The sequence below is a fragment of the Rattus rattus genome, chromosome 13 (assembly GCF_011064425.1).
Source record: "Rattus rattus isolate New Zealand chromosome 13, Rrattus_CSIRO_v1, whole genome shotgun sequence".
Lineage (NCBI taxonomy): Eukaryota > Metazoa > Chordata > Mammalia > Rodentia > Muridae > Rattus > Rattus rattus.
In genome coordinates, this window is record NC_046166.1 from 42,446,603 (window position 1) to 42,507,550 (window position 60,948).

Sequence of the window (60,948 nt, forward strand, 5' to 3'; positions counted from 1 at the left end):
TTTTGTTTTGTTTTGTTTTTATTCTAGGCTTTTTACAACTTCATGGAAATGATCTCCCTACCTTGGGGTTTTAATTTTTATTTCATTTTTTTTGAGAATCTCATATATGAGAAGTATTTTCACAATGTTTTCAGCACCCCCTCCCTTCTAACTCTTCCCACGCTCCTCCATCCCTGACGTTCCACATTCATGACCACTGCTATGTCGTAGCTTGATTTTTCTTAACATTTCCATGCTCTCTACCAGCTCCAGCCACTCTGGCTTTGGGGTCGGGTGGGAGATTTGTGGCTCTATGTTCCTCCCTTTCGGTGCCTTTTCCCGCTACAGCTGAGAGTCAACTGCCACGAGTGTCCTGCCTGCCTTGCAGCAACCCTAGGACTTATTCACACCAGCAGTGCAGCAGAACAATGTGTTTGGGATACTGCTCGTGCATGAGTGTCCTGGCCGACCACCCAGAACTCAAGAGAGTCCTGTTACAGCAGTGTTGGTGCTTGCAGTGTTCAGAGGAATGAAGGGAACATGGTTGATTCTCAAACAGCAAACTGTTTGAAAGGTAGATTGAATTTCCGACAGTTGGTTTATAAAGGAGAAGGAACACATTAGATTTTGTGATAATACATGTTTATTATCAAGCAATTTTCTGTCTGGTAATTCAGTTTATGGTAGAGAAAACAAACAGAAGAGAACCATGGTGCTCCAGAGCTTTCTTTGATATCCTCCAGCCTTGTAATTGCTATCCAAAGACACACCAGGTTTACATGCGTCAGCTGTAGAAGTTTCCAGTTTCTAGAACTTCAGCTTAAATCTCAAGTTTTGCATGACCTCCCTCTCCTTTTCCTCTTGTCTCCCATTCTCTCACGTTTATGTGGTATTGATCCGATGGGTAAAAAGCAAAGTGAATGAACGCAGCTGTTTCAGAACTATCAATGGCTCTCCCAGGCACCTTGCCCCTTCCACTTTTATCCATGTGTCTGCTCAGTGTGGCCCTGCTTTTTCTCCAGACATTTCTCCTTGTCTTTGCTGGGTTAAATGTGTAGTTTTAAGAGTGAGTTTAGGTGTTTAGGTACCATTTTCCCCCTCCAATCCTTCTGAATCACACCCGTTCTCTAGGGGAGTGAATCAGTACGACTTTAACACTGGGCAAGAATTAGAGACATGCTGTTGCTAATGCAAGAAACCGCCAAACCCTGGCTACACTTTACCTTGGCTGTGTGACTTTGGAGACTCAGGGACCAAGCTCTGTCTCCCCCCTCCAAGGAAATAACCATTCTGTGCAAAGGGGTTTAAGGGGATGTTCTGCTCAGCCTGTTTTGGTGGAAAATGATGTCCAATGGGATAAACACTAAGCCAAGTGAGATTGCCCTTCCTTGGAGAACCAAGGTATTTTTAGGAAACACAGTGCCTATGGGCTTTGTTGATAACAGCTCAACCTGGTGGCTTAGTGACTCTACAGTTTCTTCTGATGACATCCATCTCAGGTGGCTTCTGTGACATTATGTGACCTCGAAGTTTGTGCTCTTCTATGGTAGCCTGGAGGAGAGCCAGGAGGACTGCCCCTCTCCACATTTGCACTTGTTAAAAGTACTGGTGACTTCTCAGCACAGCAGAGGAGTGTTAGAGAGAGAGTTAGAGAGAGAGAGAGAGAGAGAGAGAGAGAGAGAGAGATTATTTAAGGGATGCTTCTGAATTGTGTCCAGGATGTTGGGTTTCATGTTGGTCTTGACACAGTCGATTCTGAACATTGAACCTTTGGATACACCCCTGAAGATGTCAAAGCACACATTCCAAACTTTAAGGACAGAGTCATGCTGTTCTACGTTACATCTTCTGTCATACTTTTTACTCCTTACACATTGCATTATACCCTTCTTACACATCTCTTTTCTTCCCTCTTCTGTCCCCTGGATTTATTTATGTCCTTCTGGGTCACATTGCTATGACTTGGGCCTGGTTTATATGCTTCCTGACAGTCTAAGTATTCAGAAACTTTCACCCCAAAGGGATAGTATTATGAGATGAAGTAACACCTTTAAGAGATATGTCCTGGCAGAAGGTGCTTGGGTCTGGGCTTTCAAAAGGGACGAGAGTGGTTCTTATATGACCCTTTTGTGGTTCTATTTGGAGGACGTTGCTGAAGCAAGCAACAGGACCAGCTCTTTGTGCTGTCTGCTTCCTGGTTTGAGAAGGGAGCCTTCGATGTTCTTCCAGTGTCCATCTTTAATAAGACCAGAGCCTCCACCATGCCCTTTGGATTCTCAATCTTCAAAACCATGAGTGAAATAAATCATTTTCTTATAAATCAATTCCATCTCAGTTAACTAACAATTGTAAAAAAAATCCTGGGAAAAACCTTAGGCATATGCACAAAAACAATTGTTCTTTTATCTTAAGACCCGGCATATGTCCTGTGTATACCATGGCCAGTAGCATCCAGAACTGTGATAGTTGACTTTGAGAAGATTTAATGACAACATTTGAAAGGATGAAGATATGTTCTGTGTATAAGTGACATGTATAGACAATAATGAGGGCTGTGAACCAGTGGTTTCCCTTTTCATCTGATAATAACAGGTGACCAGCTACTCACTGTTTGAGTAACAGTTTCTCAAGAGAAGGACCATCTGACTTGGCTTAGTGTTTATGTTGGTGGTTTCCCTGGGGCATCAGAGTGAATGCACCCTGAAGGTATTTTTGTTGAGAGTAAATCCTGCTTATTTCCTCCACAACAAACTTCTGTGTCTCTTGATTTGTGATTCTCAGACTGTTCAAGTGACAACAGGAGCAGCAGTAGAGTTCTTCTCTGATGTCTGGGGATGCAGCTGCACATGTCAATTTTCTTCACTGGCCATTAGTTCAGGAAGGGCTTTGGTCTGTTTCCTGACAGTGAGACTTATATGGACATTAGCTTAACAAACTTCTGGCAAGTATTTTGCTCCTCAAAATATACATTGAACTAAACCTTCCTTATACCTTCAGTGTAGCTGTATAGGAAAAGATGGGTGGTTTCCTAACACCCAGACAGTGTGCAACAAAAAGGAGAGAAAGGTCATGAGTCTCTGATGATGTTGATAACTTACTTCAACAGTCCCAGAAACAGCAAAAGATGGTTTCTGTTCTGTGAGCAACCTAAGCGTCATGCTGCTCAGATTGGGTAAGTAAGGCTTTCTTTATGACAAGGAACTCAGCGCAACTGGATTGCTTGCCACTCTGGTCCTTTGTCCTCTCTGCTGTCTGCGCCTGTGCCGCCAGTGTGCGAATATCGGGCGTAGATCTGCAGGGTTGAAAGAAAACACGTACACGGGTCACTCGTTTTCAGCGAGTGCCACTAAGGCTTTACTGAGATCTCCTTATATACCCGAGGCAAAAGCTGTGGAAAAACAACAAGGCAGGTAAAAATCCCCAACCAGGAAAACAGGAAAAGTCTAGGTGGTGAAAGTTCCTGCCGAATCAGGGACATAAACAACTTCTTAACAACAACAAGAAGGAAGGCTCAGTGGGGAGGAAAGGTGCCATGGAAAATCCCAGCCCCAAATCAGGGGCTAAGAGCAGCTGCCAAGGGTGTAAACAATTTCTTGCTATAGCAGGCTAAAAGGCTCAGCAAAGGGGGAGGGAAACACCAAGGTAGGGCCCAACACTCTGCTACATTGTATCTACTTTGACACCCAGTATGTATTGTTATGATGCACAAATAACTTTTATCTGAATGTAGCCTGAATGTAGCTTGTTGATGATAGGAAACCTTTTCTTCCTATTTTAATATTTTCCTTTTAGAAGAACAAATTTAATCATATATTAAGCAAATTATCCCAGGGTCTTGTGAAAGCTTGCATTCGTTGTGCTTTCAAGGAAAATAAATAGACACACCCATCTAAAGCATTCAAATTGTGCAACATTGAATGAACTTAGAAGTGAAAGTAGCTATAATTTCTTTATAGCTCTTTGTCTCCAATTAATCAATGTCACCTGGTGTCACAAAAAGAAAAGTCAGCTCAATAAAAGCTGGGAGTTTTTTTTTTTTTTTTTTTTTTAACCTTTTAGGCTCTGTTTAGGGATCTCTACTCTCTAAAAAAAAAAAAAATGTAACTCCCACAACATGTCCCTGTTTGAAACAGGTAGGTATTTAATTCATCAAGAAGTTAGTTATTCTTTTGCTGTTTGTTTTTGATCAAATGTTATGTTTTTGACCAAGACATAAAATTTGTTCATAGCATCATTATAATTCCCTAATATTTTCTTGATGTCATAACTAAATGTCAGAGGAAAAATAAGATTTTTTCCTAACAGGCTGTCTAAAATGAGTATAGTCCAGCACATACATTATTTATTTTCAATGCATTAGTCTAGAAATAATGGCCAGAGCATCATGGTCCATCACCTAAGGCTCATGTCATGAAAACTGCATGCTGCTGGTAATTAAGGATTAGCCTGGTAACATCTCACATGAGTCTGAAGAGCTGTTGATGGATGAACAATGGCTGTAAAAGACCCAGTGTCTTCCTTAGAAGGGTTTATTATGCTTGCAATTATAGATCATTTTTCCAAAGCAGTACCTGCAGAAACAAAAGGATCAATCACTCATCCACTGTCCCTTGTGTGTGAGGCTAGCTTTTCAGAAAGCCATATCCATTAGTTAACTGGCAGTGGAACTTCCTTCTCGGCCATCTCCGGTTCTGTCACTTTCTCTACGTATTAAAGACAGTTGCTATCATCACTGTTTAAAGCTAATATAGCCACTGAATGACTTTCTAAAATCACAAGTAAAATACTGTGATGGTGAGGGGCTCCTCTCCACCTAATGCCCTGTTTCCTAGGGTTATCATAACAAATTATCACATCAAGATAGCTTCACGTGATTCAGGTTTGGTTGCTTTGGAGTACAGCTTCAAGTGAAGTTAATCTGAGGTGAAGCAAACAGGAAATTGTGGAGTTTTGTTTTGCAAAAATGGCGCAAGAAACTAATCATAGCCATTGCTCCATGAGTTTTTCTACAAATGGCATGTGCTCAATGCTATAAAGAACATCTTCAAAAGACAGAACAGTAGCAATGGTAGAATAAGCCCACCTGCAGCTTCTGTCAGCAGTCTGTCTGAATCCTTACCAGTACAGTGCGCAGATGGCAGTGTCCCAGACGCTCAGTCAGCGTTAGATTCTACGTCTTCATCTATGCAGCCAGGCCCTGTATCAAATCAGTCACTTTTATCAGAATCTGTAGCACCTTCCCAAGTGGACAGTACATCAGTGGACAAAGCAGTATCCGAGACAGAAGACCTGCAAGCTTCAGTATCAGATACGACACAGCAGCCATCTGAACAGCAAAGCAAGTCTCTTGAAAAACCAAAACAAAAAAAGAATCGCTGTTTCATGTGCAGGAAGAAAGTGGGACTTACTGGGTTTGAATGCGGTGTGGAAAGTTTACTGTGGTTTTTTCTTACTCAGATGTTCCTCTTACAATTACCTGACCTGAGAGAAAATGGAAAACAGTAGTTGTTTTCCAGAAGATTTGAACTCCTGCTGGAATACAAAATCTTTGACTATCTGTCAAACTAAACATTGACTTGAGGTTTTTTAGGGCACCGTATCTTGCATAGACCGTTGAATCCCCATGTCATCAGAAGAATAGATTTTGTTTTTGTTTTGAAAATGACTCTGAACATTTATTTCCATTGCAGTTTCTGTGGCTGAAAAGAAGTATTATACTTTTAAGATCATTTTAACTTTAGTTGAGTGCAGAGGGCTTTTATAACAAATGTGGAGAAATTCTGGAGGGCTGTGATTTTTTTCCAGTATTAAACATGCATGCGTTGATCTTGCAGTTTATTTCTCATTGTGTATGTATATATAGCTTTTCTCTGCAGCACGATTCCCTTTTGATAAGGCCCTTCTGGGTACAACTAGTTATCAGTAACTGAATGTATCTTAATCATTACGGCTGCTTCTGTTTGTTTGGTTTTCATTAACAAAGGTTATACATATGTTAGGGTTTCACCCACTATTTATGTCTGAATCATTTGTCCAGAATAAAATTCTAAATTTTGGCTTTCGGTTCCTTTTTTTTTTTTAAACAAGGAAGAAAAAGCTGAGTGCATTCACTGCTGACTGCAAGTTTCTTTTTGATTACTGTTCATTGGTCTGTGTGCACAGTATGAAGAATGATCTGTGTGTATTTTTTATTCCAGTCTTTGATTAAATAAAAAAAAACCAGAAAAAAAAAAAAAAGATATCCATTCTGCAGGCTACAAATCCTACATGGGTATCAGTAGATAGTTGAAAGATAGGATACCACCTGGACAGTAGTTTTCAGACTGTGGTGCTCCACATATCTGTCACCACAGAGGTTAGGGTGTTTTTCCCCATGTCACTGTTCTTGAAGCCTTTTCTTCCTCAGAGTGTACTGCCCTATTGGCTTAGGATCTATGCAAATGACCTCATCTGTACTTGATTATACTATGGTCCCATCACCTAGATTTTCGTCATATGGTTTCAGTTGAGGTCAACTATGATCCAAAAATATTACTGTAGGAATTATATGAGTCTGTGTATATGTGCCTGTATATGTGTGTGTGTGTTTGTCTGTATATATACATATATACATGTATATAGATAGTTAGTTAGATAGATAGATAGATAGATAGATAGATAGATAGATGGATGATAGGTAAATAGATGATAGATAGATAGTAGGTAAATAGATGATAGATAGATAGTAGGCAAATAGATGGTAGATAGATAGATGGATAGATAGATAGATAGATAGATAGATAGATAGATGATAGGTAAATAGATGATAGATAGATAGTAGGTAAATAGATGGTTGGTAGATAGATAGATAGATAGATAGATAGATAGATAGATAGATAGATAGATAGATAGATAGATGGTATAAGAACAAAGGACTGGCTGGTCACATAACATTTACAGCAAGCCTGAAGAGTTATATGAAATATCTGAATCCCCTAATGTATGTTTCATAGCTTGGGGACCATCTGGCAAGTTGTAGCACAGGGGAAATGACAAGAACATGGCAAGTGGTGGTTGGCCAATGGCATCCGCTTCTGGTAGCCTTTTACTGTTCTCCAGTCGGCACAGCTTTTCTGGTCTTCCTCCAGCACCTCTGTCTCTGGGGTCTACCACTGCTGACCTTGGTTTGTCTGGTACTCACTCTTTCTTCCCCTCATCCTGATCCTTACTTCCAAGCTTTAAATGTTGACAACTGCACACTTCTCCTATTCCAAGAATCTAATTAAGATGGAGCCTTACTGCTCTCTCCTCTCTCTCTCCCTCCCTCCCCCTCTCTCCCCTCTCTCTATGCAGATGGTCTGCTTTCTCCCAGTTGATGCTAACTGAAGTGGTGGTCACATGCTGTACTGGTTTCTAAGGGCTTCTGCCGTCACAACGTGAGATGGATACATATCAGCTTTGCTTTGTTCCTTTTGTTCTACTTCAAGAAGAATGTATCTCCTGGCCTCTCACTGCTTAACGAGTCTTGAAACTCTACAAAGGTGCTTCTGACATGTTTATTAGCGGGGTTGGAAGCACTAAATAGATCGTAGGCAGTTTTCAATATGATAAGTAGAAAACGAGCAATCTATAGGAAAATGTAAAGTTTGATGTTCTTAAGATGTTACAGTTTGAAAAGAAATACTCTCCCAGGTTCGTGTGCTGACGTCTTGGTCTTCAGTCAGTAGTGTAAAGACCCCCTCATTTAAAGTGTCTTCAAAATATCGCCATAGTTACAACAAGCAGAGAAGCAAAGCTGACCAATGGGCATAAATGACAGTAGCTCAGAGTCCCATTTGAGAACTTGCCAAACACTGAAGTATACAGAGGTCAAAGCTGTCAATGAATAAACCCCACCCATGTCTTTTGCAGCCCTCAACACTGACCTCACCCTGCCGCAGGCATTCACAGGCATACACTCCACCTGTCCATATGTATTTTATCAAATTAGGCGTAATCCCATTTGTTCCACATAAATTCTCTTGACCTCTTCAGTGATGGACAGAAAATAATCTCGGAGTAAGGGAAGTGGACCTCGTTTCAAGTATATTCCCTCAATTCACCTTCTGGCTCACCCTTCCCATGGAGGACTGATCATGAGCATAGTATATTTGACCTTGTCAAGCTGAATGAGTTCCAGAACATTCTGGAACCGATGTGTATGCTTGCAGGGATTATGTTTAACGTCCTAGCTCCTGGGCAGCCTGAAGCTGTAAGGATGATGGAGAAATTTGAAACTGTTTCTTTAAGGCAGGCGTCAAGGAGGGGAGCTGGGGTTTCTATTGTGGACACAGCCCAGCTACAGTCTGGAGTCCAATTAGCAGAGAGCTTAGCAGGGGTTTTGTTTAGCTTAGCAACCGCCTGTGCAGCCCCAGGGGCCAGCCAGAGAATCTCCAGGGAGTTTAGCCCATAATCTGTGCATCAAACACTAGTCTTCTTCTTGAGCTCTGTGCTCCTGGTCCCTTGGGCATCTTACTACACTGTGGGGCAGGAGACGTTTCTCCTCCCTCTGTTACCTTTTACAATTTCAGCAATCTGTGGGTCCACTGGAGAGGGTTTGTCAAATCTGTAAGGAGCTAAACGCTGAAAACAACAGGTTCCTAGAGGTGGAAAAAGACCTAGAAGCCTCGAGGAAGCCGTGTGCCAGGACCCCAGGACCCCCTGCTCGTCCCCAGGGTCACCTGATCCAGATTGTTGCAGGGGGCGGTGGATGGAGCCCTGCAGCCCAACACCTGGCGTCCTTGACCTCCTGGCAACAGTAACAGAAGCCTCTCCAGGACCAAGGCATGAAGGTCGCTGTGTTGGACCTGGGGTCTCTGTTTGCCAAGATCTTCAAGATCTCAACAGCGTCCCCGGCGGTCTCCAGCCACCCTGGAGGTGCAGCGGCCACAGGATCAGTGGACTCCGGAGCCAGCACATCACTTAGAGAGGCTGAGACCCTGACTTTGCTCCCATCTCTGCCTCCAGACACTGCGGCCTCACGGGAACCCTTCACCCCTGCTCACACTCCGCTCCCTGCCTCGCACCCCAGGAGTTCGGCAGCCACCCATAGGGTAGAAGCAGCAGGGTGTCCCGGATCTCTGCCCAGCAACTCAGGGGCATCCACAGCACTGCCCTTAGCCTTCTACAGCGGCTCTGTGTGCTCCGTGGCCTCAGGGGCTTTGCCCAGCCCAGGGGCTGTCTGGGCGACCCTGCCTTCCGTCACCATCCCCTTGGACAGCAACAGCAGCGAAGCCTCGAGTCCACGGAACCCTCGCCACCTGCCAGCTCCTGGAGATCCAGAGCCCAGTGTATGGATGGCCCCAGGTCCTGTCCCCAAAACTCTGTTTTTTACCTTGCCAGACATTGGCGAGGAATGGACCTCGGACAGCGACTCCCAGGATGACCCAGAAGGGTGAGTAGCAGTCGGGCAATTTTGACCCCCACCCTCTGCCTGCCACATATCTCTTCCCAGGTTCTCCGCCCACTCCCAGGCTTTCTGGTTGTTCCCAACATAGACTATGGGAAACTTTTCCTTAACATCCTCCGAGTAATCCTGTTGATCAGGGGAGAAGAGGAGGGGAGGGACAGGATTGTATGCTAGGTCTCTGCTACCAGAAGCACTGAACCTTAGGCGATGAGCAGAATTTTCACAAGACTTTTTTTCCAAGCGCCTTTCTCCGCGACAGAATGCACCAGGTGTCCAGGTAACCCACTCTGCAGTACAGCAGCATTGGTTAAGAAATGGCTGAGCGGCGCTTCCACAGTTTCTGAGGATCAGATCCCAAGAGGAATGGGTTTCCTTTAGGTGACGCCTAGTTAATTTACATATGTATCACCTCATCTGTTACAAAGGAGACCTGTGGTGCTTAGGATTACTTCTCCCAGAGGTCTTGGGGTTCTGTCTTGGGGCCCTGTCTTGTGTTACTACAGAAACAGGGACTGACTTCACCAGAACAGACTGGGAATTGGAGGCCACTTTCCTCAGAGGATAAACACACACCCCTCCCTCCCCCCACCACACCATACACCTACCCTTTGAAATCAACACATTATCCTTACCAAATAACTTGAGACTCTAAATGACAGTGAATTCTACTTGTAACAAGAGCACATAGATGTTTTTAAGTGTGTACAAATGTATTCGTCCTTTTGAATGCTGACAGAGGCATGGTGTTCATGGCGCGAGCGCGCAGTTTCCGGAAAGGGCCTGGCGTCTGTGCCAGTGCTGGGAGTTGCATAACAGTCAGTCAGATTAGGTTGATCATTTGAAATATTAGGTTTCGAAATTTGTTTGTCAATCAATGACCTCCTGATAAGGAAAATCAATTGCACTTGAAAAGCTGCTCTAATTACCTAAGGAATTGGGCCTTTGTTATTAGCAAACGGTCCTTAACATTTATACAATTAATGTTTGATGAGCAAACGGATCTTCACGGTGGCCGAAACTCTAGGCTCGGCACTTTTACTTAGCGAACTGACATTAGACCAGGCAGAGCAGCCAGGAAAGGAAGAGGCATTAACTGCCATCCGTGTGATACTAGTTTATGTTTGTAGTTTCCAAAACCCTTACGACAATTGCGTTTTAAGTAACTGTGCATTTGGTGTTGTTGGCAGAAGCTAAGCTGCTTAGCAAATGCACCCAATGTTACCCAAAAATTGAGTTTTAGTTGCTTTCAGAACTAAAGTTGCATCGAAGGTTGAGTTTTCCACACATCTTCCTGATGGCGTGTGCACCTACACTCTAGAGCTAAAGACAAAGGCACTGACACTGGCGGGCAGCAGACAATCCTGAGTAGATAATTTCCTTTGTGGGTACAAAATGGCTTCTTTCTTTTCGTCACACCCAATTCTCTTCTCATTAAAAAGTAGAGACAAAGAGAAGTAGGCCGAAGTCTTATGTATTTATCCTTTATGCTGTTGGCAATATGGACTAAGTAAACATTATCAGAAAATGAATTTAAATTATCTCCTTGCCACCTGTTGGGTAGTACATTGCTCTTAGCCTGCTTGACTAATATTAAAAGTGCTCTTGTTGAAAGTGAACATTTAACTTTCAGGCGCCAATGGACGTGGGAAGAGGGGCATGGTTAATGTGAGACTGGTGGGGGGTGGCAAATGACTAGAGAGAATGTGAACATATATAAAAATGGAAACACATCCTTGAGAGACACAGATCCTATATTTAGACCATAGCACTCAGTTATAGAAGAAAATCTGATAGAAAATTAGATAGATAGATAACTAGGGAGAAAGAAAGTGAGAGAGACAGAAAGGAGAGAGAGAGGTAGAAGACAGGTGAGTAATAGACAGGAAGATAGGTAGATATACAGATAGATTGATAGAGATATAGAGATAGATAGAAGATAGATAAACAGATGATAGGTATATATGATAGATAGGTGATAATAGATAGTAGAAGATAGATGATATAGATAAATGTATGATTGATAGATTAAATAGATGATAGATGATAAGTGGATAGATAGTGATAGATATAGATAGATAATAGATAGGTGATAGATGATAGATAGATAGATAGATAGATAGATAGATAGATAGATAGATAGATAGAACGAACTACATTTGGGTGAAAGTGGGGGGAAATGAGTTTTCTTTCTTTGTCTTGTCTTGCACCCCCAGATATGTGTTCTAACCCTTTTGATGTTTGCCTTCCCTTCCTATGTCTTTTCTCTCTGCACTGCACTCCCTTTGCCCCTCTTTCCACTAAGCCCTTCACTGCCTCATCCTGTAATTCTGGCTCCCTATAAAGGGCTTATCAATTTGCTCGGCGAATGAAAGGATCTTAGCAATTGATATGGTACATATGTTAGTATGTAACACAAGAAGAAAGTATATCTTTTATGCTGGGATCACCCTTTAAAAATTTAAGGAGAATACAGAATGCTAGTCATTACACACACTTTGCACAGTTCAGCACGTGTCCAATCTCGTCCCACAATACTGTGACCCAGTTCCGTCTTACGTTCTTTACTAGATTGCACCGTGATACTGATGGCAGTACGAAGGCACTCAGTAAAAGCACATTAAATCAATGAATAAAAACACTTTCCTCCTCATACGGTCCACTTCCATAATTGTCTCTTTTTAGGAATAATTGTTCTTGAGCCTTTTTTCTTTGGTTGTCTTGGTATTTTCTCAGAGTAAGTAATGCGTTCTCCTGGGACATGCTGTTCCTTCAGGGATGAATCGTGAGCTCAGCTTGCAAGTGTTAAGTGGCTTTTGCATTCTCTTAGAGTCATATGACCATTCCCTTCTTAAAAGTCCTAATCCTGGGCTAGAGACACAGTGAAGCTAGGAATGTGCTTGCCACACACACTCGAGGATTTTCATCCCCAGTGTCCATGGAAAATAGGTTAGGAGTGGAGGCATGTGTTTGTAATCTCAGCGCTGGGGAGGTGGACACAGGCCAATGCCTGGGCCTTGGTGATCAGGAGCCTAGATATATCAGTGAGTCCCCGGCCAGGTCAGATTCTGTCCCTAAAACAAAATGACTTTGCTTTGCATCAGTCAATTCACTTTCTCTTCTGTTAAACTAGAAATAACAATTCCCAGTCAAAGATATTGTAGGGGATAAAAGAGGCAACATATAAAAGTCCCTTTGGTCAACACATGTATGCACATGCAAATGTATACATACACATGTGCACACATATACACCTGCACACACAAACACACATAAACACATATGTCCACACTTTCACACACATACATATACACATGCAAGAACACACATACACATGTGCACATGCATTCACATATATACACATATGCATGACAATACATGAACACACAAAAACTTACATGATTTTCAACATTTAACATTTTCTTAAACATAAAACAATTTTCTCCTTACCACCTAAGCAGTAGCTGGTTTTAACTTTAAATTGTTCTTGTTATTTTAATTAAAATCTTTGTGATTGAGCTAGTGGTTAGTCTCCCACTATAGCTTTAAAGAGCAAGTTTAAGTTCTTTGTAACAGTCTCCATACACAGCACCTGGCTATATTAAGTAACAATGACCACATGATGTGCAATCGGGATCCTGAGTTACATAGTGATAATGATTCGCCCAAGATTTTATCAGATTGATGCTGACCTAAATTCAATTCTATAGCATTTTTTTTTAAAAAAGAAGTCCTTACGGTATTAACAGCTATTCCCATCACTCAATTCACTTCCTCTTCCATTAAACTGGGATTAATAGTCCGCAGTTAGAGATATTGTAGGGGTTAAAGGAGGCAGCATATGCTATTTAACGTCCTTGGCCGGTTATTCTCATTATTCCCAGCATCACTTTCTTCTTCCCACCTGTTGTGCATCCTAGCCCCCGTTGGCTTTGTCTCGCACCTGCCTTACCCTTCTTGACACCGCTCCCATAGAAGCACTTCATAAACAGCCATTACTATTGCTTTAGAATGTTCAGGATCCCAAATATAGTATTTATCGTCCACAGTCTCCTTTGTACAGAGTAGAATAGCTATGATCTACACTGAAAGTTAATGTGTCATTTTCCAGAGGTGAACCCCCAAACTGTACATTACAAATACCTGTTCTGTATAAGCTCTACAGTGAGTTAGACTTTTGGAGTAGAGCCAAATCTGCAAAGTTGTCAGAATAAGAAAAACATGAATCATTCAGCATAAATAGCGTCACGTAGGCACACTCAGTAGAATGTGCTCGTTAAACACTGTGTGTGCTTTATTAAATAAGCAAATGAACGCAATTAATAACATACTGAAAAGATCAGACTCTGCCAGTTGACTCTGCCAGAAGTAAAAGAAGTTCATGAGGGCGTGCTATTTTGTTTTGTTTTTGTTTTTGTTTTTGTTTTTGTTTTTTCGGAGCTGGGGACCGAACCCAGGGCCTTGCGCTTGCTAGGCAAGTGCTCTACCGCTGAGCTAAATCCCCAACCCCTTGTTTTTGTTTTTTTAAAGCTAAATAAAGCTGGGGCAATGATTATATGTACTGAACTAAGAAAGGAACATCTTTGGCAATGAAAAAACGTCACGAAGGCTTTCTCTATTGGTTTTGTTGAAGATAACTGGAGGGAAATAAAATACCCTTTCTGAACACAGACAAGTGTGCCTCTATACACACATATTCTTCCTAGAATTATTGCTTTCCTAAATTTGTAACTATAACTTTTGGAATTATTTTCAAACAATGTAGAACTTCTACACAGGGTTACTAAAATGAAGAGAAAACTACTCTGGAAGCTAACAGTTTACACCAGACATCTAATATCAGTGACTGTATTCCAGGCATGGTCACTAGGTGTGTTCAATTACGACTATCCATGTGTGGTCTTAGAAAACCTTCCATTTGTCTGAGGACTCTTCACAATCCAGAGAAGGAAAAAGTCTGTATTGAATAAGTCACTACCTACACACGAACACAATCATTTCATCGCTAAGTCAATGCCTCAAAACAAAGCAGAGAGAGCTATAATTTTGCTATATTAAGTACATTCTAAAGAAGTAGATGATATATCCCCAAGAAAAGATTTGCCTCTTTCAGATATTTGATGTGCTTACCAGTTTTAACGTTTCTGTCAGCATGATGATTGATTGATGTAAACAACCCTCAAATGCATACGCACAAACATTAGAAACAGCAGTTAGGATTCCAGTGTCCACCACTTACCCGATGCTGTAGGGTTGCTTTATATATGTTGCCAGGAGCTCTCAAGTACACAAGGCAGTACTTTATTCCCACTTACAGATGAGAAGACTGGGTCTCAGAAAGTATAAGAAATTTTCTATTTCCATATAACTAATAAAAATGGAATAGGAAATTCTAGATGTCATGCATGCAGAAGCCCTCTCCCCACCACAACACACCACACACACACACACACACACACACACACACATACACACACACACACGCACGCACGCACGCACGCACACACACACACACTGGATTACTTTAGGTGGAAAAGACTCTACTTATCTGTACTTAAAAAGAAATGTATAATAATTTTTTTTGGAACAAATGGATTATAGTGAGGAAAAGGTCCTGGAAAACAAAAAGCCATTACAGCAATCTAAAAGGGACTTCTCAAAATAATGTTGCTATTAATGTCAACAAAGACATATGTAAGTAGCCTAGTTTTGAGCCTAGTTTTGTCCATGTTGAAGAGCGGATTAAATACCTGCCCTTGTACAGTCAGGCCCACTCCTGGTTCATTATATAACAGTTCTTTCTTTAGATTATGTACATATAACATGTAAGTGTTTATTATACTACCAAATCAGAGTGAACACGCACTTTTTCTAGGGAAAACAAAAGAGAAGCCATTCGATATAGCACAGGCTGGGGAAAGGCTGTCTCGTGTGCTTGTGTTTTACAGGTGTCACTTAAAGAGGCAGTGGCATTACAATCAAATATTGAGGAACTGTACCCTGCCGGGCACCGATAGGCATTCCTAAGAGAATATTTCTTTAACCTAATGTTTAATTTGGGGGATCATTTTTGACCATTGATCTCTAAAATAAATGAAACAGTTTTGAGGACCTAAACAAATAATTCAAAAGTTTCAAATACGTCTTACCTAGTGATTTTAAAAGCAAATAACTTCTTTGTAATTATTTCTAATAAAACATTGTCAAAACCACATCGAACGAAATGAAGGTGTAAGAAATAAACAGTGAGGATAACGCCTAGGTTTTGGTGACTGCAAGTATACATCATGGCCATTGTAGCAGCAGCTTCTCGTGGGCAGACTGCGGTTAAAGTAAAGTATGTGCTCTTGCCGTTCTGCGCCTAGCAGTTATTTTCTGAGTTCTCTCCTATGGCTCCATTTAATTTCTACTTTGGTCCTTTCGCCTTTGTCCTGACCGAGTGAGTGATGGAATTTAACCTTAGGCTTGAATGCATTTGCCTCCTTTACATGTCTGAGAACCAGACTCATGTACCCCCTAGACTTAGTATTGCTAAACTTTCTGTTAACTACGCCAACCAATACAGATCCAGCTCAGTGACTTTCACGAGACCCTGACCTCCCGGCTGGCACCATATCTATATCTGCCCTGCCTACCTAGGAGATACAAATAGCCACGGCTTGCTTTTCCTTCTTACTTTCATTAAATGCTTATTTAACGCCTTCGTGTTAAATGTGAAATTTTCTGACACGATACCTATAGCAGAAAGAAAGATGCCCTGAAGGAGTTTAAAATACAAACCTCTGGGTAACGAAACTATAGAATAAATTCAGAACATGAGCTACTTCAGGAGACTGCTCTCGGCTGTTCTTCTTACAATGCTTTGTCTCGGGCCATGCATACCCTACTGGGCCTCTCACAGAGGAGAGCAATTCAACCATCTTTAAAGGGCAGTTACTTTTCTGCGGCTGGTGGAGGAAGCCTTGGAAACATGAGGTCAGCAAAGGGGAAGCTCTACGCTAGGTGGGATTCGAATACAATGAGATAGCTTTCACACAGGAGGAAGACAAGAATGACTAGAGACCCTCTTAGGGAGCTACTGTCAGGTGGAAGCGAGATAGCCACACAAGGGACTCCGCACAGCACTGTTGTAATATAAGGCTTTAATACATGTCAGGTAATAATTGTTATTTTTATTGTTAATAGTTGAAGGCAACTTCGAGAGACTTTTCTCACTGTTGTTACAGAGTTTCTGACAGAATCAGCGTAGGAGAAGGAAGCCCAGACCAAGATCAGATTATAGCCCTCAGTGATACAGGTAGCCTGTATCTGCTGGCTGTACCCTAAGTTCCAAACACTCCCCAACCTCCCAAAATAGCACCATGATCTGGGGACCAAAAGCTCAAACACAAGAGCCGGAGAGGGCAAATCAGAGTCAAACCAGAGCAGACTTGAAGGCCTAGAATAACTAGATACTTAGACATAAAGACCAAGAAGTAATGGGATGAAGAAAGCGTCCAAAGAAACAACATAAAAGACCTGTATGTTCTTAAATTCTTGTTGCTGGGCCAACAAGACAGCTCAGACCGATAAGGATGCGTAGTTGCTGCCAAGACTGCTAATTTGATATTGCAAGTTGTTGTCCTCTGGCTTCTACACCTCTGCCCAAACAAACAAACAAACACGATTTTTTCCCCCTAAAGTTTAAAGGATCCATTCACTGTGTTCTATAAACACCATATTTTCAACAGGACAAGATGACGGCCTTTTCTTTAGATCCCTGGAAAGCTGAAAACTGATGTTACAAAAATTCCAACCCTGACATTTCTTGGGTCGCCTTGTCCTTTGAAATCTGGACTTTTGTTTTTCAGTGATCCTATTCGAATAGTTTCCACAAAGCAGAAGCTGTTCGCTGTTCCCGCCTTACCTTCCTAGTACGTACTAAACATTACTGGGGTACCTGGGGAAAGCTTGTTCCTTACACCCCACCAGGATAACTTGATCCACTGCCCTTTCTCACATCTTCTCAGCCGTCTTACTTACTAGATGGACAGACACAGTTAGCCCACCGTATCAACTCCTCTGTGGCCTCGGGGTGGGGTGGTTGCTCTTAAGTGACTTGACTGTGTTAACACCTTTAATTCCAAGAACAGTCTAGATACCACAGTATCATGGAAACAAAGGACTGGTTTTTTTTCCAAAAGCCATTGAGATTACAGAAGATATCTGCAACTCAAGAGGTTACCAAACACTGAAACAGCCAAAATGTAACATTGGCGATGAGCAATGGCACGGGTGGAGGACAGGCACCAAGCTCCTAGCAGTTTTCAACACTTTTGTCTCTACAAAGACAAAAGGTCTTCTGATATCTATCCAAAGATTCACGAGCAATTGTTAGCATAATCACATCACTTAAATCCTTAATCTCCACCGAAAGATAAGGGCTTGTAAGTAACAAGGGCACTTAGATAGTTTATTCCCTTACATAAGTCAGAGATAAAGTTACTTCTGCTTTTAGGGGTGGAGGGCAGCTCACACCTTATGACCTTAGATTGGCATAAAGAACTGTGATTTGGGATGACTCACAGGTAAGAAGAAATCGTACCCTGTAGCAGAAATTTCTGCTTTTAAAGAGATTCCACTGAATGTTACAAAAACAAAACAAACCCAGAATCTTCCGTGGAAACCCTCAGGACCCACTGTTATTTTCTTCTTATAGTAAAAAAAAAAAAAAAGAAAGAAAAGAAAAGAAAAAAAAAAAGAAAAATCACACTTTTATCTTTGTCATGGTAAAGAGCTAACCTCTGTTTAGTGGAAACATGCCTACCATGTTCCAGAGCTCCTGATGTTTGTGATTTTCAAGATCAAAATCAAATTCATTGTCTTTCTTCCTGTTTAGCACATCTCAGTTGGTAGTGTCATTAGCCCACTTCAGTCTAGCACCGCATATGTGTATGCGCTACGAACACACTTGAATCCATATGCTCGCCGCCCTTGCTGAAAATGCTAGATTTTATCCCACAGTGACTGTGAAGCAGGGGGCAACTTGACTTTCTCTATAGGTAATTGATGAGTTATTAAATCACTAAGAAAAGACTGCATCATTAGCAAAGATTCCTTTGGAAGATGAACGGGCATTCACATCACACACTGTACTATATTTTCCTACAAAACTTCCCTGTTCTACTCCAGCCACCAAAGATGAGGTTGTTTCCGCTGTTGTGAGCCAACTGAGAAAGCTCAGAAACTTTAAATATATTCAGGAGTTCAGGAAATCAGCCAGCTAGCCTGGCTCGGAAACCCCAGTCGGTTCAGATCTTTTCACTTCCTGATTGGATTAAGGAGTCCTGGGTAGGCAGGGCTCAGCTCCGTCTGCTTTCAGAAGTAAATGTAATAATCTCTCGTGAGTGTGAGTAGGAGCTACAAGCAACAAGTCGGTGCTGCTTACTCTCGACACTGCTCACTTACAAGGAAGTAGAAATATTCACGTGGGGGTGAAGCTTCGGTATTGAAAAGCATTTTAAATAGGAGAGAGCTGGTGCGGGTTTTAGAATATCAGAGCAGGATAGACTTTCATACAGGAGCATTAGTGAAAGCTACACGGGCTATTTCATAAAAATAAAAGGACCAGTCTATGAGAAGATGTAAAATTTCCTCATTTATAAGCACCAATAACATATGCCAAATAAAATACGTGAGGATGCGTATTTAACAAACTCACTGCTTAAGTTACACCTATGGGTGCAAGAAGAAAAGGTTTGCTTGGGTTTTCTGTCCACCAGCTCCTGGCAATCAAGTCAGATGGCACGAGAGAGAGATTTTGAAACATAGGGTGGCATCACGTTTAGAATCATGGAGTGAGCTGGTCTCATAGTCAAAACTGTTTTAATTCAAAACATAAACCTCAAACTTGAGTATAGAAGACTAATGCCAAGAATCAACAGAACTAAAAGGAGAAATAAATAGAGTGGGTAGTTGTGTGCATAGAGGTCTTTGCAGTCAGTTTGTTCTTGGAAAATATTAACAATTTCTTGGGGGAAATTGAATAGTTACTTTAATAGGAAAAATGTATTAAAAGTTATAGTAATGGCAGACAAGGAAGCTCGCTATTGATTGCCATTGGAGACTAAGAGTGAAGCAAAAGCAGTTTGTGTGTATGGATGTTCAGTTACTGCAAAGACAGTAGCGTGGATATGGCTGACAAAGTGGCCGGATGCCTTCTGCGGGCTCATAGGTTGAATCCTTCATTCCCAATATTTTGACGTTTTAAACTGGAGGGTCAGGAAATAGTTAAGCGTGGACAGGTGCTATGTTCCCAATGGGACTTGAGTTCTTGAGAGGAAGTGGGAATCTTTCTCCACTGTCTACTACACATACAGAAGAGCTCATGTGAACACCCTGGGAGATGGTGAATGTCTGTAAGCTAAGGTGTGGACTCTCACCACGGACCAAGTCACTGCTACCTCCATCTTGGATTTCCAGCCTTCAGAACTGTTGGCAAAGGGTCCCTTTACCCTTTCCTGTCTGTGGAATCTCAGTAACACTGCCTTATCTAAGACAAGGGCTGTTCTGTTGTTTGTAGCATATAGCGATTGAGCAAAATAGTAGACGTTATTATTACTCTCTCGTTCATGAAGGTAATGTACTCTAACCACTTCCAGCCACCTACCCCTGCGCTCTCTTCTTCATCTTCCTCTTCCTGATAGATCTTTTCTTGTCCCCCCCACATCTTCCTGCCCCATTTCTACTTTCCTGTCTTAAATATATATTCTCCATATGAAAAAAAGTATACAATTTTTCTTTGTGAGTCTAACTAATTTTTTAATGGTTCTACCCATTTCTTGCAGAAAGATTCATGTTTTTGATTGCTGACTAAAACCTACCGTTTATATATGCATATATATATATATATATATATATATACATATATCACCTTTTCTATAGGCACTCATCAATAGTAATATTTTCACTAGGCTCAGAGTTCGTTGGATATCTTTTAAGACTTAAAAGATATGTACAACCATCCATACCCAAGACAAGTTCAACTGGACTGCATTTATAAGCAGGAAAGTCTATGTTGTGAGTCTTCTAGAACAGTGGTTCTCGACCTGAGGTTGCACACCAGATATTTACACTTCGATTCATAACATTAGCAATATCCAAGTTGTGAAATAGCAATGAAAATAATTTTATAGGTGGGGGTCACCACAACGGGAGGAATTATATTAGAGGGTCACAACACTAGTGTCACCTTTTAAGCCAACCCGTGCAGGTTTTGTCCACTGGACCTGGGATCTGAGGAGCTGAAGGAATTGGGTGAACTGCAGTCCAAGGCTGTAGACGATCTCACTCCAGTTTCAGCAAACTCGTCTACACCGATGTGTCAGCACTCATCCAAGGAAGGCTGTTTGAGTCCAAAAATCATGATCAGAAAAATATGTAAAGAAAGATCAGTAGGCAGTACTGAATAGTAACAGAACAGTTTTTCCACACACCTTCTCGGGACAGACAAATTTAAACACAATAGACTGACGTGTTATATCTGGGAAACCATGAAAAACAAGACAAAAGGCTATACCTTGGTTCAGGGCACACTGTAGGATCTGACATCCAACAAGAATAAACCTAGTTTATAAATCGAATGCAAATGTTTGTCATAGGAGGCACAAAAATCACATCTTAGAACAATCCAGGGAACAAAATGTACCTGAGGTAAAAGGCCCTCTGCCTTTTTCCGGGATTTCTCTCACAGTTCCCTGAGTCACTATGTGTCATTCTTTTGACTGTTCTGACACATTAGGAAGGTTGAGAGCCACTGCTCTACAAGAAAATAATCATCCCTTTGGATAGTTAAAGATCAATTTACTAACAGGACAAAATAACTTCTACTTAAAAACATGAACGATTTATAAGTTGTACCTCACTAAAGAGACCTCTTTATGGGAAGGTTTTTAACTATCTCATACACACTTTGTAAAGCCAGTTAGCTCTGCAACTGCAACCAATTGCCAGAAATAAGGTCGGCCAGAATTTCTTCTTGAGTTGAATTAATGTTTGTTCTGGTTTTACCTATTATCTCTGTGAAAGACAGGAACCTGATTTGTTACTAGGTAAGGGTTAGAAGCAAAGATCAAGGCATCCTTCATAGCAGAAGCTTATTAATACTTTCATTGGAGTCGTTATCTCAGTACAATATTATATTCCAGTTTTTACTAGTTATAAATATATATTTTAAGTGTATGGATGTTTTGTCACTGTGTCATTTAGGGTTATTATTGCTGTGACGGAACACCATGACCCGAGCAGACCGAGGAGGAAAGGGTTCACTTCACTCTCAGTTCCATCTAACAGTTCATCATCAGAAGAGGGTGGTGTACAGCTGGATCTTATGGAGGCATTTTCCCAATTGAGGCTCCCTCTTTCCAATGACTATTCTGTGTCAGGTTGGCACTGAACTTCCCAGTACAATTGGCCCTTTGTCAACTTGACACACACACGCATCACTGTTAACCTCTCCTTTCTTATTCTTCCCCAGGACCATTCGAGAATACCAACACTACAATATAAAATTCCAATTTTTAAAAAGTCTCACAGTCTTTAAAAATTCAAACCCTAATAATTTAAGTCTCTTAAGAATAGTCAATCTCTTTTAGAATCCACTCTTAAAACTCAACTGTAGGTCTCTGTGTCAAATTAAAAAAAAGATCTTCTTACTTCAAAAGGGAAGAACCAGGGCACAGTCATAATCAAATTCGATCAAAACCAAACTGCAAAAGTGGAAATAACTCAACGCCTCCTTATCTGGATTTATCCACAGTCATATGGGTCGCTCCAAGGAGCTTGGGGTACTTCTCCATCTCCGCTCTCTGCAGCACATACAACTTGTCTTTTAGACCAGGCCTGGTTCCATGCCGCCAATGCTGCTCTTCTTGGTGGCCATCCCATGGTACTGTCATCTCAAAAAAGTGCTGGGGTCCCTGGCTACAACTGGGCTGCACATTCACCTGTGTCTTCTCCTGGACTTTCTTCAGGGATTCCAGCGCTGCCTCATAGTGTCAGGGCTCAGTTGCTCTCCTCATGACCCTTTAATACCTTCAGAACCAGGACCACCTGAGTGACTCTCACACCAACAAGTTCCACTGCCAGCACAAGGCACAACCTTGGCCGCTTCTGAACCACAGCTTCTGGGTGCTGACCCTGAGGAAACACTTCCCAGAAGGCTTCTCCTCAGTGATGCTGGTCTTTTCTTAATCATAACTAATTCTTCAGTTCCAGCTGACCGGCATCCATTGTCCCAGCAGAGCAAAGGTTTCACTTGAGTAGTTCTGGTCTTTTGTTAATCACAGCCAATTCTTAGGCTCCAACTGACCAGACACCACAGGTTCGTCACACGTAAAATCTCGTAGAGTCTTTACTTTCCTCTGCAATGTCACAAGCTGGGTCTCCATTGTCTCCACTGTCCTCAACATGTTGACCTTCCAAGCTCTTACAGAATATCTCACTGAGTGCTCAACACTCAGTGGCTTTTCTCTACCAAAGTTCTAAAGTCCTTCCATAGTCTTCCCCAAAACATGGTCAGATCTGTCGCAGCAATATCCCACAATCCTGGTGCCAGCTTGTCTTAGCGCTGCTATTGCTGTGATGAAAAAACCATGATGAAAGCAACTTGGGGAGGAAAGGGTTTATTTCACTCACGGTTCCACATAAGAGTTCATCATCAAAAGTGGTGAGGGTAGGAACCTCGAGGCAGTCTCTGTTGCAGAAGTCATGGAGGAGTGTTGCATGCTGGCTTGCTTATCATGGCTCGCTCAGCCTGCTTTTCTTATAGAACTCAGAACCGTCAGATCAAGGATGGCACCACTCACAATCGACAGGGCCTTCCCACGTAACCACTAATTAAGAAAATGTTCTACAGCTGGATGTTGTGGAGGCAATTTCTCAATCAAGGTCCCCTCCTTTCAGATAACTCTAGCGTGTATCAAGTTGACATAAAACTAGTCAGCACATACATCCACCATGTGTGTGCTGTGCCTTAGAAATCTAGAAGAGGATGTTAGATCCCCTGGAACTAGGGCTATAGCCTATTTTAAACTATCCTGTGGATGCTGGGAATCAAACTCTGGTCTCTGAGACAGCAGCCAGTGCTCTTTACTGCTAATCCGTCTCTCCAGTCCTTTTATTATGGCACATTTTAATAAAAGGGAATCTTTAAAGGTGTACTATGCATGTCTAAAAGTTAGATCATCAGAAGTAGAAAAAAAATTTCTTTTTTCAAACTCAGGAATTAGGAGGTGTGGTAGCACATGCCTCTAAGACTAGCATTTAGGAGGCTGAGGCCAAGATAGCATGGTTTAAGGCCAACATAGATGAATAAAAAGTTTGATTTATTTTTTAGTGCAGCCATTTTGGGGGTGGTTTGAGTCAAGATCTCAGTAGGTTTCCGAGATTGGCCCCAAGCCAGTGTCTCTCATCCAAGCCTTCCAAAGTGTGGCAATTAGAGGCATGTATGTGAGCTGCTGCTTTTAGCAAAATTTGCTTTTTCCTTACATTCTATTAGGAAGAACACAGCTGCAAATTATTTTCTAATACTTTGTCACTTGGAATTTAAAATTTCCCTTATTGTAATAGATCCTGCATTTACTCAAGCTTTTTTTTTTTTTCTTTTTTCTTTTTTTTGGAGCTGGGGACTGAACCCAGGGCCTTGCGCTCGCTAGACAAGCGCTCTACTGCTGAGCTAAATCCCCAACCCCTTTTTTTTCGTCCAAAAAAATTAATATCCTGGGGTTTATATAAAGAAAAGTACAAATTACAAATTAATTCCTCAAAATTATTGATAAGTGAGTCCATGAATTCTTTCTCTGCTTGGCATTTGAAGTACAAATACATTTTTTTAACCAATCGTTCTGTGCTGGTAAAATACCATATTGTAAGGTAAGCATCAGTGTCATAAGGTGCCAGTATTGTAAGGCAGCATCCTAAGAATGTGTTCAGAATCAAAGTTGTAGCTGCTTTATTTTTAAGCTTCCTTTGCAGCTGTGTGAAACCAGGATACATATGCAGGCGCTGAGGGATTCGAGGAATGTTATCTGCTTCACCACTTAGCTTTTCGCCTGCATATTTGTAAAGATTAAACTGGTGTCTTAGTTACTTCAAATTGTATTGCTGTGAAGAGAACCCAATGACCAAGGCAAAGTACAATAGAAAGCATTTAGTTTGATGCTTTCAGAAGGTTAGAGTTCATGATGGCGGCAGGAACAAGTGGGAGGTCACATCTTGATAGGCAAGTTGGAGGCAGAGAGAGAGAGAGAGAGAGAGAGAGAGAGAGAGAGAGAGATATGGGGGTGGTGGCACAAACCATTTAAAACTTTTAAGTCTGTCTCCAGTAACATACTTCCTTCTACAAGGCCACAGATTCTATCATTCCCAAACAGTACCACCAACAGGGGACCAAATATTGAAACCTAAGAGCCTACGCAGGTCATTCTTATTCAAGCCACCACACCATGTGTCCTGCACTGTTCCTAGACTTCCTTCAAGTTGGGGATCCTCTTGAAAGCAGGAGGTGTATTTTTAAATTATAATAAACACACACATCAAAATATCATTTTCACTATTTTTAAATGCAATCAGGGCATTGGGTGGATTTTAATGTTGCACCCTGCATCTCCTCAGTCTTTTCACCTGAGCCTTTCCATCCTCCCAAAGAGAATCTATAAGCACTTCCGACAGCTCTCCATTCCATCCCCAACCCCAACCCCAACCCCATCCCCAACCCCATCCCCAACCCATCCCCAACCCCAATCCCCAACCCCAACCCCATCCCCATCCCCAATCCCATCCCCAACCCCAACCCCATCCCCATCCCTGTAATCCCATCCCCAACCCCATCCCCCCATCCCCAACCCCATCCCCATCCCCAACCCATCCCAACCCCATTCCCAACCCCAACCCCACCCCATTCCAACCCCAACCCCATCCCCAACCCAACCCCCATCCCCAACCCCAACCCCATCCCCAACCCCAACCCCATCCCCATCCCCAACCCATCCCCCAACCCCATCCCCAACCCATCCCCAACCCCAACCCCAACCCCAACCCATCCCCAATCCCATCCCCAACCCCAACCCCATCCCCATCCCCATCCCCATCCCCAACCCCAACCCCAACCCCAACCCATCCCCAACCCCATCCCCCCCAACCCCAACTCCATCCCCAACCCCAACCCCATCCCCAACCCCAACCCCATCCCCAACCCCAATCCCCAACCCCAACCCCAACCCCCGTCCCCCATCCCCAACCCCATCCCCATCCCCATCCCCAACCCCATCCCCAACCCCACCCCCAACCCCCGCCCCAACCCCAACCCCAACCCCACCCCCACCCCCAACCCCCATCCCCACCCCCACCCCCACCCCCACCCCAACCCCCACCCCATCCCCAACCCCATCCCCAACCCCATCCCTCTATCCCATCCCCATCCCCATCCCCATCCCCATCCCCATCCCCATCCCCAACCCCATCCCCAACCCCAACCCCATCCCCATGCACACAAAAAGAAGGACCATTCTGCTTTTTCCTCAGAATGTGGCTCCAGGAGTTGCCAAATGCAGGTAGAACCATGTCTCCCCCCCCCTTTCTTTTATATCCCACATAGTTTACTTAGCTGCTTTTTAAACTTTATTTCCCATGTTTGTATTTATTGTATGGGCTATACAGAAACATAAAAGTTTAATGAACGTGAAGCAGGGAGTGATGCCTCTTATGTTTCATGACAAGCACTTCAAGGTTCTCACCCAGCTGAGTGCTGTCCTGAGATGCTATGGATGGTGGGCACACCCCAACTTCTGAGTTAAATAAACCATGGAAAGTCGTCATCTTTGTTTTCTATTTCCAATCTTTTAATTATTCCCGGTGGTCAACATGAAATGCAGTTGTGCGTGAAGTTAGGGTACATTTTCAGGCCTGGCTTTTTGCTAAGCGCTGTCTGTACACAATGGAGAAGTCCAGATTCTCGGTTCTCATGAGGCAGGAAACACACACCAAGGTCACAGTCACTCCTAGAGTCTTGCAAACTAAGTTCTCCTTTCAGCTTTACTCAGCAAAAAGAAGGCCCTGCAGCAAGAAGAGGAACTTCTTTGTTCTGTCAAGTTCACTTTTCCTCAGCCCTAAGTATTCCTTAGCTATCCTGACCTAATGCAGAATCCAAGACAGAGTAGGGTGATGGTTGGAGATTATGGGGAGAAGCCTGGGTCACTATTTCATATATTAGAGCTAGGGTTCATGCCATGAGCTAGGGTTGGGAGTGACCAGTTGTAGACCTCACTTTCTTCTTCTGCAAGAGGAAAGTTTCAGTCAGACCCTCTTCCCCATCCTTGAATCAAGGGACTAGGGCTGGCAGGATGGCTCAGTAGGTAAGGGTGATTTGGGTCACACCGGAAGACTTGAGTTAGACCCTTGGGAACTCACATGGAGGAAAAAGAGAACCAACTCCTTCAAGTTGTTCTCTGACCTCCTCATGTGTGCCCTGGAATGCTTATGCATAGGTGCGCGCGTGCGCGCACACACACACACACACACACACACACACACACACACACACACACAATCAGTCAATCAATCAATCAATCAATAAGCAAGCAGCAAACTATAATAATGAAATAGCTAATATGTATTGAACTTTGAATACAAGGCTAACTATGACGTGATTTCCTAGGATCAAGTGCTTTGAGGGGTAGGGTGTGGCTGTAATGGGACAGAATCATAAAGCAGATGGGTAGGAGCCGTGGTTCTCACGGTCTCAGCTTGGGTCCATAGAGAATAGCACCCCTGAGATTCTGTGAGGAACCCAAATTCTCACGCCATAACTGCTGAGATAGAAAGAGAAAGGCAAGGTCTAATGACTCGAGTTTTCACAAATCTTCGGGGGATTGAGGTGCGACTTGAAAATGGAGAACTCAGTTGTGGTCAGTGGGAACAGAAGGCAACAGGCGGATTGCAGCATTCCGTACTAAGACTCTAGGTTCAGAACTAACCTTAGTGTTTAAATCATCTCCACAGCTTCTTGGGGATATGGGTGGAAGCTGGGAAAACTCACCCCAGAGGCAGAAGCTTAGAAATGAAAGCTTTCTTTTCTATGTGTGCAGGGGGACGGCAAGCTCAGCATCTGAGCTGTGTCCCTGAGTGACAGTGTACATTTTTAACCTATGGGAACACAAAACAAGAGGGAGTGCGGTGACCTGTTGCATTGACGAATCAATCATACTTTGGCACAAGGGGTTAAGCAAGGAAGTTAATGTTGGTGACTGGGCCTTTTCCCGGTCACCTGGTTTCAGGGTTCTTGATTCAGCTCTTGCAGTCAGGTCCCCTCCTGGACTTTGGTCCAGAATTTAGAATGTGATAAGGGAACAAAGGAATGAACAAGCTGTGGTCAATGAAATCGTGATAGGCAATACATTTACCACCATTTACATAATCGGCAACTTCCCTCTTCACTGGTTAACAGACAAACACGGACCACCCGAAGAAGCAGGATAGGAGATAGTTCTGGGGCCTGGGAACGTGAACTCAGCTTTGGCCCAGCCAGCGAGGTAGAACTTGTTCTTGATGGCTGGACTCAGGGAACTGCCTCCTACTGTTTGGAAGTTTTTGTATGTTTGTCATATTTGAACAGGATTTTGAAGCTAAGCAATAGATTTTAAAAGAGATTGTGTAGCAATGGGTATGAATGAGTGTGAATAAAAACAGAGTGAGTTTCCTTGTGTCCTACAGTGACGTTTGCTCCACAGAGTTCCTGCAAAACCGTCAATTTGGGAACCGGGCTTCTTTCTTGTACATACCTGGCATCCCAGAACTTAGAAGCTTGTTCCTAGGGACAATACGATTTTGTTCCCGTGAGACCCTAGACTCAACATTTTCATGATTTGATCAATATCTAATCTTATCTATGTGTGTTTGTGTCTATGAGTACAAAAGTTAGTCCTGAACACACACATTTAAGTGATTTACTAACATAAACCTCAGAACTTTTAATAGCAACATACCTTGTGTCAATATAAACATACCTGACAGTATGGTTCTTCATACTCAGTCAGCAAATCCTTCTCGTGCTTACAAACATAATACATCACATAAGTCTATACCTGGGAACCATTCTAAGACAAGGATTCACAAGACAAGAGTAGAATGACGTCACCTTGTGGGATCTCAGCTGGGAGCCTGTGCCCATACACATGTGACCATTTTTATGAACGTTTTTTGAGCATGTTTCAAGTGTCAGTCCCAGTCTTAAGCCCCTGGTATAAACGTGTACAATAAATCCAGTGAATATCATTATGCAGGAATGGGCATAAAATACTTAGGCTTGATTCTGATGTCATAAATTTTCGTAAGTAGCTGAATTCACAAAGAGTGGGCCAGAAATATCATGAGCATCGACTATGTTTTAACACTTCACTTGTGTGAAATCATACAGTCATCATCAGTCTAGGAATCTCTACAAATCTGTGGTGTTCAGCTGAGCCATTGACAGGAAGAAATAAAACTCAGCAATGCAAAAAGTCAGAAAAATTAGATTATATTTACATTATAACTTGAGGATTCGAACTGTTTTTTGTTTTTGTTTTTCATAAATCTATTTTGTGTTGTTTCTTCCTCCATGGTCTCCTGATAAAATAAATCTCAAAATTCAAGGGAAAAAAATGGGTCTTACAGAACTCCATTGGATTCATTTTTCCAATGTAATAAATTGAAATGTGAATTTTCCATTTCTCCGATAAAGCGTCGTACTAATGACAATATCGTGTTTCTGTCCAATGACTAATGTCCTTTATAGATTTCACCCTCTCTTTTCAGAGTTTGGCCATGTGTTTTATTGTGAGTAATATACTAACCTTGCATCTTTCTGTGATCTTGGGTAAAATAGTGAACTTCATGGAATTTTAAATTTTTTTCTCGTTCTTTATAACAAGTCTTACAGTTTTTCATATGTAATCACTTCTCGGGTTAGCAATTCATTTGTTGCTAAATAATGGAACCCACAGAGTCTTCCTATCGCCCAGAGCGGGCTCCGGCGGTATACCCTGCATATTGAATTACATGTTGAATAGGTCTTGCAGTTACCATCTCCCAGCCATCACCTTCTCTGCCTCAGATTTTTGACCTGCAGGGTGGTACTAATCACAGCAACCCTCAGTGTGTTTGTGGGGCCGATGGACCGTGCCACCAGACAGAAGAACTAGTCAGGTTAAGTGAGCTCAGACTTGGTGAATCTCAGCATTGAGAACAGTAGGAGTGGGACGTCGTTTCCCTGTCTGTCTCTACCTGTTCTGGAACACATAGTCATGACACCCCACTGAGGACCTTGCCAATCTGTCAGGAAGGGAAAACACTCACCCGGAGTCCTTCCCTATGCAAATAGAGCATCTCAAACTGAGCCAATAGGGAAGCATCTACCCCTGGACCCCGCCCTACTCCTCAATGTTTATAAAGTCCCTAACCACATGCAATAAAGTGCATACATTATTTTTTGCCGAGGATCATCTGAGAGTGGCTGTTTTACTGAGATGTAAACACTTGGGGAAGAGGTTTCTCTCCCGAAGCATTTATCAGTGGACCTTGGACCTGTCAGGCTCACCACCGCCCACCACTGCCAGCCACAGTCGCCCCTGCCGCAGGCACTGGCGCCGCTGCAGTATTGGACGAGACTCAGTACCCCGGCCACCCAAACCTCCTTGCTTCCCTTCTAAGGGCTGTAACACTTCTGGTTTTCCTGGCCCAGTCGAGGACCAAAGAACCTATTTGTCCTGATTCCACAGGGGACGACAATGTTAAATTTCAAACCCAGACAAACAACTGACGCACTTCCTTGGCATATCAAAACAGACCTCGCTGCCAGTTCTCCCAGCATCCTTCAGTTCCTACTTGTTCCACGGTATGGTACGGCTGTCACCCTGCCCTCTAACCTGAACTCTCCAGCCCAGAGGCTGGGCTGCCCTTTGCCCAGAGGCTTTTCCCTATTTAATCGAGCTGTTTTGGCTGCCTGCCCTTTTTGTACCTTTGGCGTCCTGGCTGCTGCACCAGGTTCTCCTCTCTCTCCTATCCCTTCCCCTCCCCGCTCTCCTGTCATGATCACTCTGGACTCTCCCAGATGTTCTGTCTCTGGCTATGCTCGCCCACGTGTCTATAATAAAGTTTCTCCTCCACCATACCTAGGAGCAGTCAGATCCTTTCCTTTCCGTTTTATTCCTTCACAATAAACGGTGGTGAAACATGAGTATACTCTCTTATACCAAGCACTTATAGAAGGGCCTGACATATGGAACATGCTTTCGAAATGTTAGTAAACGTTGTGGGACATATTTGTTGTTTATAAATAAAAGAAGCATACAAGGAAAAGAACTCCAACGCAATTCAGTTAATGAGTTTGGGATGAGTCTTTATAAAGTAAATATATGAGGCCAGACTGGGCCAGTTTGCATAAAACGGCTTGCCCCTGACAATTTACACAATGTTGCTGACCTTGCTTTTCTCTTCTGTATGGGAGAGGAGCATCACTCAGGATAGGTTTCATGAAAAGAATTAGAATATGAAGCTTCCGGTCCTATTTGCCTGACAAACTGAAAGCTCTCCCTCCCGTAGAGGAGGCACTTCCTGTGTGCTGTGTTTGCCAGGTAATTGCCACAGAAAGAGTGGTTTCTGATCTAAACAAGATTCCCCATCTCTTCCGGAATGAAAATCTAATAAATCCTAAATCTTGAAAAACAAACAAAACCTTAACAGATAAAGCAACAACAAAAAACACGGTCTATGGAAAGAGTCTAATGACAAAAAGGAATGCGGCGCCATCTATTGGAATTTTTGAGCATTGGGCTACAATATTTTCATATCAGAGCCTTGGATGAACAGTAATTGGGGAAAAGAATAAGACGTTTAGTGCAAGTACTAAGTATAATTTTCAAATGTAACAATAATTTCATATTTGAGAAGGTTTTATTTTTAACACCTATTATTAAGGTGCATTTGTCACAGTGAGCCACTCACCATTGATGTTGCTGAGTGTGTGTGTGTGTGTGTGTGTGTGTGTGTGTGTGTGTGTCTGTGTGTGTATAGTTGTGCTTATAAAGGTGCATTCACTTGTCTTCTGGGCAGTGGTGGGCCGTCTAGATCCACTGAATTAGAAAAAGTTTATCACTTCATCACTGAAGCAGGAAGCGTCGTTCTAGACTTTGAAATTGGAACAAAGGTGGATGTGAACTGAATGCCATAGAAATAAATGAATATGGAACCATTCAGGTGTTGGACGGAACCCTCAGGAAATAGGAGTCAGGGCAAGAGCTATGCATAATTGAGCAGTCCTGGTCTAGGCGTGCACTAGATGATCATCGCTTCCTCTCAGATCCTGCACTTTGGTTGTCTAAGGCTCTGGAGGTAAGGCTGTCTCCCTAGGTAACACTAGGAGGTGGGTTCTGTTCAGGAATCAGATTCTACACGGCAGTGAAGCTGAGGTCAAAGGGTTGGCTTATAAAGACCTCAGAAAGAGCTGAAGTGTTTTCTTATGTCACATGGCTCTCAAGGATCCTAAAAATCCTATCAGAAACTTGATACTCACCAAAGGGCCAGCTCACAATGATGGTATGGCTTACGGGTAACACAGTGAAATCTCATGAATGTTAAGTAAATGGCAGTGTGCTACAGGGGAGTTGTGGGAGGAGTGTTGGAGGGAACCACTGTCTTGGACTGAAAGGAAGCCAGCTTTTGTACCTCTTACCCAAACCTCTGGGAGGAACCAGGGTGCGAGCCTACTGAATAGGTAACAATTGTACAAGCACTTTAGCACTACCCGTGAGAATGAGACTGGAAACAGTGCAGTAGGACTGAGGAGATGACAGAGAGCAGAAGCACTCATGGGAAACTGTCAGCATATGTCTGCCGGGGCCTCCCTTTGCTGCGTTTGTTGTACAAGAGGGTTGGTTATACAGTTACCCCATCCCCGTCCCACCCACTTCTGTGTAGAAGGCTGATTGATGGCTCCTCTTGAAACTGGAGCTTTGAAGGCCAAAGCCGTGGTTCTGGAACCCCCAAAGGCTCTGCCATCCACTCCATACGCCAATTAAAAGGGGCAATGGTAAAAGTAAAGATGAGTAATGTTTAAAAAAAAATCAGAAAGGAATTTTATTCAACATGACCACCTTGGGAAGGGAAACCAAGAAAGGGCTCCAAAGAGCCTACATTCATCATCTGGATCCTGACACGAGTTTCAGATTTAAACAGAAGAAATCGAGCAAGGCCCAAGACGTTCCCTGCCGTATGTCATTCTAGGGATCCAAAATTTAGGACAACGGCTTATCTGTGCCTTCAGCTGAAGTAATAGTGACAGACACTGACAGAGATGTCAGTTTTCACCAATCGGCCCTTGGGCTCAAGTGAAGAGGCTCTACTCATCAGCAGGAACAGTTGCGGGCGTCCATTTGAGCTGTTTGCTCACAGGCCTCTGGGTGTGAAGGAAATGGTCTGTAAGCAGCTGTCTCGCCCACGTTTGGACCTGCTGTTTTGCGATTCAAGATGGCTGCCGACTGGGGCATAATTCCCAACAAGAAGTGCGGTTTATTTTCCACGCCTTCAATTCCGTTCACTCCACTTCAGTTATAGTATGTAGTAGAAAGGTTCCTCCCCCGTTTCAGGCTAGGCTTTGATGGAGTGGACGGTGTCTAGTTTCTTGGAGCCCCGTGCAACTGTGTTGGTTGTTGGCCCTCCTGATGGAGGAACTATTTGAAGACATCTTGAGGCTTCACAGAAGGGATGCCCAACTAAAACCAGGCTTTTAACCATGAACGAGCCACTTCTCTACCCATTGGGTGTACACCTGCGTGAAGCCAGTGTGGATCCTCCAGACGCGATCAGCCACCAGGCAAAAAATCTGAGTGGCCTCACGAGGAGCAGATAGCAAGTCTTGACAGCACGTCTGAATTCTGCAGATTGTGAACATGGGGAAATGAGTTCTTAGTCTTTTAAAAAGTATTTTTAAATGGAAATACATGTACCTCAGGTATCCCCATCCCTTTCCTCCCCCTACCCTTCCAAGGCACCTCCCACCTCACTCTCAAAGTTATGGCTGCTATTTTTTTCTAATTGTTCTTATATATACGGATATGTCTATATGAGTATATGTATATATGTATAAATGTGCCTAATTATATAAATAACATACCTCTATGTATGTGACTTTAAGACTCACCATTTGTTACTGGGGCTCTTCCCTGGGGAAGGCCATTTCTCCCACTCTTAGCATTTCTTAGTTGCCATTAGGTCTTGGAAGGTGCCAGCAATGGGCATGCAGACACGAAAGGGGGGGTTCTCATGGGGCTTCGGCCTTGGGGTTTTTAGTTTGAGTTTTGTGCAGCTGGAGATTGGACTTAGGACTGCAGAGAAGCAGTTTACTGCTGAGCTGCACACGTCTAGAACCATTGTTTCATTCCAGTCATAAGCTTGCGATACATTGATATTTAAAAGTAGATATCTGGGACACACACACACACACACACTTGCACCCACATACACCCACGCATACCCATACACATACACACACACCCCCCATGCATCCCTGCACACAATGCACACACACATACATGCACATACCCCCATGCACCCATGTGTGCACATGCACACACATATACACACACGCATGCTCTCACCCATGCACCCACACACGCACGTGCGTTTGCACATACACTCATGTGCTCACACACACAAATGAATGTGGTAATTCACTTTTATAATCCCCAGTGGTCAGTGCATGGGATTGCTACGTTTGGAACTGGCTTTGGCTACATAGTCAGTTCCTGACCAACTTGGGCTACAAGGAGAGAGACTTCATCTCAAAACACGCAAGGAAACAAACACGTGCATTAATAAACCAAATGAGTCGAACGGTAACGAAGCTCTCTGGCTTACAGTAAAATGACTGGTTTGCCTGACTTTGAGGATCTGTGTGCAGAATCACAGACTTACACAGCAAAGGATGCTGATCGTGTGTACCATCAGACCTAAAGCTCCGATTAATTGATCTTGCATTTACAAGACCTAGGTCTTGGTTATTTTAAACCTCTCTTGCTTTTCACCTGAAACCTTACATCTCATTGAGGCTGAGAGGAGGGATGTGAAATCTTGCACAGTTCTTTGCCTTTCTCTCAGGAATCTAAATGCTATTTTTGAGAAGCTAGGCTGGAAGGATCAGGGCTTGGGAAAACCAACATTTTAGAGAAGACTGTGGGGTTGTCTCAGGGAGGCCACCAAAAACTCTGGTCTCTGGGTTCGGAAATCTGTGATCTGCAGAAGCAGTGGCCAGCTTTTCCGGAGGTCGGGGCCGGAGAGGGCAGGAAGGGGCGGGGAGTGCTGGCCACGATTCTGCCCACTCCAGTCGCGGCAGAGGCAGGAGGCAGAAGGGATGGGAGGGTTGGGGGACCTCGCTGTGGTATCCAACCTCCGTTGGACCTGAGGGACTGGAGCGGGAAGCCTTGCCCGGAGCCCCGGGATCCGCCGCGCCCATGGGCTCCGCCAGCGCGGCTAGCTGCGTCTCTGCGGGCTCGCGGGTCCTGGACACCCCGCGGGCGCAGCGCTAGCGGGGCTCGGGGCTCAGGGCTGGGCAGGCGCGTTGCTGAGGTCCCCGGGATCCGGGGGCATGCTGCAGCCTTTGCCTTGCGTGGGAACGGCGCAGGGAGTCACCGCACCGTGCTGCCCAGGCCCGGAGGCTCCCGGCCCGGCCTGTGGGACAAGAGCCAGAGCCTGGGGCTGATTGTAATTGGGTAAGTTCACCCGGGCTGGGTGCAATGAGTTCTAGATCATGGCTTGGTTTTGTGAGAAGTGCGTGTTTTTTTTTTTTTTCCGGCCTGCAAAGGCGAAATCCCATCTGGTGTGTGCGTTCCTTCCTGCATTCATTCATGAAATTGTAGCATGCTGGCATCAGCAGGCCTTCCCAAGTGATGTCACTTCTGCGCTCAGAGAAGCAGTACTGTGTACCAGAAGGCTTCTCCAACAGTCCCCAGAACTAGGATTGCGTCTTAGATTTCAAAGGATCATCCCCCTCCCCTTGGGTTTGTTTGCCACACAGTCAGATCCTTGTTGGTTTTAATTCAGGAGTAGAGTTCTTGCCTGGCTTGTGTGAGGAGGCCCTTGCTCAACTTTCAGCCTGCAGAAAGAAAACACACACACACACACACACACACACACACACACACACACACACACACACACACACACATCTTGACGATTCTGCGTTTTAATCTAAACACTGAACCGATTTCAAATACTCCTTTCGGACAGAGAAATGGTGTTTTGAAGGCTGTGAGGACTGTTTAACATTTGAACTTCCACAGAGCAGCTTGAACCGAGGTTTGCAGGTTGTCAGAAATTCACAATTAATTGATTGATTGATTGATTAATTAATTAATTAATACAGACTAAGTGAAGTCTCTGGAGGAACCCTAAAACTTTCATGCGCCTTATGGTTCCTTCCAGCTCAGGGGGAGCCCACATCTCGGTTTTAAATGTGCACACGAGCAAACTGTTACTATCTCTAAAACGTAAGCGTAAGGAAAGGACTAACATAAAACTAGCAAATGTCTACATACTGGGTATCGTGACTTTCACAGACATCGCACCAGGTGTAAGTTTTAAAGTGCTCACAGGATAGGATCCGTCCTGTAAGTTTGCACCCTCAGTCTGAGCAGAACACGAAGGAGTGAGCCGTTCACAGGGGATTAAGAGGTTCAAAGTTATGCATGGAATCAGAGAAACCTAAGGACTGAACCTAATAGTAACATAACACAAGGAGCAAAGGACTCTTTGCAGACTGTTTTGAATGCCATGTCAGCTGTGGTGAGTGACCTGCCTTCTATCTTCTCCGTGCACTTGGGTCTCGTGACGGATGCTTCTAGGATGAGGGACCATGGCTGCTGTGTTCTCAGTTTGCAGATGTGGGTGTTGAGCCCCAGGGAAGAGACATCAGTGGGTGAGGCCACCATGAAGAAGGCGTCAGAAAGAAAACCATCACTGTCTTGCATCATGACACCATCTGTCTGGATGGCATGTTAGCTCACATCTAAGTCATGCTCCTTACTGTTCAAAATACGTCTAGTCGACACATTTGATCTTTGAAAAGCTGGTTTATCAGAATTTCTATGATTACCTAAAAGTTGAATCACAATGTCAGCGATTTTAAAGACAGCTTAGGAACATCTGAACAGTGCTAATAGAAAGTGGTTTATTAGCATGTGAGCTGGGAGCATGGGGGGGGGGAGAGAGAGAGAGAGAGAGAGAGAGAGAGAGAGAGAGAGAGAGAGAGAGCACAAGAACGATAAAAGCTTTCAATGGGCTAAGTTTTTTTTTTCTGCTTCTTTTTAACATCTTTGCCTCAGAATGTTTTGACTGCATTTAAGATGTATAGGTAGTAGGAATGGAAAATAACACCGTTCTCTCAATCACTGCGCAAAAACCATCAGTATAAGGCAGATGTTCTTGACTAATCTCTTCAGATAGTATTAACTTTTTAAAAATTCACCTTCACAGCGAACATAAGTAGGTTATGTAAAGGCTGGGTATTTTCCATTTATGTAAAAATGTAAAAAGTTAGCTACCATTTTAATTAAAAGCAAAGCTAACCTTTAGCTTTAAAGCACACCAAATGGTGGCTTTATTTGAAGTATTGAAAGTTCAGGTCTTTCCCCCATGTTAAGTTAATACGTGCTTTCTTAGGATGGAATCTATTCTTTCTACCAGCAAACACAATTGACTCTCTGCTAAACATGAAGGGGGATTTGGATAAAGAGGAAGGAAAGCTTTAGCAGGTTCATTGACAGGGTATTTTAATGATTAACATGAACTGGGCCATGTTGGTTTAATAGTTTACTTAGGTTATTTTAGATATTTTAATTTTCACTAAATTTTAACATTTGGAGCCCTTGGAAATCCAGAATGCATACCGGACAGTAGTACAATTACATGTTCAAATGGCTTCTAAGTGATTCAGATAGTTTGGTGGGTTTCAGTAATTGATATGGGATTAATGATTGCTGGCTGGCATGCTCACTGGGTTTTGTAAGGGACCTGGTTAAAGAGCAGCACAAAGCCAGACCATGCTCCACTTGACAAGCAAGTCTTAGGCCTTGGAAAAGAGCTATGTCAGAAGTATCTTCAACTATTCTCCACAACTTTGTGTTTTTTGGCTTTCTCACGATTGTTATTATAATTTCAGATTATGTAAGTAGTCTTTTAGTTTGCTGGCAGCCTTGATTCTAAGACAAATAAAAATGAGTTCTGAAGCCTCTGTAGGGAGGAAGAAGGATGACCCTGAACAGCGGGGGTTGGGGGTGGGAGGTGGGAGTGGGGGGAGAGGATTATAAACCCACACACACTAGCTCTGTCCGACTTCCCCTTTTCCCCCCTTTCTTCTCAGAAGGGGACTTTCAGAAGGAATCAGGAAGCACAACTCTGAAAAGAGCAAATATCCTTTACCTACAAATTTTACGAGAAACGTGCAGAAAGCCATTGATAAATTCTCCAGGTAAGAAACAATCATTTTAAATGCTGACCCAAGCAAAGATGTGCTTAGTAAATATTGGGGCAGGGCAGAATCATTAATATTGTTTTGTTTTTGATCAAGTAAAATGATACTTAACAAAATGATTGTTAAACCAGCTTGCTGTGAACTTTCGCAAATATGTTTAAGGGGATAATGAGGAAGCCGGTCTGAGCAGAGAGGTCAAACCTGGGTAGAATGGCCGTGCTTCCCAGCTCACGTGATCTCTGTGTTCCTTCCTACAGCGAGTCCCCCTCATCCTTTTCATCCACTGGGAGCCGCACGCCCACAGAGGCCCACAATTCATGGCCTGACTCTTCTACACAGAGCTCCACCACGGGACTGTCTACGGAGAGGAGCTCAGTTTCTTCGTGGAGAGATGATGTATGTCTTTGGTAGTTTCAACAGCCTCATGGGGATGGTTTATGGAGAATTACTTTTCAGTCATTTATTTATTTGTGTGTTTGTGGGAGAGGGCAAGCACTTAACTGTGATGCCATTCAGAGGTCAGAGGTCACCTTTGAATCTCTTCCTCTACTGCTCTCCTCATTTTTGTGGTTGTTGAGACAGAGTCTCTCACTGAACCTGAAGTTAGCCCAGGGGTCAACTTACCTCCCCAACCCCAGTCCCAGCAAAATTACAGGGGCATGCTCCTACCCCCACCCCAATCCCCACAGCTTTCAGTTGGATGCTAGGGACCCAAACCAGCCTCACATTACACAGTCCTAAGAATTGCTTCTTAGGTTCAAAAACGATCTTTTTACTATTTATCTAAGCATTACAAAGTAATGCTTTCACTGTTGCACGTGAAAGTATCAAGATGTCAAAATAACAGTAGTAAACTGGTTAATGGGTAGCCCAGAGTCTTAGCTGTTGATGATTTTCTTCCTCCCACTCTACAACCCTGCCTGCCATTCCACTGTACCTAACTTTTAAATAGTATCCTACGGCTAGACACCCGAGACACAGCCTCCACAGCGAAGAAAGCAAGTAAGAGGAAGTTATGGAAAAGCAAACGCTGTAAGATATCTCTATGATTCGAGGACCCTGACACCCCCAACCTGTACCCTGTGCCCCGGAAGTCTAAGCCAGGTGTTTCACTTTTGCCTTGGCCTGAGACATCCATCAACACTAACTCGACTTTGGGTATTTTGTGACCATGAGATTCTCAGGCGAGTGAGATATTTAGCTGCAGAAGTTCTGGTTTCACTAAGATTTGCAGAATCTCTAGTCTCCTTCGTCATTCCCCCAACCCCATTTCCTATGATGCTGGCTAAGTAAAGACCTGTTTTTGTATATATGAGGAGTCTTAGATGATCTCATAATTGATGTTGTAACTCCTACTGTTATTTAATAAATGTGAGACTTAATATAGGACATCACTGATCAGAAAAGTAAAAGTTAGTGTACTGGTCTATCTCGTCACAGAGCCCACAATTTTACCTTGTTTTTCTTCCTCTTGTTAAGTGCTCTCCAATATACAAACACCGTTGATGAAGCCCGTGTGCTGTAACTTTTAGTGAGGTTATCTCTATCCTGAGATCAGGCGGATGACGGTGGCGTGGACATAAATGAGTGGGGTCTTTGAATATGTACTTCTGTTTCAGGAATTTGACAAAGTCAATGCACAGAAAGTCCAGCAACTGTTTTGGGAGGTTGAGGAACTGCTATTTGAAGGGAAAGTGAGTCCCCAGACCCAGAACCTCCTGACTGAATGCAACGAATGGGCAAGAAGATCCCTCCATCTTAGGTACAGAAATCTTCTGGAATGAGTCTCTGATCTACACACAACCAATTTCCCTTTATTCCGCCAACACATTGTGACTAAGAACATTTACCCAAGTTAGAGTTCTTATCCAGAACTTAGTCTTAGGTCCCAAGGAAAGCTTGGCACAAGCCTTTTAACTTGTTAGATGGAAATCTAGGTTGTTCTCCGAGAAATGCTGTATACACGCTGGTTGCAAGTCTGAGGAGTGTCCCTTCATCTTTGAATTCACTCTGTGAGAGTGGCAGACACTTGTCGTTGCTGGGAGCATCAGCATTGGGGTGGGGGAGAGTAGATAGTGTTGGGTATGTGGGGTGGGGGTGGGGGATGGTAATGGTGGTGCTCCAGGGGCTGAGTAAGTCACTTGCTGAAAAACTTGCTAGAAGGGCCCAGACTTCCATTCCTCTTTAATCTTCTTCAGACCGAAAGGAGACATTTATTATTCTTTATATTCCAGACGGAAAGTGTGGGTGGGAAGCACGGCTTTCTTTCTGCACTCAGCCTTGCTGTTAGGGGGAAGGGGAACCCATTTTAATGTTCTCAAGTTCTGAGCTGAGCAGAATGGAGTGGAACACCAACACACATATGCTTGGCTTTTCTGATTAGCTTGGCAAGGGAACTTAAAACACGCTGTCTTAGCTAGGCGTGGTGATGGATGTTAGTAACCCTAGTATTTAGGAGACTGAGGCAGGAGGATCATTAGTTGAAAGCCAGCCTTGGATACATAATGAAACCATACTTTAAAAACAAACAACAACAAAAAAAACAAAACAAGAAAAAACAAAACAAAAATCCAAAATACCCAACATCAAAGAAGTCTTGCCTAGTCAGCTTTAAACAATCTTCATGCAGCCCTTCAGAATATGGTGTGGGCAGTGGGTAGGAGACTGTGTGGGTCACTTTTCTGGGCACGGTGCACTTTCCCCACATCAGGAGCTCAGGTTCCTTTCTCTCACCATCACCTTCCATGTTCCTATGAAAACCAAGAAGGGAAGATAGACAATGAAAAAAAAAAAAAAAAAAAACACGGCCGAGAGCGTAGGTCTAAGTATTTTTTTTATTAACTAGGCCTATACAAATGTCGGTCTGTATTGAGTTTCTCTGAGCCTCTTTGCGGAAAACAGTGCTTCTCAACCTTCCCAATGCTGCATGTGTCCCTTTAATACAGTTCCTCCTGTTGTAGTGACTCCCAACTATAAAATCATTTTACTATTTCATAACTGTAATTTTGCTACTGTTATGAATCATAATGCAAATATCTGATATCTGACCTCCAAAGAAGTAGTGACCCACAGGTTGAGAACACACAACCCTAGATCTTCGGGTGGCTAATTCGTTCTCTCTAAGCCATTCATCACTCTCTCAAGCTAACTATGATTCTGATTTGCACCTGATCAACCAATAAACGCAAGTGAAGGGGCTGGACACCTCTGCTCACTCTTTCAGTCCAGACTGAACAGAGCCATTCTGCCCCTCTCCAACACTGTGATGAGTCTCTCAACCCCATGCACACTACACCTTATCCTCTGTGCCCTTCAGAACCAGTATCGCATTCTACATCTAAAATCATGAAATACTTTCCCCTTGTCTGATAAAAGGAATTCCCAGCTTCTCAGCCTTTCTTCTCTTGCAGGGTGTTAGGAAGACAGCTCATCCCACCAACTGATGAAGGTTTCCAACACTTCCAGGGGAGCCTGCCTAGTTCTGCTAGTCACAAGCCTTTACCTCATATCCCTGACCACATCAGCAGCACCAGAGAGTAAGTTTATATGTGTCGTTTGTACAAAAAATATTCGTAGCCAGCATGGTGGTGCACACGTGGTAATCTGAGCATGAGAAGAGTAAGCAGAGGGATCTGGTAATCCTCAGCTCCTTCGCAAACTTAGGGCAAACCTGGGCTACATGGACTCTGTCTCAAAAACCTAACCCTAGAATATTTGTTAACTTTATTGTAACTCTCCTTCTCATATTTAACTTTCCGTGAGTCTTGACTCTAACTAATTTACATGAAGATTGAGATTTCAATCAGAGGCAGGCACAATGCTTTTCACAAAATGCTCTGACACTAGATTGATGCTTTGTCTTCAGATGTGTTTGTGTTTGTGCATGTATGCAAAACAAACATTGAATAAACGCGTAAGCACAGGGGAATTCGTGTCAGCGCATGTTTTAAAGATTATGAAAGATAAAGCCTAACTCAAAATCAAACACTTCATTGGGATGGGTTCTAAACTTCTAGGCACGAGGCAAAGAAATAAAATTTTATCCAGTCGTCTTTCGGTCACTAACATATTTTGATGAAGTCTTGTGATGCCATTTACGCATGAGGGGGCTGTGCTGTCACATTTGTTCAGACCTGCAAGGGGGATGGGGTTACATGTACTGGTTTATGACTTTAGGAAACCTTTTAAAGGATCTCTGAGGTTAAATGTTTTAGAAGAAAGCTGGGTGTGGCGAAAGGTACCTGTGATTCCGGTGCTAGGGAGGTGGGAGTAGACCAATCCCTGGCAGGGCAACCCATTCTCCTTGGCAGGCTCCAGGCTAATGAGAGGACCTGTCTCAAAATACAAGGTGGGTGTCTCTTGAACCAAGACCCAAAGTTGTCCTCTGCTTACACACACACACACACACACACACACACACACACACACACACACACACACACACACACCACTGGTTCAGAAAATAGGTATTCTGTCAAATGTAATATTTTGGGATGTTTCAGAGACCAGTTACCGTGCAGATAACTTAGAAGTCCATCAGTGTCATGCAAGCCTTACATTCCTGTGTTGTACGAACTCTCATGAGGATGTTTCTGCTCCCAGGCTGTGTATTTCTGGCTCTCAGATAGTCCCTGAGGTGCTCTCAGCTTCTGCCCTGACAGACCCCGATGGCACAGAACAGGACCTCACATCATGTTCCTCCCTGAAAGAAGAGGTCTACCACGTGGATGGAAACATTGAAGAATATTTCGCTTTTGACAGGAAACAGGAGTAAATTGAATTTTATTTTCCATACTTCATAGTTATAATATCAACTCATCATATGCTTTTAATATTTTGTGTATTTGTTACTTATGAGAAATTCCTGTTCTTTTGAGAGAAATATACCCCAAAGAGGTTAGATCTTGGTAGGACACGTAAATGCTAGAGCAAGGCATTTTTTTCTTCTCAACAATGTGATAGATAGAAAGAAAGGGCTTTGTTTAGCATTCTCATGACAGTGAACAAGGACATTGGAGCCTTATGCCTTGGGGCTCCAGGTTCCCTACACTTAGCTTCCTGGAGATAAAGAGAAAGTTCCAATCTTGGTGCTAAATGCATATTTTGTTTTAAACAACATTTATGACATCACAATTTTTCATGATTAAGAGCAATATATTAAAATGTAACCAGGTACTGATCAAGTCCTGGAAACTACAAGTCATATGGAAATTTTTTTCTGATCACCATGGCATCAAAATAGAAATCAGTAGGAAATCCAGAGACTTCATCAAGAGAGAAATTAGACAGATACTCCTGAATAGTTCATCTCAAAACAAATGGAGATTGGATCACAGCACAGCAAAATAGATGGCCCTTAAGAACCACAGCTCGAAAAGTAGATATGACAGCACTAAACGTTTATATTTAGAAATAAAGGAAGGAATGCATAGAAATAAAGACAGACTTTTACACATGGAAAGACAGAATAAACTCAGTTCCCAGATAGTTAAAGTAATAACAGAGTTCACAGCAGAAACAAAGAAATGGAGAATCCAAGAAAAAGAATAAAAGAGATCAGTAAAGAGTCAATTTTTTCTTGCCTGTTTTGTGTTTCCCAGTTCTGTTGACATATTTGACAAATTAAAATTGTATATTTTAACAATAACAAGGGACTCATTAACAAGACAATGCTATATTTATTGATATATATGGATACATACATGTTTACAATGTATATGTTCATAAGATCTATGATAGATATGTAATAGGTAAACAGATGATAGAAATATAGATATATGAGAGAGAGAGAGAGAGAGAGAGAGAGAGAGAGAGAGAGAGAGAGAAGAAAACAGGTAGGTAATGATTTCAACCTTAACCCCAGCTAGTCTACTAATGAGAATGAGTTTCATCCTAGTGGGGATGAGCATCTTGAACAAAACCCAACACTCCGTGGCAAGAAGTGGCGTCGACATGGGCTTCCTCCCATTTCCCCTGTTGACTGTGTCAGAGATGCCGTGGCAGCAGAAGTGTTTGATCACGTTTGGAGCAATGTTGTAGAAATACTGGAAGATCTCGTTAGAAAAACCTGGGACTCTGCACTCACAGGTACTTCTTTAGAGTTTGGCCTCTGGGGAAGAACTGAAAAGACCTCATAGCCACGGCTTTCTTATGCCCCGCCTCATGTTTAGGCTGGACTCGGAACATGACTGAGAAGGGAAGTAACCACTCTGCCTTATACACAGGCAACCTTTGATCACATGGAAGGGGCATCATTACTCTGGGACTCTGCTTTGCCCCATGATGTAATCTGTTCTACAATTGATAAGAAATCCCTGTAGCCACTTCACTAGAGTCCCTGCCTTCTGTGTCAGGACCGTTAAATCAATGTCTGTAGCATAAACTCACGGTAACCCAGGATACATATTTCTCAATGATTTTTTTTTCTGTTGACGCAGATGGAAAAAAGCATAAGGAAAAGCTGAAAGTGGCTGAGAATAGATCTCCACACGTGCTCATGTCTCGTCTCAACACGGATGTTTGCAGTGTCCCCCCATCTCGAAGCTCTGAAACGCTCCAGCCATCCTTGGTTCCCCACTTTAATCCACCCCAGGTACGTGCACTGACGCCTGTCTCTCCACTCCTGTATTTTTATGCCCTTTGCATCTATTTGTGGAGAGTGTCATGTTCTTCACCCCTCTCCCTCATGAATCTCACACTGTCTTGTGCTTGAGGACAGTGGACAGCTCCTATCATGGTGTTTGAAGGTATCTTACAACAAAAACAACAAAAAAAAAATCACGTAATACAGCAATTGCTGCCTCAGAAAGGGTAGTAAACAGCTTATTTAAAGAGTACTTGGGGGTTTGGGGATTTAGCTCAGTGGTAGAGCGCTTGCCTAGCAAGCACAAGGTCCTGGCTTCGGTCCTCAGCTCCAGGAAAAAAAACAAAACAAAACAGTACTTGGGGTTTCTCGATGAGATTAAAATGCAATATGGTTGTTGTGTGGTGCCTACGAGAACCACAACATTCTTTAGTGGACACCCAAGCTTTGCTTTGAGATACAGAACTATTATCTACAGTTTAGAAGAGCAAATGATATTTTCCCTAAGTTTCTAGCCACATTGAACACTATAAATGATTCCCACATCTCTAACATGACAAACATGTTAACCAGTATTCCCCGGGTTCATGGAGCACTCTTCATGACTTTATGACACATCCCCTTTTAGATGCTTCGAGGAAGATGTATGGATGAGTGAAACTAGTCGCTAGCTTAGTGAGATAAAACTGTAAGACAGGGTCGGATATGTACCTTCTGTGAGGGATGGAGAAGGAAGGAAGAAAAGGAAGGAAGAAGTGAGGGAGGGAGGAATAAGGAAGAAGTTAGTGTAGAAAATTTTAATCCCGACCCTGGGTTTCTTCCCCATCTTTGACCATTTAGTTCTCAGATAAAAGACACACACAGCCTTTATATTTACAATAAGCCTTAAACAGCACAAGAGCTGCCCAGACATCAACTCCCAATGCTATTAGAATCTACTTTTCTCTCGATAACCCCAGTTACTACTTAGTATGTCTTATCTGGACTGCTCTTAACACCAACTGGCCAGCCCTCAGAGCCATGTTCTCTTGATCTCACCTAACCCATGGTGGCTTCTCCTCTTTCACCTCCTTCCCCTCATGGTTCCCCTCAGACTCCAAGCCCGGGAAACTTAAACAACCACGGGTGTCTCTTACGATAGCTTTTCTTTGCTTCTCCTGTTTAGAAGTAGATTTTGGAAGTGGCTATTGCTTTTGGTCTCTGATCCATCCAACATGATATTCCTTGCTTTGTTTCACGGGAAGATAAATTCTATAACGATGGCGCCTATCGTTTTATTTTTTAAACTGCTGCTGTGTTACATGTTCCTCTCACTAGCTAAGTGTCTGTCATTTGCTGTCTGTGAAGTGGCCCTGGGCATTGCTTGACGCTGCTCTTCTGATTCTAGTTTCCTCAGCCCCATCGCTTCTCCAGCAACTTCTACCGTGACTTGAGCGGCGTAATGACGATTCAAGCCAAGCCGCTTCAGCAGAGACCCACGTACTTTGCAGATCGAACACAGTAAGTGTTACGGAAGAAGGCACGCAAGGACAGAAACCGGTCCTTCTATCATCAGCCACAAAGTTAACGTTGCTGTGTACTAGGTTAGAAGAGACGAGGAACCGGGAGCAGAGATGTGAGTTCTTTGTCAGTCAAGCTTTAGTATTGATTACCAATCTTTACCCTTCCGCTCTTCACGGACATGTCTACTCCTTCAACATATTCTCCAGAGAGAGTGGGATCTCTGTGCTACGTGTTTCCTACTCCAGGAAACTTAGGTACAAGTAACTAACTGGATTTTCCTTCCCCAGAAATGAGCAAGATGACAAATTGCCTGGGGGAGGGGTTGGAGCATCTTCCCGGCTCAGACTTGGCCGAATTCTAGACACTCGGGGACCACAGACTTCTGCCAAGAAGACACCAGTGCACAGGAGACTGCCTTCAATTGCTTCAGACCCACAGAGGCTGAAAACCCCCACTGTCTACAGTGATGAAATTCTGAGAGGAACCAAACTGTAAGTCTTTTTTCTTTCTCGACAGTCTAAGGCTGCCAAGGCCAGGGGTGCTTGTCACTTAGGGTTAATGGTTCCAGAGACAGGACCTTCCACTAGACTTTACAGTAGATTTTTCTAATGAGTTCATTTTTGCTCCAGCAGTGTAGATAGTAGACAGTTACCAAGAAAGCAGCTGGAAGGAAATCAAATGACTGCAGCTTAGGCAACCTGGGAAATTAAACTGAAGGTGGGGTGAGCTTGGATTAAATTTAGAGGCCCCATCTGTAAAACTGGTAGTTAATGCTTCTAAATTACCAAACACTTTTTTTTTATTGAAAGGTTTAAGCAAAGTAATGCACAACATGGACAACAATACTCCAGTAGATTACTGACTAAATATCTGACAGCAGTCACTTACAATTGCATTGACTCCTGGGATCATAGCTCTTTGTGCAGGACCACAATGTGGCCCGAGGATGCACTGCTCAAAGTATCCCCATCATTAAACTACACCTGGGTTATACAAAATGATAAACAAAATAAAATAAAATAAAATAAAATAAAATAAAATAAAATGGGCCTGGAGAGGTGGCTCAGTGAAAACACACACACACACACACACACACACACACACACACACACACACACACACACACACACACACACACACACACACACACACACAGAGTCTTATTTACACAAAGGCTCCAGTTCCAAGTGATTTGACGCCCTCTTCTGGCCACCAGGGTACTGCATGCAGGCAAAACAAACTTGAAACAAAGTAATTTATTTTTTAACAGTTTAAAGAAGTGTTTCTCAGTTTCTTTAGAACAGAAAGATTTCACATAGAAAAATAACACGAGAGGCAAATGAGAAAGCTGTTTCTCCCTTCAGCACCGAGCTGCAAGGAGCATCCTGCCGACCTGCTGGTTGTCGGGAAACATCTTAACAATGCCAGCTGTTTGTTGGTTTAAAAAAAAAAAATCTAACATCCAAGTAAACTGTACCAAAGTTTATTCTGACTACAAACTTCTATATTACCTCCAAATCTAAGATGAGGAAACAGGCTGAAAAAAGTCGAAAATGTCTTTGTTACCAAACATCAGGGCACTAGGAAGCTCAACTCCCCCCCCCCCCCCCAAGTTGTGCTCCAGCTTGGAGTCCACTTTCTGAACCAAAGGCCACCGGCTCCACTGATAAGGCAAAGCCAGTAGAGAGTCAGCCCTCAGGTGCTGGCAGGAGCTGGGGACAAGAACAGTTGTTGGCAATTAATCAGTAACTGAACTTTGCAGAAAGCATCCACGACACTTGTCCCAGTTACTTTCCTGTTGCTGTGCTCAGACGTCATACCAAGACAACTGATAAAAGAAAACGTTTATTAGGGCTCTTGTCTCTAGTGGTTGGAGGGTAATCCGTGATTACCATGGCAGGTAAATTGGCAGGAGATAGGCAGGCAGGCATCGTCCTGGAGCAGTAGCAGAGAGCTTAATCTGGTCCGTAAGCACAGCGCGAGACAGAGAGATTGATGGAGCTAACTTGAATACCAAGGGCTTTTGGAACCTCAGAGCCCACCCCCAGCGGCACACTTCCTCTCAGAGCCCACCCCCAGTGGCACGCCTCCTCCAATGAGGCCGCACCTTTTAATCATTCCACCAACTGGGGACCAAGCATTCAAATATTTGAGCCTATGGGCACTTCCGTTTACATCACCCAAGTGCCTCTTCCAGCTCTTTGTCTGTCAGCTTGGGGCAGTTTGGGTCTACAGGCTGTGTTCATTCATTTAGGCTATCTCCCACTCCTCCTTTCTCAGGACCGTCACCCCCTCTGCTTTCTCTATACCCTGCCCATGTGAGTGTCCTACGCTCTGCTCCACAGGCGCTCCAGCTTGAGATTCACGCTCAGACTTGGACCCAAGTCCATCTCTGTTTCCTACTGATAATAACTCTAGACCCTCATGTTCTATGCTCTCTCTGCTTTGACCTCTGTCTCTGAATACTGCATACACAGCAGTGTTTTGTATGTAAAGTCAGGTTTTGTCCCCTTTGAGGAGACCTCTCCTTTGATTATATGTAATTATTTACCACCCCCTTCCCTTCTCTTGATTCTCTATTTTTACCCATAATCATCCAATATGGCGTCCTCTTACTGCCAACACTTTGTATCTATTTGTACGTGCTCTTTCTTTTTCTTATAATTGTGTTTTTGATGCTGGTAATTGAACCCAGAGCCTCATTCAAGATCTCTGTCACTAAGCTATATCTTCAGCCCTGGTCTTCACCATTGATTGAACTGCTAACTTCCTGTGCTTTTTTTTTTAAATACCAAAAAAGTTGCTGGCCATCACAGCAACGTCAAAAGTATAAATTAGAGGGGCGGGAGAGGCGCTCAGCAGTTTAGCGTGCTGGCTGCTACTGCAGAGGGTTTGAGCCCAGCACCCAAGTTGGCCAGCTTGCACTCTCTTGTATCTCAAGCTCCAGGGGATCTGACACCCTCATCCGATCTCTCACACATGTGTGGGAGGCACACAGATAAACATAACTGAAAATAAAGATAGATCGTCTAAGAAAAGGAATAAATATAAATTAAGGATCACTAAGTCCTAAGTATTGGTGAATGTCCTATGACTCTTACGTAGGCTTTCACGGTTTCTTTCCTAGTCTCTACACTAGAGTCATCTGTCGTACAGTGCATCACTTCTTCAGCGTATCATTTTTTATCTGACATGATAACATTTGCATTTCCCACAGTACAAAATATTTGAAAGACTGATTGATTTTAGTGATCAAAAAAATACTCATATGGTTATATAGTTACTTACTAAGTATTTTCCATTACTGGGACTTCCCATTTGTTTTCTGTATTATCTATGCCATCATTTTGTATCACTCATTGTAGGAACGTCCTTAAATTGTTTTCGACTGGAGCTGTCTAGAAGCAAAACTGTCAGGTTAAAGGCTATGAATATTTCTAATATTCATATTTTGCTAGAATTCTCTTTAGAATGATTGTGCCTATTTATAGCTCACCGGTAGTGTAGACAGCTCTGTCTTTTTCTGGTAACCCCTACTGCTCAAAAGTAGGCCATAATTATAATCTGCAGGAGTTATAATTTTATAACTAAATGAATAAATTAATTTTTGCCTATTTTTATGCGAGGAAAAACAACTGGCAGATTTTTGAATACTGATGTCTGATAGCTATATTCTTATGTCATTACTATTTTGTTTTTACACTCCAGATTCTGTTCCCCTTCTGGTCCACCCTCAATTGTTCCACATCTCATACCTCTTCCCCGTTTTGATTTGCATTTCTCTGATCACTAAGGACTTTGAACATTTCTTTAGGTGCTTCTCAGCCATTCAAGATTCCTCTGTTGTGAATTCTCTGTTTAGTTCTATACCCATTTTTGATTATGTTGTTTGTTTTTTTTTGGTGGTAGGTTCTTGAGTTTTGTTGTTTTTTTAATATATATTTTCGATATTAGGTCTCTATCGGATGTGGGGTTAGTGAAGATTTTTTCCCAATCTGTAAGTTTGTCTTATTGACTATGTCCTTTGCCTTACAGAAGCTTTCCAGTTTCATGAGGTCCCATTTATCAACTCCCGATCTGAGGGCATGAGCCATTGGAATTCTGTTTAGGAAATTTCCCCTTCACTACTATTTTGTTTAATTAGGATTTTCTCTCAACCCTCTAACAAATAAACTTTGCAGCCAGTGTGTAAGATTCAAAGCAAAATTATGTCTCTGACATCCCAGCATCAAATCGATGAAAAAATGTCCAGAATAGGTTTCACTTCTTCCTGGTGGCTGGCATTCTTCCACCAAACATAACTTTCTCACGGATTCCACATTGCCCTTTAGTATCTTAAACAAAACTTTGGAGACGGTCGCGATCAGGAGTGTATATTGCGCCCTTCTCTTTTGTGTACTCCGGTGTTCAGCATATGTTGTTGTGTTTGCAGGCAAACTGGCATCGACCACCTGCCCTCCCCAGCAGCAGCTCAAACCTCCCGGAACCGGTTACCCCCGATAGGCTCTGAGGCTGGGGAGCAGAACACAGCAGCCTCCGGATCCCGCCCTGTTTCTGTAAGATGAATTGCGTTATAATTGCAACCATTTATATAGTCTGTGGGAAACCATCTTGGCACGTCGGGATAAGTGAGACCTACGGAAGGGCGAGCTAGTTAGCTAGTCAACATGCCTTCATACGTCTGCTTCTAGGAATGGAATGGCCCAGCAGACTGGAGCGAGCGAGGAGACGGATTCGTTGTTTTGTGAAGTAAAACCTCAGCTTGCTCTAAATTAGAAAGTCAGGTGCCAAGGAAAGACCTGGGACTCTGGCTGGTGTAGTAAACAGAAGAACACAAAGGGCAGGAGGCAGGCAGCTCTTCAGCGTGGCCACACAGAGCCAAGTCACTTCAGTGGCCCCGAATCTTAGCCCTCTCTTCTTCAGAACGGCAACAGCCGTTCCCTTATCAAGGAGTCCTTATAAGCATTAGGCGCACTCATAAGCTTTAAATGCTGTGCACAGACTAAGAGCTCGGTAAATTATGATCAATGACCTTTATATCTGCTTCTTTTTTATAGCTAATCTTTTCTGTGCTTGCACAGGAGAGAGCCCAAGCCCAGCTCAGTCACGCGGTTGTGGGCCTGGGAAGGAGTGCTGTTGGCAGAGTGTATACCCAGGCCTCTCCCAGGCTTACAGTGTCCCTCACCTACTCTGATGTAGGAAACTTATATATGCAGGACAGAAGGGTCCTGCTTGTAGGAACACAGAGCAGAGAGGGAGAAAACCGTCTCTCACACACCTTAGGCATCAATAGGACCCTTTCCAGGAAGCAAGGGCTACAAAGCTAAGCGGTTTAATCCTAGGATAAAGTAATCAACGATGGCAGCAGTCACATAAACAAGTCTGGTGCTTCAAAAAACGCACCATTTATTCTCTGGGCCTCATTTACCTCCTATTGTATTACAGTTTTGTTAAATTTGGTGATGTGAATAAGCACTCCACACCCAGCCTCAGGTTTAGGTGTCTCCATAGCAAGCCTGACAATGTGTAAATGAACGTTGTTCCGGCAAGTGTGGGATCGAACACATGAATGGATGACGGGAACACATGAATGGATGATGGGAACATTTGTAGGGTTTTTTTTGTTGGCCTAAGGATTGTGTTTATTCTTAAAAAGAAATGATCTCCCTCCTAGTACAGGGGAAGGCACCCACAGAACCGTGTGCTCAGCGCGATGCCTGACAGCATGGAAAGGTCACCCCTTCGAGAAAGGACCATTGTCCTGGAGCAGCCTTCAAGGCCCAGCACGACACATACATTCCTGGTAGGCTCTGGGTTATCTCTACTTTCAATTTTAAATAGAAATGGAAAATAATACAGTTGGTCCCTCTGATTCTTTTTCCTTTCCTCCCCGCAGTCAGACACACCGAGGAAAGGCTCCCTGACACCCGTGGATTTCGCTGCTCACACTTGGACTGGTCATGGTATTTTGACAGGTTAGCTTCTTTCACACGTCAAGACATAGGAGAGGCTGGGTGTGGTGACATGCTGCAGCCATCCTAGCACTCAAGAGGCTGAGGCAGGAGGATGGAATGATGGGGACCACCCTGGACTATAGAGTGAGGGTGTCAAAGAAGAGGGGTGAGGACTAGCAAGAGGCAACATGGACGCACACATACACACACACACACACACACACACACACACACACACACACACACACACGGGGGGGTGCAGGGGGAGAGAGACATGGAGAGAGGGAGAGAGAGAAGAGAAGAGGAGAGAGAGATAGAGAGAGAGAGAGAATGAGAGAGAGAGAGAGACAGAGAGACAGAGACAGAGAGACAGAGAGGAGAGAAAGAAACAGGAAGAGAGAGGGGGGAGGAGGGAGAGAAACAGGAAGAGAGAGGAGAGAGAGAACACAATGGTGCTGTTTGTGAGACTTTAAGCCTCTGCACTTTGACTACACAGGAAGAGCAGGCAAGGTCATGGTTGGCCTAAGCTCAGGCGCCATGCCAAATCATCACCTGCTGAGGGCCAAGTGGCCAAGGCAGAAGTGAACCAAGACCTCACTCCCCTACAGCCAAGGAGCAAAACAATGACTGCCTTCACAGAGGCCACTGCTCTTCCTCCTACTTTGTTTTCCTTCCTTCTAAATGAAACCCTTATTCTGGATCCTCTCTGAAAGTCCGAATGCGACAATGCTTGAGAAAATTAATACAGACGTGTTAACTGGTTTGCAGTGCAGGGTTTTACATAAAAGTGGCTTTTCTGGGCCTGGTGTGCTAGTGGCAGAAGACAGTTCTAGTGGGGATGGGGACCAGTGATGGTTTGGATTTTAAGGTGTACCCATATTTCTGTCACCCATATTTTTGTCACCCGTATTTCTGTCCTCTGAGGAAGTGTAGCAGGTTATGGTTCTATTTCCATCCTGATGCAACCACCCACAAGCTGAGGGATGTCCCCACCGCTTTGGACCTCAGACACCTGTTTTATACCAGGCCACATGAATAAAGTAATCAATGGAAAAATCCATGAAGAAGAAATAGTGACAATATGAACCATTTGCTCAGAATTCTGAGCCATTTGTGTTAATGACGACGGAATATTACAGGAAATATATTAAGAGAAAAATTTAATACATTATAATTCTAAAATTAAATGAGGTAAACATCATATACCACAGTTACCACCGTTTTATATCAGCCCTTCCTTAGCCTACAAAGGTCACAGATTTCTGAATTTCTGTTTAGAGGAGGCAAACCCAGAGTATTTTATATATACGATAAATGGGCCTAGCATTGATCTACATCCTAGACCTTGCTTTTTGAGAAAGCCATGCTGTGTAGCCAAGGCTGGCCTTGAATTGATATTATCCTCCTGTCTCATCCCTCCTGGAGTTAGCACACATTGCCCATGGATGCTTTAGACAGCCATGTTTTATTATGAGTTATCGGTGTGTGTGTGTGTGTGTGTGTGTGTGTGTGTGTGTGTGTATACACGTGTGTAGTGTGGTGTGACACACCAGCATGCTGTCAGTTATGTTCCCCAATCACTGCTTCCTCCTTTTTTTGAAGCTCTGGATAACCTGGAACTCACTATGTAGACCAGACTGGTCTGGCACTGGCAGAGATCTTCCTAGCTTGGCTTCCTGCAAGTGTTGGGATCAAAGGTGTGCACTGCCACACCTGTATCTTACTGTTAGAGATAGGTCTCCTTTTAAATGTGGACCTCACATTGACAAGACTGGCTGACCAGCAGGCCCCAGGTAGCCCTCTGCTTCCCCAGCTCTAGGGTTACAGGCATAGTCAGCACAGATCTCAAAGCTGCCACATGCCCAAACTACACATGCTTGCATTTCTGTTTAAGCTTTATAAAGCCTCAAGATGAATTTTTACATAGCCACTTCTGCAATGTTCAACAATAAGTGTAAGAAGAGTGTCTGCCAGTTCTGATCTCTGAAGATGCCTAACATTATATGACCATAAGACTAACACACAGAAAAGATTGAGGCCTTACTGTAACATTAAGAAATGTAACATTTTGGAATGAAGTAGTTGTAAATAGACTTTTCTTAAAAAACATTTTTTTTTTGGTTAGGGATGTATGGGATCTTCATGCTCTATTTATTCTCCTAAAAAGAGTTTACTATTGACAGTATTCAGGTTATTTAACCTTATAAGGTTCCCTGATGACTCCTGTGGATCTTTATGGGAAGGGCAGATATTTACTTCTATCAGGTCCAGGCAGTTGGCCACCAGAATACTTAAAATGCATGAGGAAAGGAACAGATGCCCTTGTTAGTGGTAATGGGAAGTATTTTGAGAAGAAAGATCAATGAGTAGAATTACCAAGACATGAACTCCTTCTTTATTACCAACCAATCTCATCAGCTTCCCTTTTGTAAGTGATACAAAGAACCACCATGCTAGGGAAAATTTCAATAAGTGATCCAGAGGAATAGTGTCAGCTTAGTGGCCCCACAGAAGCCCCCTCATCCAAACAATGGTCTTTTAGGTATCCTAGGTTTAAAAGTACTTCTGTTTTTGCCTCATTCCTTTTATGTGTTTTTGAGTATGAGGGAGGGCAATCCCTTTGAATTATTGAACAAGAAAACTAAGAGGGCTTCTATATCCTCGAAGTAAAAGGAAGGTGAATGGTCATCATAAGTCATCATAGAGCATGGTAGACATTAGAGAAAACTAGTGTCGCAGTGCTTCAATAATCCTTGCCTCGTTTGCCACTTTACAAATTACATTAATAATGTCCCTGCTAATGATACCCAAGGGTGTTCCTGGACAGTTAGTATGGCCAAAGACAAGATTCTGAAAGACAGCTTTTCACCTGGGTAGTGGTAGTGACTTCTATAGTAGACTCAGCATTAGACAATTGGTCTTTATTGCAAAGATAATGATAAACTGGCTTCTTAGAATCAAAATTCTTCCCAGGTCATATTAGGAAGACCTATGTTAAGGAGTAAAATAAAATTGCCTGTGGCCTATCACCTAGTGACTTGCATTGGAGGCTTTACTTTCTAATTCAAACCCCAATTAAAAGTGATGAAATGTTCATCAGTTTCAGAAGAATAAATTCCAGGCTGTACAAATGCTTAAATCAAACATCTCACCCACTCACTGTTTTCCTTAAGAGTCATAAGAAGGAATCTTAAGAGTCATGCACCTGACCTTGGTGTTATTTGCCTCTTAGCCATTGGCTAAGAGAAACTAGAATATAATAAGTGTTCTCCGAAGAGAAGAAACAGGGAAACTAGGGAGGAACTCCTCATGACTAAGATCTTACATTTGGTTGGAGGAAAAATAATTTTTTGCTGCCCTAGGGAGTAGAAAATAAGACCCAGAATCTAAGAGTGAGGTAAGAATTGGAGGTAATGTATGGAGATTATGAACATTAAGAACACTGCCAGGTTCTCTTTGTAGCAGGTGTAGACAGGCTTCCAAGTCTCCATATGTGCTGGAGAGCCAAGCTCATCCACATCCCATCATGGTGAGCGCTTTACTGACTGAGCTCTGCAGTTACTGCTTCTATCATAATCTGGATTGTGAGGGGGGAAAGTATGCCTCCCTGTTTGTTTATGAATAAATAAGGATGTACCAAGGAAGTGCTTACTCTTTGCCAAGGATAAAGGCTGGAATTTAGCATCAAGAGTAGGTCTACCGATGTGGCACCATGAAAGGGTGTTTTCCTGGATTGTGCTCTACCCTTGGTTTAAATGCTAGCAATGAATGACAAATCAAGGTGGACGGATGGCTCAGTGGTTAAAAGTCCATCTCGCTGGCAAACCAGTTAATTTGACTATAATTCCAGGAATTCATGGTGGAAGGAGAGAAGCAATTTCCAAAAGTTGTCCTCTGACCTCTACAATTGCACTGTGGTATGTGCATGCATACATATATCACAGGCACACACACACACACACACAGAGAGAGAGAGAGAGAGAGAGAGAGAGAGAGAGAGAGAGAGAGAGAGAGAGAGAGAGAGAGAGAACCACCTCACTCTACCTCCCAAGTGCTGGAATTAACCACATTTAACAAATAAAAAAGAATCCTTTAATCTAGTATATTTTAGTTCATGCTTTAGGAAGTGTTTAGTCTAATTGGGAAGGTGGAAAGGGCCATGAGCTGGCATTGCCTCCCTCAACAGTCAGGTGGTAAGAGGCACGGAGAGGCTCCATGGAGATGGATATCACCTGGGGCATCAGAAGAGCATGACGGATGACCAGCGAGACTGAGTGAATGGCCAGTCCTGATGTGATGGAAGATTGGGTTGAAAGGCTCTAATTAGCTTCCTTTTATGTGTCCATTGCACCACGCCCGCCAAGTGCACGTGTCTAATGGGATTTTAGGGTGCAGAGAGGTTGAGATTAAGAACTGGGCTCAGGGTTAGTTTTAAATATGCATGGCTATTCTTTCAAACATTAAATCAGCATATTCTTTTATAACCATCCTCATTGGTGCTCAGAGATCTTTCCCATTTCCACAGGAGGTCAAAGATTCCTAAGGGACACATTTCTGTACTTCTAAGGGTTTGTTTTCTTTTTGCCTGGTAAACAGGCATGTGGCTTCCTTGTTAACTCTGTTTCCAGAACAAAGATCACCGGGAGCTATTGTCTCAGCTTTCAGTTTTTTCTGAGGTAGGAAAATAAATTGAGATTTATTCCAAGAATGGGGTATATATGTCATGACAGGCAGCACTGCTTCAGTTCAGAAGGACCACCCTTCTCATCCTCCTGGGCCCTAGACACAGACTTCTGTGGAGAAAGGTTTGCAAACCCCTCAGGTATGGGAGAAGGCAAAAGTACCTGGGTCTGGTTGAGGGAGGGATACCTTCCCCTGTTGTTGTAAAATTAAATTGGGGGTTGTCTTTTTCCCCGCTAGGTCAGGCACCCCAGTGCCCCAAGATATCTGGTAGGTATCTTGCCAGAAACACACACCCCAATTCCATGGCGGCTTAGTGTCCCAGCTGCCACATAATCTTAAACTTACTTCACCCCAAGAAAGAACACACAACACGATAACCTCTGATCCAATTGATAAGATATAATTGCCTACCTAAACATACAAAGCCCAGTACACATCCATCCCTTAAGAACATTCATAACAACCTGTAAAGGTACAGCGTGGAATCTTAAATCAGCCTCCATGTTCTCTCTCAGTGGCAGCTTCTCTGCCTTCTTCTCTCTCATCCTTTCTGTTCCGGTCTCGTCTCCTCCCCTTCCCTCAAACTTTCCTCCTGCCCATCCTTCCTTCTCGTCCAATGACAGGCCTTATTCTATCCTGTACCGGTCCTCACCTGTATGACATCCTACATTGCACCCTTTTTGTCTAATTAAAAAAAAAGTTTTCTCTCAAATATAAGCTGAGCACAACTATTATCATTTTGTAATTAAAAGCATAAAATATATCTAACACCCAGTCCATCACTATATCAGTTAAACAGAACATTTAGTTATCCATTCCAGTTTAAGAAAGGCTTAAAATCTATGTTATATTCTGGCTAGCTTGTATACTATCTGATAACTATCTAATAAAATATGTACTTTCAGAGTTAAACAGCCTGATAGGCTATGAGAGTATAATCAGTCTTCGATCCTGTCAGAAATCTGAGAATGACCAATTATCTATACACATAGGAAGCCTAACATGGCTTCCAGAACTGAGAAGTTGTAGAGACAAATCTCCACTAGCACAGTCCTCTGTTAGCAACATGTGAGCGCAAGTCTTCAGCCTTCTGGCCCAAAATCAACTGACAGACACTTGAAATGCAGATTTTTGAAGGGCTGATCACCCTGTCTTGGCAGAGCTTATCAGTCAACAATTCTGCATAATTTGTCCTTTTCTGGACAGTATCAGTCTGCAGATGAAACAGGCAGTTTTGTCCAGTGGCTGCCTAGCCACAAAGTATTGCCTCACTTGGAGGTAGAGGTGTTCACATTCTTCATTAAATCCGCCATAGGGGAACTGTTAGGAGCAGATATGTCTCAACAAGAGATAAGTAACTTTAAATCTCATATTTTGTGAATTTCTGACATTTTTTGAAAAACATCTATCTATATAAGGTAATCTGGACTGTTTTCTTTATATCTTAAATATTATCTTGAAAGTACTCTCACAAACTCAGAGCCATGAATTTGCTATTTGGCCCTTAACTCACATTGTAATCAACTCAGAAGTTTGTAAGGGCATCAATAGAAGGACTGGCTCTAAACCTTGTACTTTTAAACTTTTTGACAAATAAATTCTATACCAAAGCAAAGATATGATTTTAGCTTAGTTACCAAATGAGATTATGACTGTATAACTCAATCTAGCTAATTCCTCCCTGTTAAATTACAACCATTTCTAAATTTCTCATAAAAACAACCTTAGAATAACCACTTTCAGCTCCCCAAAAGTCCAGGGAATTGGGGTGATGACTCTTCTATTACTTCTTCAAGCTGTACATGGATATCTCAAGCACTGAGATATCCTCTGGGGTAGGGGGTAGAAAGAATGAAGTAAATTCTGTAGCCGATGTGTCCTGACTGGACCCAGCTGAAACTCCTTGAGACCAGGAATCCAAGTAGGCACACTCTGTAAAATACAACTCTCAAGACAAAAGTTTAGAATCGAGATATCTTTTTGTTTGATTCTCCTGAATCTAGTTTTTCAGGCAGTCTCCCTTTCTCAAATCTGATCAGTATGACTCTGTGAGGTTTCCAGAGCCGAATCACACTTTTTAAAAACACAAAGACAAAATCTTTCTCCCAAAATACTGTGTTCCTTAGTCTGTAACTAAAAAAGTTTGTTTCTTGCATTCTGTCCCAGAGTAATAATATAACCATAAAATTCAAAGTCGTACTCACTATTAAGATTTAACAATTTTAAAAAAAGGAAGTAAGCTAAACAATAGGGTTAAACAATGAGCCCGATAGGCTTTTGTACTCTGTATTGTCAGGAAACTAACCCAAAATTCCTGTGAAGACCACATTAAGAGAATCTGAGCTTCCTGTTGTGGTAAATATAAAAAAATAACCACAAACCCTCACTAGCCGGCATCAATGAGCTATATGGCCTTTAGCGGGGTAATTCATAAAATAAAGTAAACACCTTCTATCAATTCTAATATCAATAAGTAACTTACCAAACTAGGGCTTTAGCCCAATTAACCTTAATAACTTGTAAATACCTTCTATCAATTCCAATATCAATAAGTAACTTATCAAACCAGGACTTTAGCCCCAAATAAATCCATCTGTTAAGCTCTCTACCTGGAGCCATGGATTTTTATTTAACCTTAATAACGTGTAAATGTCACAATTCTCTACTTGGAGTCAGTGACTAACTTTTTCCTATCTAAGTTCCAAACTGTGGATGAAAATCTCCACGTGTTTAGGATAATCGCTGTACTCTCTTCTTTTTAAAAACAAACTTAATCACCTTCTAATAATACCTGTCATAAGAAGTAGCTTGTCTAACTAGGATTTCAACCCAAAATTCCTGTGGAGCCCACATTAGAAGGAATATGAGTATCCTGAAAGACTTTCTAAACAACTTTCTTTAAAAAGCAGCTTTTAATCTCTAACTCTCTGAGCCTTTGCTTGCCTGTCACACAGCAGGGGAGCTACAGCCTGCCAGCCCAGGCCGCTTCTGTGTTTCTTTGTTTAAATTTCTGCGCTTGAGACATCATGTGACCCAACATGGTGCTGGCCTCCTCTTACTTAGAAAATAAAACTTTCTCTCCACTCTTAGGATTACTAGTGGATTCTCGCCCATCACGCTGGTTTGCCATCTGTTGCTGTAAAATTATAAAAAAGGTTTGTCTTTTTACCCCCACTAGATCCATTTCCTCAGTGCCCTAAGATATCTGGTAGATGTCTTGCCATAAACACACATCCCAATTCCTGGTGGCTTAGTGTCCCAGCTGCCACATACTCTGAAACTTAATTAACCACAAGAAAGAACACACAACACAATAACCTCTGATCCAAAGGTTATTGGACATACAAAGCCCTGTACGCATCCATCCCTTAAGAACATTCATAACAACCCGTAAAGGTACAGCGTGGAATCTTAACATCGGCCCCCATGTTCTCACTCAGCGTCTGCTTCTCCACCTTCTTCTCTCTCATCCTTTCTGTTCCGGTCTCGTCTCCTCTCCTTCGCTCAAACTGTCCTCCCGCCCATCCTTCCTTCTCGTCCAATGACAGACCTCATTCTATCCTATATTAGCCCTCACCTGTATGGCATCCTACATTCCCCTTAGTCAGGATTCTGCCTGATGTTTACATGTGACTACTTTTTTTTCCCCTGACAATGTGACATTAAATATTTTTGTTTTTCAAAGCGCTGTCGCAGGGAACTGACAGACCAGCCTTCTTTAGAGATTGAAACACAAATACCTGTGTGTCTCATGTTTCAGGTTCACAGTATCTGCCTAAATCTTACCAGAGGGTAACTCTGACTGCAAGAAAGAGGTTCCAAGTGGCATCGTGACGTTACTGCTCACAAATTATGGACTTGCTGGAAGACTTGAAGCCTTGGCCACACCATTTGTCCCATGAAAAGAAGAGGAACAAGTATTACCTGGTGTATATACTCATCTCTCTGGCAGCAGGAGACACTAGAATACCTGAAAGGAACACAAGAGAATAAGTAACTGAGTTTCAAACACTTGAAAAGCATTGCAAAGAGAATAAAAGTTGAACTCCCTAACTTCCTTATGGGAAGCATGCCTGAGGCTCCTTGGGCTCTTGTGTATTGCCTAAAAGATCCTAATATGCCCTTAAATTCCATTTTTATAGTTAATGTTTGAACACAGATAATGTTAGTGCGTTCCCTAAGAAGATGCCATTTTTAACTCTATACCGTCCCGCACATTTCTGTCTCAATCTTTTAATGATTCATTCCATCAAAGCTAATTAGCAGTAACATTTGAGACAATTTG

General features: G+C 42.9%; 1 protein-coding gene across 1 annotated transcript; it reads left to right on the forward strand.

The window, feature by feature from the left end:
- Positions 1 to 8,783: 8,783 nt before the first annotated feature.
- Fam149a (family with sequence similarity 149 member A) lies at positions 8,784 to 60,716 on the forward strand. The gene is made up of 14 exons (XM_032919075.1): positions 8,784 to 9,391; positions 37,830 to 37,937; positions 38,198 to 38,336; positions 39,560 to 39,702; positions 41,351 to 41,476; positions 42,543 to 42,710; positions 43,837 to 44,027; positions 44,378 to 44,532; positions 45,911 to 46,023; positions 46,314 to 46,517; positions 50,459 to 50,582; positions 51,701 to 51,829; positions 51,923 to 52,001; positions 60,424 to 60,716. The coding sequence occupies exons 1-14, from the start codon at positions 8,784 to 8,786 to the stop codon at positions 60,495 to 60,497; spliced, it is 2,361 nt and encodes a 786-aa protein (XP_032774966.1). The 3' UTR covers positions 60,498 to 60,716.
- The last annotated feature ends 232 nt before the right edge of the window (positions 60,717 to 60,948 follow it).

Coding starts and splice junctions, on each gene's coding strand:
- Fam149a (XM_032919075.1), top strand. CDS start 8,784: ATGAAGGTCGCTGTGTTGGACCTGGGGTCTCTGTTTGCCAAGATCTTC. Junction 9,392..37,829: donor TCCCAGGATGACCCAGAAGG/GTGAGTAGCAGT, acceptor CTTTCTTCTCAG/AAGGGGACTTTCAGAAGGAA. Junction 38,337..39,559: donor TTTCTTCGTGGAGAGATGAT/GTATGTCTTTGG, acceptor CTTCTGTTTCAG/GAATTTGACAAAGTCAATGC.